The sequence below is a fragment of the Nicotiana tomentosiformis genome, chromosome 7 (genome assembly GCF_000390325.3).
Source record: "Nicotiana tomentosiformis chromosome 7, ASM39032v3, whole genome shotgun sequence".
NCBI lineage: Eukaryota > Viridiplantae > Streptophyta > Magnoliopsida > Solanales > Solanaceae > Nicotiana > Nicotiana tomentosiformis.
The window spans coordinates 105,770,031-105,830,978 of NC_090818.1; the positions used below are offsets into that span (position 1 = coordinate 105,770,031).

General features: G+C 39.3%; 2 protein-coding genes and 1 non-coding gene across 3 annotated transcripts; 2 read left to right on the forward strand and 1 right to left on the reverse strand.

Moving 5' to 3' along the window:
• Positions 1-35,474: 35,474 nt before the first annotated feature.
• Positions 35,475-36,746, forward strand: LOC138896145 (uncharacterized). The gene is made up of 2 exons (XM_070180928.1): positions 35,475-35,912; positions 36,099-36,746. Exons 1-2 carry the CDS (start codon positions 35,475-35,477, stop codon positions 36,744-36,746), a joined length of 1,086 nt encoding a protein of 361 aa, XP_070037029.1.
• Positions 36,747-40,387: 3,641 nt separating this feature from the next.
• LOC117280774 (protein MAIN-LIKE 1-like) lies at positions 40,388-40,855 on the reverse strand. Its single transcript, XM_033660524.2, has one exon. The coding sequence runs from the start codon at positions 40,853-40,855 to the stop codon at positions 40,388-40,390; it is 468 nt and encodes a 155-aa protein (XP_033516415.1).
• A 5,755-nt stretch (positions 40,856-46,610) lies between these two features.
• Positions 46,611-46,708, forward strand: LOC117280776 (small nucleolar RNA snoR27). Its single transcript, XR_004511352.1, has one exon. It is a non-coding gene; the product is annotated as a small nucleolar RNA snoR27 (small nucleolar RNA).
• Positions 46,709-60,948: the final 14,240 nt, after the last annotated feature.

A 60,948-nucleotide genomic window follows, 5' to 3' on the forward strand; every position in this document is an offset into this window, starting at 1 on the left:
GAAATTAGTAAGAGGAGTACAATTATTCTGCGGCTAATCATGAAGCCCGTAAAATCTCTACAATAGCAAGTCTATCACTCTACTCAAATCTAGTCTCAAGTCATAACGTAAAATAAAGAAATTTAATAGGCATGGGACAACTCAAATAGTACAGTTATAGCATGGTGGGAACCTAAGTCTACCCGGACATAACATGAATCTAGCTACGTATGGACTCTCATCACCTCGTGCGTACGTAGCCCCCCACAACAAGTAGAACATAACAAACACATAACCTAGGGGTAGTTTCCTCCTTACAAAGTTAGACAGGTGACTTATCTCACTCCGAAGTTCCATAACCGGCTCCAAAGCCTCTCTAGCACCTCAAACCGATGCCTGCCTCTCCAAAACTAGTCAAATAATGTGCAAACTAATAAAAATGTACTCTAATACTCATAATTAATCAATTCATAACAATTCCAAACTTTGCTCGAAAAGTAAATAAAATTAACCATCGGGCCCACGTGTCCGGATTCCGAAAGTTTTCAAAGATAAACTTTATGCATAACACTACGAACTCAAATATATGATTTATTCCCAATTCCATGTCTAATTTCGTGGTCAAAATCCAAAAATACCAAATTCTAGGTTTTCTACCAAAATCCCAAATTTCTACAAATCTCCATGTTTAAATCCATATATATACACCATGTATTTAACTTATAATAGGTGAGAAATCACTTACCCTGTGTTGCTTGATGAAAATCCCCTCAAAATGGCTCCCCAAATTCGGCCAACCCAAGTGAAAAATGAAAGAAGAAGAGCCAAAACTCATTCTTAAAACAACTCTACCCAGCGATGTTTTTGCATATGCGGTCCCCTGGTCGCTTCTACAACAGTCGCTTTTGCAGCTTCAATCTCACACCAGTGATAACCCAGGCTAGGTCGCCAGCCGCATCTGCGGTGCCTGTTGCGCACCTGCGCCCCCGCTTCTGCAATTTTCCCTCCGCAGGTGCGGTTCCTCTTCTGTGGAAAAACAACCGCATCTACGGTCCCAGCACTGCCTAACCAAAATCCGCTCTTGCGCTTGCTTGGCCGCTTCTGCGGCGTCGCATATGCGGCCCTTTTTCCGCAGGTGCGATTGCACCAGATACCAGCTGCCTCAGCACTTGTCCCAAGTCCAAACTCGATCCATTTCCAATACGATTCGCACCGGAGTCCCCCCGGGTCCCGTCCAAACACAACGACACATCCCAAAACACATTACGAACTTAATCGAGGCCTCAAATCACATCAAAGAACATCAAAACTACGAATCGACGATCGAAATCCTTCTTTAAACTTTCAAACTTTCAAACTTGGACGAACGCATTCAAACCATATAAAAATATTCTGGAATGATGTCAAACTTTGCGTGCAAGTCACAAATCACGATATGAACCTATTCAAAGGCTCGGAACCCCAAACGGACATCGATAATATCAAAATTCACTTCAAACCAACTTATAAAATTCTAAAACTTTCAAAAATACCAACTTTCTACAATAAACGTTGAAATACTCCCGGACCACCCGATACTCAACCCGAACATACGTTCAAGTCCAAAATCATCATACGAACCTATTGGAATCTTCAAATCCCGATTCTGAGGTCGTTTACTCAAAAGTCAAACCTTAGTTAATTTTTCCAATTCAAAGCTTCCGAAATTAGAATTTTCCATCTGAATTATCTCTGAACTTCCCAAAATTCAATTCCGACCACACGTACAAGTCATAATACCTGAAGTGAAATTACTCAAGGCCTCAAACTGCTGAACGACATTCTAGGGCGCAGAACGACCGGTTGGGTCGTTACATTCTCCCCCCACTTAAACATACGTTCATCCTCGAACGTGCCAAGAACTGCTTCGAAGTTGTCCAAAATCATTGTTTAACACCTTGTGCACCCACCCATGCCACTACAACTCATGTGAGTATATTATCTCGAGCCAAACTGAAGATTCTCCCTCTTTATTCAATCAATGAGCCTTATAACCAAATTCCAACCTCCGAATTCCTCTACAGGACCTGATTCTAACATACAAACACCAGATAAATCCTTACACACTGCACCCAACATGACCATGCTCCTCTGCTGAAATCACACCATGCACCACATAGGTCACTTGACCATAACAACATTTTTTGACAACAATAGCTTCAATTCCACGAATCTGATGCCCACAACACACCTCATGACGCATATAAGTCATGTTCTAACTCTCGCAATACTGCCACGATGGAAGAGATGCATAGAAACTAATAACCACTGCCAAATCAATAAATCATGGAGTTTTTCCTCCTGACAAGTACCATTACCTCATTCTGAACTGAATAACGATATTTGCTCTTTAATATACCCTACATAACTCTGATAGCACTTATCCCCTGTCCAATAAACTTGTCTCACTCAGTACAAGTTGTTTAGGCTATAAGCCACCTAAAATACTACCAAAAATCTTCTATGACGCCAACAATGCGCCAACAGCTACAAACTCGAATGTGATACATAAGAAAAAACGAACTCTGAAAAGGACCTACCCAGCCCGCATGACGAATAAGATGGTCGAACACACGCTATGAACCCTTCTTAGAGAATGAGAAACAAAATACACAAGAATAGATATAGGGAACCGTACTCAACATCTCACTGTTGCGGCGTGCAATCCAATCCAAACAACACACCCATGGCGGCATGCCACCCGATCCACACATAGCCATAAATAAGGAAATACTCATCAAGCCATAATGCTTATACCTACAAAGTACTGAATATCGACCACAAGCACGCCAAGTGCAAAAATACAGCCCTGGTGAGACGGACAGCGCCATACACTACGAAACCCAAGCACAACCAAGGTGTGATAAATGACCTGCATCTCGAGAGCCATTCTGCTCATATAATACCACAAACTACACGGGACCAAAACATATGTGCAGATAATCAAGCCGTCTCACAACCCATATGGCACAATAGAGTATTACATGGAATAACTGACGAAGGGAATAACATCCAGTGCCCGAAGATTCCTCCATAAGCAATCCTATGCTGAATGAACACATTCGGCCTGATGTAGAGCACACATTCACATTAGACCCATCAACAGACCTCAAGCCAATTCTGATCATATCATACCGGGATAATAACCTTTCAAGGATCCACAAATAACCTTTTCCATGACACATAAGAACAACCGTCAAATCAAGAACAAACTCACACAATCCACAGCCCAAGGAATAGAATGCCTCTCAGGCATAAACTCTAACATTTGCGATATTACTATAATCTTCATACTTGCTTTTAATCTTTCACAATCAAATGACTAACATGCCATACTTATACAATTTCCTCGCGAGGCACGCTCCCACGACCTTCCGCACTAGGTGGCATAATCTGCACCTCCATACCACCAACTATACTAATTCTGTAAGGAAAATTACAATCCGCAAATCAATACACAATGCCTCTTCCACAGAACACCATTCTCAGGAGACACTAAGATAACGCCAGCTTACTCTAAGCATTAGCATTATTCCCTGCTCATTGAAGCTCATGACATTCTTACCAACGCCGAACCACGATCATGATTCTCCACCTTCTATTCCTATACCGCTCTCTGCACCTATCATGCTTCTACACGAGAGTACTAGAATTTCATCATAACTCCTGAACCATCAATAGAATAAACACTTCCCCATCTAGAACCCCTTTCACTCAACACATTTCAAAGGAACGATGGCAACACGCAACCGAATTCCCATAACCGCGAGAAAAATACAAGCCTCAAGTTGTGGTCTAAACCGCCATAGCTCTTTCGAGATCCATTTACACATAACAAGTCCATTATAGTCAAATACCTCCAAATTGATAAATTTACGGTGGTTGTTAAGCCCGTACGTACAACCACGAATCACTTATAGCTTACATACCGAAGGAACTGATCATTGCCACAATCACGTCGATTCAAACCATTACTAACTGACCCAACTTCTTCCAATTCACTCTTGACTTGCCTTAGAAATAGTAATAGCTCCATTTAAAACATTGCGAACTCGACTAGAACTCATCCCGATTAACCCGAATCACGAGATCATATCGTCTCGATACTCGTGAACCATCTTATACTCTTCTTATGCGTACAATAGCATCTCAAACTAGTACACCCATTCTGAAAGACCTTTCACGAATTCGAAGCCATTTCCCCCATTACTACTCCGCAGACCCGATGATAACATAAAAGAATTTCTCAAGTATTCTTCATACTCTGCTGCAAAAATCCCGGTCCTCAGTCACACAACGAACCCGAAATTCTTAGACACCGCACTTTAATTCTTGAACCCACTAGGACCGTTGTTGAGAGTCACCCACTATGACCTAGTCCCGAATATGACCAAACTCCAACGCTCTACTTGAACATGAACACCCTATCAAAGAAGCAACCGGCTGAATTCTTTCCTTCTACATTACATCCGATCCACAAGAAGCATACACTCTGATTCTTCCCAGAACCTGTACCTCAATTGATAAGGCGAAGTATAGTATACTTTCATCAAGTTCCTTGATCGAATTATTCCTGATGGTTTCTTTTCTTAGTCATAAATAATCCACCAATACACTGATACACAGAAACCGCACAAGCAGACAACCACGCGATCCAATCGTAGACAATGGGCTCCCCTACTTAGCTTTAAGCTGCCATCACATAATGTAGAGTCCACAACGATTCCTCCTTCTCGATTACTATAATCTCACACCGTTAACCCGCCAAATTTCTCGAAATATTTTGTTAAGCCTTTTATGAAATATTCCAAATTATCGGACATAATCGTATACTCGACCTTCTGTTGGGTAGTAAGTAAAACTCTACATAGAAACCTCATAAAAATCACACAACCACTAACCTGTTCACAGGGGATAACCCACATGTGGAATTCCATGCCAACATCTTCCAACGACGCCGCACCGGTTACAACTACCACAAGTCCAATAAACACTCCTGAGCCCATGCTCGTCCACCAACGGTACAAGTTTTGTTCCTTCCCCATTGATATCACTGAAGGCCCGACAACACCTTCCAAACTCAAGTTATGTAGCATCTGACACGATAATCAAGTTTTCACAACCCTCTTCATTTTAAGCAGACTCCTTTCTACCATATTCAATCTTCCTCAGTACAATAGCCTCTATCTTAAATAAAAATTTGTGGACCTAGTCACTTCCCACCACGATTCCCCCAAATCTCTCTAAACTTTTCTCAAGGCTTGTGGATATCCTACCACAGAATCTATATGCTACTCTGCCACCCTCACTTCGGTTAAACCATATCCTTTAAGAAACTTCTCGACCTCTGCTTTTCATACTTGACCTGCTAGTAATTCAACCACCACGAGATACCTCCCGCCATGTCCTTCTTCATACTTCGTTGTCAAAATGTTGCCTCAAATCAAATCCATACCTTTAGCACCTGAACTAATGAATTTCTACCAACTCTAAACCTTCTAGAAGATCATCTTTCTCTAGCCACCAATATTAGAAATACCAATTTGATTTTGAAATCGCTACACTCCGCTATCTCTGACAACCCCTTCTCAGGCACCATTTCACAACACCCTGCCTCGAAGGAAAATTGAAGAAGACCATAACACCGGCGAACCTTAATGCGTTCAAACAAGGACGACGACACCACCTCACAAATGAGAATTCCACCTCGCTCGAAAATATCAAGTGTCATTACTCCATTACCTAAAGTCTGAACATCCATAGTCTGATTGCCTTTCCTCCGCCCGATTTAAATGTCGAACCTCTAAATCATGCACCGACAAATCCTCCTTTCGAGTCCTTCACTGCCTCGACACATAAATGAGCACCCCACCATTATACCAACGCTGTGTGATAACAACGCATGGACATCATAACAATATGTACGTAGCCTCAAAACCATAGGAAATACAAATACTGAGCAGGAATGATAGAACATCCTTCTACAAGACGACAATAATAGCTTGCCCAAATACGCCGAGAAAAGCATCTTGTACCAGGTCTGTAGTACCACTACAACTCATCAATGCCCTGCTGATAACAAGCGCTTCACGTCGCATAAGATTAAGTATGAAGTAAATAAAAGCATGAGCCTCAAAGGAATCGAACACGATAGGGAATAAAGAAGGGAAGTGCTCCTAACAGCCATGTAGCCTTTTGAAGATAAGTACATACGTCTCTATACCGACCCGCAAGACTCTACTAGACTTGCTCATGACTCGTGAGACCCAAGTGAACCTAACGCTCTGATACAAAGCTGTCACGATCCAAAATCCACTATAGGTCGTGATGGCACCTAGCGTCGCCGTTAGGAAAGCCAACGGTGATCGGTCAACTTAATTATTCATTTTGATTACTTTAAAATCATATTACCCATTAATTAAATAGTATAGAAGATGGTACTCGTAGAAAACTCGTGATTTGTTTTTCAATTCCTGTATATAAATATAAATTTCAAAGTGAAATGATAATAATTGCATGAACTACAATAAGGAACAATTAGTAGGATCCCCCAAAATCCGGTGTCACAAGTACATGAGCATCTACTAAGGAGTAAAATAATAATATAACAACCATCTAGAATACACATTAAACGGGAAAAATAAATAACTCTGATGGAGACTTTGTATGCTTCGGATCGTAACAAGGAAATGCAGCTCACCGAAAAGCCCCCGCAAAAGCCACGCCTCTGCACCCAGAGGACCATTGGAAACATAAATATACCTGCACAATAAGTGCAGCAAGTGTAGCATGAGTACGTAAATCAACATGTACCCAGTAAGTATCTAGCCTAACCCTAGAGAAGTAGTAACGAAGGGTCGATATCAACACTTACTAGTGGTCCAATAAGACAGATACAGTAAAAGTAAACAAATGTGATGCAAAGTAAAATAAACGAAATAAACAAGTATAAATAAGTTGTACAATCATTCTCTCAACAATAAACTCAAGCCCTCACCAAATAGTTACCTCCTGAGCCGGAGTATATATATATAATGGACCTCACCAAATGATCATCACAATTCAAATCAGGAAAACCTCACAAATACACTGGCTTCTTGTCAAATATTACGCATGGTTCCATAAGAGTATTTTAAAGAAACGTCGAGGCGTACGACCCGATCCCATCATATTGTGTGCACTGCTGAGGGTCGAACGACACGAACCATAGATGCATCAATTTTACTGTCAAGGAGAATGGACCGCTCTCATGAGAGTGTGGTACATAATCCTGCAGAGGAAAATGGCCCGATCCCATTAGGATAAGAAACTTTAACGGGTCCTTGGCCCCACTCACGAATAAACGTGTGAGTTATAAATTTTTAAGAAAACCCTTTCGATGAAAACGCATAGTGGGAGAGAAATTTGTAAGAGGAGTACAATTATTTCGCGGCTAATCATGAAGCCCGTCAAATCTCTACAATAGCAAGTCTATCACGCTACGCAAATCTAGTCTCAAGTCATAACGTAAAATAAAGAAATTTAATAGGCATGGGATAACTCAAATAGTACAGTTATAGCATGGCGGGAACCTAAGTCTACCCGTACATAACATTAATCTAGCTACATATGGACTCTCGTCACCTCGTGCGTACGTATCCCCCGCAATAAGTAGCACATAACAAATACATAACCTAGAAGTGGTTTCCCCTCACAGAGTTAGACAGGAGACTTACCTCACTCCGAAGTTCCATAACCGGCTCCAAAGCCTCTCTAGCACCTCAAACCGATGCTCGCCACTCCAAAACTAGTCAAACAATGTGCAAACCAATAAAAACGTACTCTAATACTCATAATTAATCAATTCATAACAATTCCAAACTTCGCTCGAAAAGTCAATAAAATCAACCCGGCCCACGTGCCCGGATTTTGAAAGTTTTCGAAGATAAACTTTGTCCATAACACTACAAACTCAAATATATGATTCATTCTCAATTCCATATCTAATTTCGTGGTCAAAATTCAAAAATACCAAATTTTAGGTTTTCTACCAAAATCCCAAATTTCTACAAATTTTCATGTTTAAATCCATATATAAACCATATTTTTAACTTGTAATAGGTGGAAAATCATTTATGTTGTGTTGCTTGATGAAAATCCCCTCAATTTCCCTCTCCAAATTCGGCCAACCCATTATCGAGCTTCCTCATTATCGAGCTTTGCATAACCTCTGTGTACGATTTTTCACACATCCTGAGAATCAAGAATGACTTTCAAACGTAGACATCATTTACCATAATTTTCTTTTATGAGACGGGGGTACTGAAAAGACAGCAGGCCATTATTCGTCATGGCTCTGATACCACGTTGTTGGAAAACATAATATCTCGCTCAGAAATAATATCCATGGTAAATAACAATAACACAAGAGAGTAACAACGACACTAAATATTTTTGCGGGGTAAAATACAATACCCGAACGAAATAATATAAAATTACAACTTGGTAGTATCAAGAGACTACTACAATTTTAAAAGAAATAACACTCTTTATTTTAAACACCACACTACGATATTACTCTCACTCTTTATATATCTCACAGACTACAATATGTGAATTACTCTCTCCACTCTCTATTGTGCTCTCTTTGATTTTTGGTGTACTTGAAACTGAACGAAACATAGGAAAAGTTACCGCACTCTCCAACCAATCAGAAAATTGGTTTCTTGTACTTGCAAATCTGCAATTTGCATATAGTGGTCACAACTAGAAAACCAACTAGCAAATTAATTTTATAATTTATTGTTAGCCGCCTACAATTGCCTCTTATTTCCTCCCATCATAGTTTTTTTTATTTCTTTTATTTAGTGACCCCGCAGTACCTACGGTAGTATTTTCCTTTTGTGATACAAGAAATATACTATCGAATGTTAGCAAAAAATACTAATGTTATTATTATAATTATTAATTTTTCAGCACGTGTATTCTACTGGTATATCGCGTCTTGTAGTAAATGATGCTGTAAAATAATTTATTAAATAAAAGTCTTAAGAAAATAAATATACATAAAAGAATAAATTATAAGTTTTTATAAATTATCAATATGGATAGTCGTATATGATTACTTGTTTGTTGAGGTCAAATAGTTAAAAGAAAGTTTTATATAGTATACCTAAAATATAATACTTAATGTAGAAATCAAAGTCGCACTACTTAAATTTCATCGACCATAAAAACTCAAAAGGTAAATTTTATAAATGGTCATATAACTATGACTTTTTTTTTTTTATCAAAATTATATAACTTTGTTTTCTCACACAAAACTCATGAAACTTCACTAACTCACATAAAAATCACAGTGACCGAAAAATATAACTTTTCGGTAGTGTTTTCTTATTTCATATTTTTCGTTTTCTATTTTCAGTCTAATAAATTATAATCCAATTAAAATAAGAGAAATATATATTTTTAGCCGCTCCAAAAAATAATAGCCAATAAAATATATATTATTATATATATTTATATATATGCATATAATATACATATTCTATATATTTATTATTTAGCGAATGGAATTACTTTCAGCTGTCCGGTCATTTTTGTATTTTTTTCCTTAAAATATGAATGACCCAACCCGACTCTCTCTCTCTCTCTCTCTCTCTCTCTCTCTCTCTCTCTCTCTCTCTCTCTCTCTCTCTCTTTGTGTGTGTGTGTATATATGAAAGAAAAATGCATAAGTATCCCCCGACCTATATCCGGATTTTCAAACTATACATCTTATTTTTGTGGAGGTCCTATTACCCCCTGAACTTTTTTAATACGAAATAAATATCACCATAAAGCCTAGACAACCAAACTCTTGACAAGTTGTGAACTACACGTACTCCCACATGTATATTTAGTACTTTTTATTCTTTCTTATTTTTCGTTTCCATTTTTCTTATTTCTTATCATTCTATTACTGTTTTCATTTTTTTTTTGTTTTTTCCATTCTCTTTCTTTTTATTTTGATCACCGGCGACATACAATGTGGTCGTCAAAATTTTAAGGACTCTATTTTTTCGGCGCGAACAAAAATTTTTGTGATAGATTTTTGTCCAGTGTGTGTTTTGCTTTATATATATATATATATATATATATATATATATATATATATATATATATATATATATATATATATATATAAATATTTTTTGAAAGTAAGATTTATGTGTGGGAGGAAGAGAAAATAAAGAAAGAAAGAATATAAGCTGAAAAATGGCGGCCGGAACTTGAAACTCTATTTTTTCGGTGCGAAAAATTCTTTCGGTGATAGATCAAAAAATAGTAAGCTCCTAGAAAACTTTCTAGCAATTAACAATCAACAACGAAATTCTTGTTCCTCGTTCTCTTTTTTATGTAAATTTGATTAATTAAAAAAATAGGACTCCCTCCCCCACCTCACTACCTGAAGCAGTGAAAGGCCAAAGACCCCAATAAAAAATGGGGGGGCACAACGATAATATTTTTTGTAACCAACAATCAAAATCCTTCTTCTTTTTCAGTCTTTTCTTGTACACTTGATTAAATAAACCCCTAATTTAAAATTCCCGCTTCAACAAATAAAACTTAAAGAATAGAATCTAAACTCGTTCTCGCCGGAGAATATTGAGGATGCCGGATCTAATTTCCGACCAACTCTATAAGTAACGAAACTGAAGGAAAGAAAAGGGAAAAAAAAAAAAGAAAACAAGAGAAAAGATAAAATAGGAAATAGTATTTTATAAAAATATTATAAAAAAATAATTTCAACAATTCTCTTTCTTTCTTACTCTCCTAATGAGCGTGACATACACTCTCTTCTGCCACATCAGCACTAAGGGTGTACTAATTTCATTTAAAAAATTTCAGGAGGGTAATAGGACCCGCAAAGATAAAGTGTGTAATTGAAAATCCGGCTATAGGTTGGGGGTACTTATACATTTTTTCAAAAATGAATCCTTCCCTCACAAAATACTTGGTTTGAAATGCGTGAGATTTTGATCAAGAAAATAAAATGTATAATTAGAGAGCACTTGAAAGAAAAATGCTATAAATTTGAATGAAAATCTTTAAAATAAAAATAAAAGATAGAAGCATCGTGTTTTGAAGGATTCACTTTTAATATTATTTTAATTTATATATATGGGTATTAGGTAGAGTGGGTCGGGTCGGGTTGGATCATTTCTATTTTAATTGGTTTATTATTTATTATACAGAAAATAAAAAAAAACAAAAAACGGTAGAATAAGTAAATATTGAAAAGTTATCTTTTTCGGTCATTATGATTTTTATGTGAGTTAGTAAAAGTTTTATAATTTTTATATGATAAAATAAATTTATATGACTTTGACGAAAAAAATTATAATTATATGATTATTTATGAAATTTACCAAAAACTCAACCCAATAAGATGAAAGAGAGAACGGAAGAATTGGCAAAGTAATTAAGAAAAACGGAAAAGGGCCACATATGCCCCTTTACTATCTAAAATTAATTATTAGTAGCCTTCGTTATACTTTTCTTCACTATTCACCCTTACTATTATCCATTTTAATATTTTTGCCCCAAAAATTAATGGAGCCTTTTAACAAGACAGGCGGCATGATTTTAAACAGCCTAACCATCTACCCATTTACTCCGCCCGTTCAACCCGACCCGATAGCCCTCATTCATACCTAAACCCATATAAAACCCGTTTGCAATTGCAGGAGGTCTAAGTAATCTGATGTTCCACATTCTCCTTCTAATCTAAGATCCTTTACCTACTTCAACCATCTTCCCACGAACCCGGCTTTCATTAGCTTAATCCCCGTCAAATCTATTAATGCTTTTCCTCGATTGGCTATTACAAGTGGTCTATACTCTGTAGGGGTCGTTTGGTACGGGTATAAGAATGTATAGTATTGATATAAAAATTTAATACAACTTTAATACTTTATTTGGTTAGCAAATTTAGTATAAGTTATCCCGGAATTAAAATTAGTACTGGAATAACTTATACCTTATAGAGGGTGGGGTAATTAGTATCGGGATAACTTATACCTTCTTCTTAAAAATTATGTAATTGTCATTTTTAATACAACATACCAAACAATGATAAAAAACAATATCAAAATAACTAATCTAGTCATAATTAATCCCATCATAACTTATCCCAACATAATTGTATTCAAACCAAACGACCCTATAGTGGTCTATTAATGTTTTTCCTCATTTTGGCGGCGGGGTCGTCCGGCCATTCATCACAGTGTTCTTCTTCTCCGGTTGAGTGGTTTAAAGAGTAAAATATCCAATAAACCAGATTATAGCTTTTGAATTCGAAATATTTGTTTCTATTTGTAAAAGTGATTATTAATTAGTACACAAACAAGTAACATTATGTAATGATTATATTTTAATGTGTTCCTAAAAAATATGCAGGTTCTTCTTCTTGTTCTTATGATTTGTAACATATGCATCAGCACTCTCTTATGTAATCGTAACAGATGGAGCAAAACAAGTACAAAACAATCACAAATTTGATTTTATATCATGGTAATAGCACTCTTTGGGCAAATTCAGAGTAGGATAAAAAATTTAAAATTAACAAGAACCCTAATTTTTGGGTATAAACAAGATGAAACTCTTATAGGGTTGGAAAAGGAAAAAGACTGGAGATTTAAAAAGACTGCCACGTGTACGTTTGCCTGGATCCGTTAGATGGAGGGGTAAAAATGCTAAAAAAAATAACGGCAGGGTAAAAAACGTCAAATAGTATAAGAAAGATACATATAATTAATATTTGATAGTAAAGGAGTATATAGCACTTTTCCGTAAGAAAAATGGCTTGGAGATAGGTTCAAAGAATAGCCAATTTTGTATATGGAAAGTGTCTGACAGAATCTTTAAAGGTATGACTATAGAAAAAGAATGGACCGCTGAATCCCTGTTGATTTAGTGGGCGCTAGGACATAAGAATGGTAAATTTCAAAAAAATGGTGAAAATTAAAAATGATATTTGAAATTTAGAGTTGTATTTGGACATAAATTTCAGTTTAGGTTGTTTTTAAAGTTTTGTAACTGATTTGAGTGAAAATTTTGAAAAACAGCATTTTACAGTTTTTCAAATTTTCGAAAATTTTCAAAATGTATTTTCAAGTAAAAATTGAAAATTTTATGAAGAAACACTGATTTCGAAAAAAAGTAATTTTTTTTTAAAAAAATCTTCCACCAAATTTTATGTCAAAACGGGCTCTTAGTTAGTGGATACAACCTTTAAGGAAAAGGCACTTTCCCTTAAATTTCTTTCCTACTTTTTTATTACTCTCTCCGTTTCAAATTAGATGAGAAACTTTCATTTTTAGTCTGTTCTAAAATAAATGATACATTTCTAAATTTGGAAATAATTCAATTTTAAACTCTTCATTTTACCCATTTTACCCTTAATTAGAACATTTTATAACTACACAAATGTCATGGCCCCACAAAGCTTTTACCCCATAAGCTTTTAAGACCACAAGTTTCAAAAGTCATTTTTTTTCTTAAACTCCATGTCGAGTCAAACTACCCCGTCTAAATTGAAACGGAGAGAGTAATAGTTATACATGATATATATATTATTTAAATTTTAATAATAATATATGTGTATTGGGTAAAATATATTATGGCGCGTGGCCACCAAAGAAGGGGACACGTGGAACCCAAGACGACGAAGGCAGAAGACCGGACGCAGCTATTCCGTTTGTCACCGGAAGGGATAACGTTCATAAAGGCATTAAACTTTAAGTTTAAGACAATCTTATTTTCTTGCTTTTTGATTTCATCATTGCTGTGACCGGAAACTCTGTTCCCGAAAATATCATATCTGTTGTTTCATCTACATTTCAAGGCTAAGTATTATACATTTCTTTAATTATTATATTATTTCACAATCAAATTAGTTCACTTGTCTAGAAACCACGTATAAATTTAACTATACTGTTTTACAGGTAAATAGTTTGTCGCCCACCGTGGGGCCTAGACAATCGTGTAATTAAATTGATCCTTGCCTTTTTTACCAACTTATTTTGAACGGCCATGGGGATAGAACCGAATGTAAGGGTTCTTCTGGTTGGTGTACTAGCGGTGCGTAGCGTTGGCGTTTATCGCATTTTTGTACGAAGTCGTTGGCATCTTGTTCCATGCGAGGCCAGTAATATCCTGTCCGTACCAATTTCAGCACCAAGGAGTCTGAGCCCGAGTGATTGCCGCATATCCCTTCGTGGCTCTCTCTCATGACATAGTTAGCTTCTGATACTCCTAAGCACCGAGCCAGCGGGCCTTGGAAGGATTTTCTATACAATTGGCCTCTTTTAAAGCTATAGCGCCACTTTGGTGCGTAACGCTTGTGATACTTTCGGGTCTTCGGGCAACTTTCCGTGTTCGAGATAGTTGATTATTTCATTTCTCTAGTCCCAGACCAGACTAGTTGAATTTACCTCATAGTAACCATCTGTGTCCAGGGCCGAGTTCATCAATTGCACTACCGTCCCGGATTCCGATCCCTTCAATTCCATTTACGATCCCAAGTTTTGTTACACCCTATATTTTTGTACGTAAAAGTGTGTCGTGAGCAAACTAATGTAGGACAAAAAATGAGATCATCTTTGAAAATATATAAGTAAGTTAACCATATTACCTCGTAGGTTACAAATATTGAAGATCGTGAACAACAAGTACAAAGAGGGTTGGAAGGTTCAGAAGCTAAAGGAATTGAAGAAAATAATATTTCGTCAAAAGTCGACAAGTTGGGAATGTTATAACATGTACTTGTGGGGTTAGGCCAGGGTATTTAACATGATAAGGAGGTTATGTTATGAGTTATGTTAGTCGTATGATAGTCGTGTGTTATGTTTTGAAGTCAAGAGAGTGGTGGAATAAAAGTCGATATAAGTCATCACAAGTTACGTTCATAAGTTTTACTGAAACTTTGGCTCAAATGTAACTACTATTTTATCCTAGTATACTTAGAGTTATGGGGCGTTCCACCCATCAAATTAAAGATCTATGAGGCTATTTTCTAACGCATTAAACCGTTTGTCAATACGATATCAGAGTAGAGAGATATGGATATTTTTGCGAGACTGCGCAGACTGTCACCTACTTGCTTAAACAAGAATCCAATAATGGGCCAGTTCGAGTTGTCCAAAAATGGGCCGGTTCGGGTCGTCCAAAGAGGCCTTTTTAAAGGCCTATCTCCTTCATATATTAGACTGATAATAGGGCATAACAATCAGACATAATCTCTGCAAAAATCCTCCCAAAATATTTCCCACAAACCCCAATTGATTTTCACTCCCTTTCAAGTTCTAATTGGAGGTAAAAACTTAGAGTTTGAAGAACCAAGATAGGAGCTGAGTTATCCAACAAATAAGGTAAGTTTACTGCTCTCTTTCATCCATTTTTTTCTGCTTTAAATGCATAGTAAGTCGTTCTATATTTGTAAGAACTCACGGGACGGTGATCGGAAGCCGTGAGTTCGAGTTATTCACTTGTAGCGGACTGTTTTGTGGACTGTTTTATGTTACTGTTGGACTGCATGTTTTACTACTATTTTGTGAAGTTTTGGAGGATGAAGGGTGTGTAGAAACACCACATAAATGCAGGGTGTTGGGCTAGTCGTTCGTCATAATATTTTCGGGTTGTTTGACACTACTACAGTGGTCGTTTTGGTGTATGAAGAGATTGGTGTGTGTTGGGTTGTTTTATAGTATTTTGTGGTGTACATAAGGTTGGAAAATAATATATATATATATATATATGTTGTTATTGTTGTTTTTGGTTTTGTTGGTGTTATCTTGAATTTGGAAGAAGTAATGAATATAGGGGAGATGTTGTACGTTTTAATACAAAATAAGCTTGTCGTTCGTTGTGCGATAGTTTTACCTTTCGTAACTTAATGATAGTATTATTATCACTGTTGTAGATTAAGGTGAGAAGAGGCGAGTTCAGCTTGGTAATTGGAAATATTGTGATAAGGTATGTTAAGGCTAAGCCCTTCCTTCATTTTGACATGATCCCGTAGCTATATGTGTTTGATAACGAAGCATAAAGAGAAGTTCATACTCCCGAATTTATATTCATTATCCTCGTCTCATAAGTTATAGTATTCTCCCTTATCGGGACTTTATATTCAATTGAGTATTGTCTTCTTCCAGTCATGAGAGTAGAGGGTATATATATATATATATATATATATATATATATATATATATATATATATATATATATATATATATACAGTATTATAGTATTTTCACCACCATCGAGCTATAATCGGTGGGCAGGACCCTATTGGGCAACCTCTGATCAGATGGGAAGTTATATACCGAGCCTACTGTGGCCGAGCGCCTATGAGCGAGCCCAGGATGGTCGAGATACAGAGCCTAGTATGGCCTAGCGTCTATGAGCGAACCTACTACGGCCGAGCAGTTACACGTACCGAGCCTTATAGGGCCAGACATTTATTGTACTTACTATATTGAAGGAGTTGAGTCAGTATCAACAAGTAAGTGGATCTCCAGATCATCTTTGACTCCCAGTTACTTTCAGTTATTATATTATCAGTTCAGTTTCAGCTTTCAGTTATATTATTGCCTTATATACTCGGTACATTATTTTGTACTGACATCCCTTTTCTGGGGACGCTGCATTTCATGCGTGCAGGTTCATATAGACAGACGGGTAGAAATCCTCAATAGGTGTTTCCAGAGTTCAGCCTGATCGGTAAGCTCCACGTTCTTCAGAGTTATCGGGTCTAGGTTTTCGTGTACATCTTGTGTATGTATGTATATATGTTATGGGTAGGTCAGGGCCCTATTCTGATCACAAAACATCTATTAGTAGAGGCTTGTAGACATATCCTGTCAGTTAGTATGGTATGTTGGGCTTGTAGGCCTAGTATGTATATTTTTGTGGTTTGTCAGTTGTAGTAGTTATGATGGCCTTGTCGGCCCAACTTTATATTGATGTTTAGTTAGCGCTAGTTTCCGTTTAGTTTTATATTTTGCTTTGCAAATTGGCTTGCAATGTGGCCCCATGGCCAAATTATGACATTATATGTTCAGAGTCCCTTAGTCGTAATTTGGTATGCTAGGTTAGGTGAGGCACTGGGTACCGGTCTCGCCTCCAGGTTTGGGGCGTGACAAACTTCGTATCAGAGCAGTTCTATCCTAGGGAGTCTATAAGCCGTGTCTAGCAGGGTATTGTTTATAGATGTGTTGTGCACCACATTATATAAGCAGGGAACTACGGGGCATTTAGGAGTTGGTTACCCTTCTTTCAAATCTAAATCGTGCTATAAAACTGAGTTATAGGAAATTTTAGTTAAACTTACATGTTGGTGTTTGAATACACAGATGATGGTGACTAGGAAGACTATGGCTGGCCAGAGGGTAGATACAGCAACAGGTGAGGGTACCGGCAGGGTACCCCCAGTAAATGGGTCCCAGTCTGAGGCCTAGGAAGAGAACCCTTCTCAACCATTACCGGCTCCTCCACCACCTGAGGAGATTCCTAGGGATACCGCACACCCAGTTCCCCCTCCACTTCCATCAGATCAGGACTTGAGGAGTGCGGTGCATTTGTTGACACAGTTGGTAGCGACCCAAAAACAAGCTAGGGCATCAGCTAGTGCAGGATCTTCTAAGGGGTCTAGGAGTTCAAGGGTCCGAGAATTTATTGTTTTGAGTCCCCCAGAGTTCACGAGGACAGATCAAAGGGAGGTCCCGCAGAACTTCATAGATCAGCTTCACAGGATCTTTCGAGTTATGCATGCCACAGAGAAAGAGGCAGTTGATCTAGAAGCTTTTCGACTCTAAGATATAGCCATCCTTTGGTACTAGGGATGGGAGAGGTCCAGGGTACGTGATGCACCTCCAGCTAGTTGGGAGAATTTTCCATATGCCTTCCTTGACTAGTACTTATCGCGGGAGATCCGACAGGCTGGGGTCGATCAGTTTCTAGCCCTCAAGCAGGGCAATATGAGTGTTCGAGAGTATAGTTTCCGTTTTGACTCATTGGCTAGATATGCACCATCCATAGTTGCCACTATGCGGGGCAGGATCTATAAGCTTATAGCAGGGTTAGCCCCAGAGTTGACTGAGGCATGTGCCACCACTGCATTGCAGGATAGTATGGATATCTCCCGGATTCAAGCATTCACTCAGAATATAGAAAAGGGTAGGCGTCGGCAGCAAGGTACAGAGAGGACTGAGCAAGGTCAGCGTAAGAAGATGAGATTTCCCAGGTCTCAGGAGCAGTCTCAGGGTAATTATAGGCCCCAGTACTTCGGACGGCCACCTAGGCCTCCGCTACCTCAGTTACAGGGTTACATGTATGACCGCTATACTCAGTCAGGACAGGTGAGAGCTCACATGCGTCGGGTTTGCAGCGACAGCGAGGTTCAAGGCAGACATGGTCATTTCCTCCGCGGTGTGACATCTATGGTAGAGGACACTTGGGCCAATGCCGAGCAGGTTCTGATGCTTGTTATACATGTGGGCGTCCAAGGCATATGATGCGAGATTGCCCAAATAGAGATTCTGGGGGTATGGCACAACCAACAAGTTCAGCAACAGGATCATCTATGTCCGTGCATCCTTCAGGGCACGAGTCCTAGTCTTCGGTTGGTAGAGGTCGAGGCAGAGGTCGAGGTAGAGGTAGAGGTTCCAGTTCAGGTGTTAATCAGAACCGTATCTATGCTTTAGCTGGTCGGCAGGACCAGGAGTCTTCACCAGACGTTGTGACAGGTATATTGACCATTTGCTGTCACGATGCGTATGCCTTGATAGACCTAGGATCTACTTTATCATATATTACCCCATTTGTCACGGGGAAGTTTGGTATAGTGCCTGAAACACTAAGTGATCCTTTTGCGGTATCTACACCGGCCGGAGAACCGATTATTGCTAGACGGGTTTACCGAGGTTGTACGGTGACAGTTTGTAGTGGTGAAACCTCATCCGACCTAGTTGAGCTAGAGATGATGGATTTTGATGCTATCATGGGCATGGACTGGTTGGCAGCTTGCTATGCCACAGTTGATTGCCGAGCAAAGGCAATAATATTTCATTTTCTGGGTGAGCCAGTCCTTGAATGGGTAGGTAATACAGTGACACCTAGAGGTAGGTTTATTTCTTATCTGAATGCGAGGAAAATGATCACAAAATGGTGCATTTATCATATTGTGCGAGTTAGAGATGCAGATGTTGAGATACCTACACTTCAATCTATTCCCTTAGTCAAAGAGTATGCAGATGTGTTTCCAGATGAGCTTCCAAGTATTCCTCCAGAGAGAGAGATTGATTTTAGCATCGATTTGCTTCTAGGAACGGTTCGCTGAGGATGTGTATTGATTATAGGCAGCTGAACAAGGTAACTATTAAGAATAAGTATCCACTTCCAAGGATCGATGACTTGTTTGATCAATTACAGGGGGTTAGATTCTTTTCAAAGATAGATTTGAGGTCGGGATACCACCAGGTCAAAGTTCGGGAGAATGATATTCCGAAGCCAGCCTTCAGGATCCGATATGGCCAATTCGAGTTCCTTGTTATGGCTTTTGGGTTGACGAATGCACCCACCGAATTTATTGACTTGATGAATAGCCTATCTGACCATTTTTAGATCTGTTCGTGATAGTATTTATTGATGATATTCTAGTTTATTCAAGTTCAGAGGAGGAGCATGTGGACCACCTGCGAGCGGTACCCCAAACCCTCCGTGATCGTAAGTTGTATGCTAAGTTTTCTAAATGTGAGTTCTGGTTGAAGTCTGTAGTATTCTTGGGGCATATTGTGTCCGATGAAGGTATAAAGGTAGACACTCAGAAGATTGAGGCCGTGAAATCTTGGCCTAGACCTACCACTCCAACAGAGGTTCGTAGCTTTCTAGGCTTAGCAGGATACTACCGGAGGTTCGTAGAGGGTTTTTCTTCCCTTTCGGCACCATTGATGAAGTTGACGCAGAAAGCAACTAAGTTTCAGTGGACGGAGGCTTTTGGGTGGAGTTTCCAAGAGCTTAAGAATAGGTTGACCTCAGCGCCAGTTCTAACACTTCCAGAGGGTCTAGAGGGTTATGCCGTGTATTGTGATGCCTCAGGTATCAGGTTAGGATATGTACTGATGTAACATGGGAAGGTAATTGCGTATGCTTCAAGGCAGTTAAGGAAGCATGAGAAGAATTATCCAACCCACGACCTCGAGTTAGCTGCGGTTGTCCTTGCACTTAAGATATGGCTACATTATTTATATGGTGTTCATGTTGATGTATTTACATATCATAAAAGCCTGCAATATATATTCAAGCAAAAAGAGTTGAATTTGCAACAGAGGTGATGGCTTGAGTTATTGAAAGATTACGATGTTAACATTCTCTACCATCCAGGGAAAGCTAATGTTGTAGCATACGCCTTAAGTCGCTGATCTATGGGTAGCTTAGCACATGTAAAGGCCGAGAAAAGACAATTAACTAGAGAGAATCATCAATTGGCTTGTTTGGGGTTCGGTTAGTAGATCCCGACGATGGTGGAGTTGTACTCCAAAACGCTGCAAAATCATCTCTCATAGCTGAAGTCAAGGAAAGGCAGTACGAGGACCCAGAGTTTGTCGAGTTGAGAGAGCGAGTTCCGCAGCAGAAGAAGCCATTGTTAGAGCTCAAGGGAGATGGGGTTCTCAGATACAGGGGTCATCTGTGTGTTCCAGATGTAGCAGGGCTACGAGACAGGATTATGTCAGAGGCACATTATTCGTGGTACTCCATTCATCCTGGGTCGACGAAGATGTATCATGACATTAAGGATGTGTACTGGTGGAACGATATGAAGAAGAACATTGCTGAGTTTGTCGCTCGGTGTCCTAGTTGCCAGCAGGTGAAGGTAGAGCATCAGAAGCCCGGAGGGCTAATGCAGACTATAGAGATCCCGACGTGTAAATGGGAGGCGATAAACATGGACTTTGTCATGGGTTTACCTCGTTCTCATCGTAAGTTCGATTCTATATGGGTGATAGTCGATAGGCTCACGAAATCAGCTCATTTCCTACCTGTCAGATATACATATACATCAGAAGATTATGCAAAGTTATATATTAAGGAGATAGTGCGGCTACACGGAGTACCAGTATCTATTATATTTGACTGTGGGTCCCAGTTTACAGCATATTTTTGGAGGTCATTTTAGAGAGGTTTAGGGACTCAGGTGAATCTCAGCATAACTTTTCACCCACAGACTGATGGACAAGCCGAGCGCATAATTCAGATGCTTGAGGATATGCTACGAGCATGTGTGTTGGATTTTAAAAGAAGTTGGGATGAATATCTACCTCTTGTCGAGTTTGCATATAATAACAGTTACCACTCCAGTATCCAGATGGCTCCGTACGAGGCTTTGCATAGGCGTAAGTGCAGATCTCCTATAGGGTGGTTTGATGTTAGAGAATCTAGGTTACATAGGCCAGACCTAGTTCAGCGGTCTGTAGATAAAGTAAAGCTTATCCGGGAGCGACTGTTGACAGCTCAGAGTCATCAGAAGTCATATTCTGACGTGTGGCGACGAGACTTAGAGTTCGGGGTTAATGACTGGGTATTCTTAAAGGTATCGCCTATGAAGGGCGTGATGAGGTTTTGCAAGAAAGGCAAGCTTAGCCCATGGTATATTGGGCCGTATAGGATCATTCAGAGAGTGGGCCAAGTAGCTTATGAGTTAGAATTGTCCTCAGAATTGGAGTCAGTCCATCTGGTTTTTCACGTATCTATGCTATGGAAGTGCATTGACAATCCTACCAGAGTGGTGCCCACAGATGATGTACAGATTACGGAAGACTTTTCATATGAGGAAATTCCAGTTGCCATCCTAGACTGACAAATCCGCAAGCTACGAAATAAGGAGGTAGCCTCCGTGAAGGTTTTATGGAGAAGCAAGAATGTGGAAGAGATGACGTGGGAAGCGGAGGAAGAAATGAAGTCTAAATACCCCCACCTAATTCAAACTGAAGATATGGCTTGAGATGGGATGCTACAGCACAACTCTATTCAGGCTAGTAGGTCATCAGGTAAGCTCTTATTTCTTGACTTTCAGTATTTATAATTTACGGCTGTGTGAGGCAAAGTGCTGCTATTTATAGACATTGGCCAGGTGTGGCATACATAGTATGTTTTCTGGCTGCATGCATGTTGGTTTTAGTCTAGTGTATAGAGGAGACTCTGGCAAAAAAATTTCCAAAGTCTCTAAGAGTAAACATTCTAGGACGAATGTTCCCAAGGGGGGAATGATGTTATACCCTATATTTTCGTATGTAAAAGTGCGTCGTGAGAAAACTAATATAGGACCAAAAATGAGATCATTTTTGAAAATATATAAAGTAAGTTAACCATGTTACCTCGTAGGTTACACATATTGAAGATCATGAACAACAAGTACAAAGAGGGTTAGAAGGTTCAGAAGCTAAAGGAATTGAAGAAAATAATGTTTCGTCGAAAGTCGACAAGTTGGAAATGTTATAACATGTACTTGTAGGGTGAGTAAATGGTATTTCACCACCATCGAGCTATAATCAGTGGGCAGGCCTCTATTGGGAAATCTCTTATCTGATGGTAAGTTATATACCGAGCCTACTGTGGCCGAGCGCTTATGAGCGAGCCCAGGATGGATGAGATACAGAGCCTAGTATGGCCGAGCACCTATGAGCGAGCCTACTACAGCCGAGCAGTTACACATACCGAGCCTTATAGGGCCAGACATTTATTTTACTTACTATATTGAAGGAGTTGAGTCAGTATCAGCAGGTAAGTATATCTCCAGATCATCTTTGACTCCCAGTTACTTTCAGTTATTATATTATCAATTCAGTTTCAGCTTTCAGTTATGTTATTGCCGTATATACTCGGTACATTATTTTGTACTGATGTCCCTTTTCTGGGGACGCTGCATTTCATGCATGCAGGTTCAAATAGATAGACGGGTAGACATCCTTAGTAGGTTTTTTCAGAGTTCAGCCTGATCGGTAAGATCCACGTCCTTCGGAGTTATAGTGTCTAAGTTTTCGTGTACATCTTCTTTATGTATGTATATATGTTATGGGTAGGTCGGGGTTGTGTTCCAATCACAATACATCCATTAATAGAGGCTTGTAGACATATCCTGTCAGTTAGTGTAGTATGTTGGGCTTGTAGGCCTAGTATGTATATTTTGGTGGTTTGTCAGTTGTAGTAGTTATGATGGCCTTGTTGGCCCAACTTTATATTGATGTTTAGTTAGCACTAGTTTTCGTTCAGTTTAATATTTTGCTTCACAAATTGGCTTGCAATGTGGCCCCATGGCCAAATTATGACATTATATGTTCAGAGTCTCTTAGTCGCAATTTGGTACACCAGGTTAGATGAGGCGCCGGGTGCCGGTCTCGCCCCCAGGTTCCGGGCATGACAAGTTTGCTAGTGCATCCATTTCTGCGTTGTCCTCTCTTGGGATATGAGCAATTGACCACTCCCGAAATCGTGCCAAAAGAGTCTGGACCTTTACCACGTATTGTTGCATACGTTCTTCTTTGGTATCAAAGATCCTGTAGACCTGATTTACCACCAGCTGTGAATCACATTGGATTTCGATGAGATTGGAATCAAGTCCATGAGCCAATTCGAGCCCGACAATCAAAGTTTCATACTCTGCTTCATTGTTAGTTAAGGGGATCGGTCCATGCCTTGCCTTAAGGTCTCCCCGGAAGGCGTGATTAAGTCAGCCAAGACTTGTGACTTAATTGCAGTCCTCGGTTTATATTCTATGTCGAATTCACTAATTTCGACGGCCCATTTGGCCAATCTACCTGAGAGCTTGGGTTTATGGAGGATGTTCCGCAAAGGAAAAGTAGCCACCACAGCTATCGGGTGGCATTGGAAGTAGGGCCTTAGCTTCCGAGCGTTGACTATGAGAGCTAAGGCTAGTTTTTCCAAATGTGGGTAGCGAGTTTCTGCTCCCATTAAAATTTTGCTAACGTAATAAATGGGAAATTGTGTACCTTCGTCCTCCCGGACTAAAACAACACTTACCGTAACCTCTGAAATCGCGAGGTAGACTAGTAATGTTTCGCCTTCTTTTGGTTTTGAAAGAAATGGAGGGCTTAATAGGTACCTCTTAATATCCCTCGGGCTTGATGGCACTCAGGTGTCCATTCAAAATCAATTTTCTTTTTGAGCAGTGTGAAGAAGTGATGACATGTTTTCGACGATCGAGAAATGAACCTGCTCAAAGCTGCTACTTTTCCTGTGAGTCTTTGGACTTCTTTTATATTTGACAACTGATCCAGGATATCCTCAATGTGCTTGATTTTGTCGGGGTTCATCTCAATTCCCCTTTGTGAGACCAGAAATCCTAGAAACTTACCAGAACTGACCCCGAACGCACACTTCTCAAGGTTACGTTTTGTGTTATACTTCCTCAAGATGTCGAATGTTTTTTGAAGATGCTTAAGTTGGTCACCAGCATTCAAAGACTTAATGAGCATATCGTCTATATAAACTTCCATAGTATTTCGTACTTATTTTTCAAACATCTTATTTACGAGCCGTTGATAAGTGGGCATTTTTCAACTCGAAGGGCATTACATTGTAGCAATATGTACCAAAATTTGTTATGAACTAAGTTTTTTCCTGATCTTCCGGGTTCATCTTGATTTGGTTGTACCTGAAATAAGTATCGAGGAAATTCATCAACTCGTGCCCGACCGTGGCATCAATCATTTGATCGATATTTGGCAGTGGGAACGAGTCCTTGGGGCACGGCTTATTTAGGTCCTTATAGTCTACACACATGCGAAATTTATTGTTCTTCTTAGGAACTACTACTATATTGGCTAGGTAGTCCGGATATCTCACCTCTTGGACCGAACCGATTTTAAGCAAGCGGGTTACCACTTCTTTGACGAATTTGTTCCTGGCCTCAGTAATAGGGCATTTCTTCTCCCTTACCGGAGTTATGCTGGGATCCAAACTCAGCTTGTGCACGACTATTTCCATCAGGATACCTATCATATCCTCGTGCGACCACGCAAAACAATCAGCATTAATTTTAAGGAATTCAATAAAACCAGACCTGAGCTCTTGGTGCAGTCCTGTCCCCAAATAGAATTTTCTTTCTAGGAATTCCTCGAACAAAGCAACCTGCTCCAGTTCTTCCGCCGTGGACTTCGTTGCATCCGTCTCTTCTAGAACTTGGAAATATCTCGGCACCTCATATTGTTCTGATGACTCTTCTCCTGGGCTAATTCCTTTAGATCGAGAGTAGGTGTCGGTTCCTGTAATTTCTATGCCGCGCATTCCTTTCCTTTGCTACTGGAAACTGAGATTGCATTCATCTTTCTTGCTACCGGTTGATCGCCTCTTATTTGCTTGATTCCCTCGGGCGCTGGAAACTTCAACAATTGATGATATGTTGAAGGTACAACCTTCATCTTGTGTAACCACGCCCTTCCCAGGATGATGTTATATCCCATTTCACCATCTACTACTTTGAAGAGAGTTGTTTTCATTACTCCTTCAGCATTCGTGAGTAGTAAAATCTCTCATCGGGTCGTCATGCTCGCAAGGTTGAATCTAGCGAGAAGCTTTGTTACTGGAATAATGCTTCCGGTGAGTTTAGCTCGCTCTTATACTCTCCGTTGTATGATATTAGCCGAACTTCCTGCATCCAGTAGAACACATTTAATCTTAAAATCTAACACATTTAAAGAAATTACCAAAGCGTCATTGCGTGGTAACAACAATCCATCTGTGTCCTCTTCCATGAAAGTGACATCATCTTCCCGGAGTCTTTTACTATAAGTTATTGATACTTTCGTCTTTTTTGCTGCAAAAAAGGTGACTCCGTTAATCTCATTCCCTCCAAAGATCATATTGATCGTTTGACGTGGGGGTTCGTCTCCCGCTTTCGAGGGTTTCGAGTTGTCTCTGTTACAATCATAATTGTTCTTAGCTCGGTCACTCAAGAATTCTCCGAGGTGACCATTCTTCAATAGTATTGCCACTTCTTCCCGAAGATGCCGGTAGTCCCCTGTTCGATGGCCGTTCGTCCTATGGTACTCATACCATAAGTTGAGATCCCTCTAGCTGGGACCAGATCTCATAGGTTTTGGGAATCGCACCACTTTAATGTTTCTCATGGCTGTTACCAATTCCACCGTACTAACGTTGAAGTTATATTCCGACAATTTGGGTAAGAAAGATCCCGAAACCCCGACGTCTCTTTATCCTAGAGTGATCTATTATTTCGACCATGATCCATCCCCCTGTCAACGAAGAACTTGTTTGCTGTCCGAAAGTTTCTGGCACGGCCTTCAGTCCGCTCGTAGGGCAAAAAACGGCCCTCGAAGTTCGTCTGTCTGTGTCATAGTCATCTTTTGATTTATCTCTGATCTTCTTTCGTGCTTTGGCCGACGGTGTGGAACCGACCTGGTCATCTTCAATCCTTATCTTTGACTCGTACCAGTTGTGAACATCTGCCCAAGTTGTTACTTGAAACTCAAGAAGGCTCTCCTTCAGCTTCCGGGAAGCGTCTAAACTTATTGGATTCAATCCTTTGGTGAATGTTTCAGCTGTCCATTCATCCGGGACGGCCGTGAGAAACATTCTTTCTTTCTGGAAATAAGTAACAAACTCTCATAATAATTCAGACTCTCCCTGTGTGATCCTGAATATGTCAGCCTTCCGGGCTTGCACTTTTTTGGCCCTGACATTAGTCTTAATGAAGGAATCCGCGAGCATCATAAAGGAATCTATGAAATGCTCGGGTAATAATGAATACCACATTAGAGCTCCCCTCGTGAGAGTTTCACCAAATTTCTTTAGCAATACAGATTCAATTTTGTGTGGAGCTAAATGATTTAGTGGTATACACAGATTCAACACAGAGAGTTTCGTCGTTGTATACTTAGTAATATACTCGTGTGGGTCTGAAGTTCCATCATACTTTGGAATTTCATGCATTTTGAATCTCTTCGGGATTAGTTCTGGTGCCGCACTCAGCTTGTACGGTAATTGAATACATTTCTTCGAGTTTGAGCTTTTCAATACTGGTGGCACGCCCGGGATTTGATCCATGTGTGCATTTACTTCCCTCATGAACCGCAAAAATTATCATTCTCGTTGTTGAGACCGGATCTGCTCCCCCCACCCCCGTCAGAGCCAACTTCACCCCTAGGGGTGTTGTTGATGACTATCTGTGTTGTTTGGTCTGCGGGAACAATGGGAGGAATTGAATCTCGTCTATTTGCATTATCCGAAGCACCTGATAGAGCCTACTTCAGTTCCTTCATAAGATGATCCTGTCACGTGAGATGGCCTAGAATGATTGCATGTTACTCTTGCAGGACCCTCACCGCATCTTCTACATGCTCCTCAGCAGCATCATCGAAAGTTGTCTCCCATTTCATGAACGACCATGGGGATAGAACCGAATGTAAGGGTTCTTCTATTTGGTGTACTAGCGGTGCGTAGCATTGGCATTTATCACATTTTTGTACGAAGTCGTTGGCGTCTTGTTCCATGCGAGGCCAGTAATATCCTGTTCGTACCAAATTCAGCACCAAGAAGTCTGAGCCCGAGTGATTTCCGCATATCCCATCGTGGTTCTCTCTCATGATATAGTTAGATTCTGATGCTCCTAAGCACCGAGCCAGCGGGCCTTGGAAGGATTTTCTATATAATTGGCCTCTTTTAAAGCTATAGCATGCAACTTTGGTGCGTAACACTTGTGATGATTTCGGGTCTTCGAGCAACTTCCCGTGTTCGAGATAGTTTCTTATTTCATTTCTCTAGTCCCAGACCAGACTAGTTGAATTTACCTCATAGTAACCATCTGTGTCCAGGGCCAAGTTCCTCAATTGCATTACCGCCCCGGATTCCGATCCCTTCATTTCCATTTATGATCCTAAGTTTGCTAGTGCATCCGTTTCTGTGTTGTCCTCCCTTGGGATATGAGCAATTGACCACTCCCGGAATCGTGCCAAAAGAGTCTGGACCTTTACCACGTATTGTTGCATACGTTCTTCTTTTGGTATTAAAGATCTCGTAGACCTGATTTACCACCAGCTGTGAATCACATTTGATTTCGATGACCTTGGAATCAAGTCCCCGAGCCAATTCGAGCCCCAACCTTGGACCTTATTTACCGACGAAGCTTCCAACGTAAAAGGGTCCGGACTCAGAATAGTCATAATCAGGCCTTCCAGGGAGACCTTAAGGCAAGCCATCAGAATGATCCCCTTAACTAACAATGAAACAGAGTATAAAGATTTGATTGCAGGGCTCGAATTGGCTCGGGGACTTGATTCCAAGGTCATCGAAATCAAATATGATTCATAGCTGGTGGTAAATCAGGTCTACGGGATCTTTGATACCAAAGAAGAACGTATGCAACAATACGTGGTAAAGATCCAAACTCTTTTGGCACGATTCCGAGAGTGGTTAATTGCTCATATCCCAAGGGAGGATAACGCAGAAATGGATGCACTAGCAAACTTAGGATCATAAATGGAAATGAAGGGATCAGAATCCGGGACGTTAATTCAATTGATGAACTCGGCCCTGGACACATATGGTTACTATGAGATAAATTCAATTTGTCTGGTCTGGGACTAGAGAAATAAAATAATCAACTATCTCGAACACCGGAAGTTGCCCGAAGACCCGAAAGCATCACAAGCGTTACGCACCAAAGTTGCACGCTATAGCTTTAAAAGAGGCCAATTGTATAGAAAATCCTTCCAAGGCCCGCTGGCACGGTGCTTAGGAGCATCAGAAGCTAACTATGTCATGAGAGAGAACCACGAAGGGATATGCGGCAATCACTCGGGCTCAGACTCCTTGGTGCTGAAATTGGTATGGACAGGATATTACTGGCCTTGTATAGAACAAGACGCCAATGACTTTGTAAAAAAATGTGATAAACTCCAACGCTACGCACCGCTAGTACACTAACCAGAAGAACCCTTATATTCAGTTATATCCCCATGGTCGTTCATTAAATGGGGGGTCGTTCATTGATTGACTATCTTTCTAAATGGGTGGAAGCAGGTCTTTACCAGAATGTTGGAGAACGCAAAGTGGTCGATTTCCTGTGGAAAAATATAATCTGCAGGTTTGGAATACCAAAAGATATAGCGTGCGACAATGTGCCGCAATTTATCGATACAAAAGTTATAAATTTCCTCGAAGACTTGAAAATAAATAGGATCACCTCTTCACCTTATCATCCAAGCAGAAATTGTCAAGAGGAGTCAACAAAAAAGTGATTATTCAAAACCTCAAGAAAAGGTTGGAAGTAGAAAAAAGGAAAATGGCCCGAAGAATTGTTCGGAGTTCTATGGGCCTACTGAACAATAGCCAAATCGAGCACCTAAGAAACTCCTTTTTCGCTAGTTTACAATGCTGAAGCCCTAATCCCGGTAGAAGTGGGTGAACCCACTTTGAGATATTTTCAAGCATATGAAGAATCGAACAACGAAGCGATGTTAATCAACTTGGAATTGCTCGAGGAACCCAGGGACTTGGTGCATGTAAGAATGACAGCTCAAAAGTAGAGGCTAGAGCGATATTATAATCAAAGAGCCAACCTACATTATTTTAAAGTAGGAGACTTGGTCCTGAGTAAAGTAACTAAAAATACCCGGGAGCTCAACGCGGGCAAGTTAGGTCTAACATGGGAAGGCCCCTACCGAATTTCATCCATCACCGATAAAGGTTCATATGAGTTGGAGAACTAGAATAGAGACAAGTTGCATAGCAACTGAAATGTGGCTCACCTTAAAAGTTATTACTGCTGATGAACAACACTCAAATGGAAAATGTGTTGCACTCTTTTTCCCTTCGTTCAGTTTTTGTCCCATTTGGGTTTTCTGGCAAAGTTTTTAATGAGGAAGCGACAGAAAATATACTATGAAGACAACAACAATAAGATCTTTGACAGCAAGGTAAACAAACAAGCTTTCACTCGGAAATGATTAGATAATCTTTGCTTCGATAGCAAATTCCCACCGAGAAGTTAAGTTTGCTGCCGAATAGAGGTTACCCAACCATTCGCGAGCATAAACCACCAAGGGACAATTAGGTATTCTTTCGCTCGAGAACATGGATTCCTAAGGGGAAGCAAGGTATGTTGCCGAGTGAAGGATTACCTAGCAATTCATTGGTGGAATCTTCAAATATACAAGACTTCTAGTGTTCCAATTCGCACTCTCCGCATTCGAACACTAGGGGAAATGATATGAGGATACGACAATAATGACTGCCACATCAACTGGGAACGAAAATTCGGAAATAAAATGCTTCATTAGACCGGGGACTGCGCAGCCAGCCCCGCGAAAACAATTTGTAACAGAATAGCCACAAGTAATGGCAATTTCTTTTCAGCATACCAAATGCTTATGATGTATTTTTTTTTAAAATAGAAGGAATAAAATAAAATCTTTTTGTTTTTATCTTGTTTCTTGTCTGAATGATGAATTGACTTTGTCATTTGAAAGTTAAACAAGTACTTCAAATGCTAGTTCCGTAATGAATAGGAGACATCCTCTTCAAGGGCACTGTAAGCATAAGAGGGCCCTCTCTTATTTAAACCCTCATGTTAAAGGGTTGGTTCCGGAAGAATTTATGCCCGGAATCAAAAATGCCATCGGGGAAAAATACACTCGAAGCCGTATATGAAAAGGACGCAAAAAGCAAACTTGCACAAATACTTACAGAAACCCTCATGTAAAAGGGATAATGCTCGAAACCAAAGTGCATCAAAGAAAATGCATCCGAGATCACATACAGAAAAATGTGAATAGAAAAACGTGCACAGAAACCTTAAGAGAATACAAGGGTTAAAGACTTGCACGGATATTCAAGAGAAAGTAAGACTCAAACAATATTTGAGCAAAAATATGTCTTTATTTACAAGAACATGCCAAAAATACAAAACAAGAAAAGAAAGAAAAAGCTAAACTGCAGTGCATCCGGGACCAGGAGGAAGAGAAGTGTCTGCGCACACGGGAGAGATAGATGGTTCTGCCAATGGCTCGAGATTTTCCCCAGTCTGATCTTCAACATCTTTGCCATTCGATTATTCTTAAGTTCCCAAAAACTCAGAACCAGAACTAGAGGGGCCAGATACATCAGACCTCGATGGGAGTCTAGTCTTAGCAGCTAACTCAAGCTCGCGTGCCTTAGCAATTTTGGCATCAATATCAATGACACCAGCTTTGGCTTCTTACAAGATTTTTCTCCTTATGTTGTACATGGAGTAAGTTGTTTCAACAACGAGGGAAGCCTGTTGGCGCTTGAGTTATTCTTTGAGTTGGGTTATCTCGGCAGAAAGATTTTCCCGGGCGGACCTAGCAAATTTGAGGCTGACATCAAGTTCACGGATAGTTGAACTAAAGAGCCTATTATGCTTCATAGTTTTCATGTACTTATCTTCTAGCTGGGCATCTTTCGCCCCCACAATAGCAAGCTCTTCGCCTTTGGAGTTCAAGGCTGCTTCCAATTAGTTACCTTTTCAGGAGTATCAGCCTCATGCTCGGTTGCAGCAAGAATGGCGTCCTGGACTTCAGCCCATCTAGCCTTGGCTTCATCAAATCTAACCCTCAGCGGGCCAATTTCTTGGTTGAGGGTTACCACTTCTTGCTCGCTTTACTGCAAACGAACTTCCAAAATGACGGCCTCAGTGGCTTTGGTTTCCAGTTCCGAGAGACGGAGAATGGTTTGGTCCCGTTCCACCCAAAGCTAATTTCGTTCCGAAGTAAGTTCCTCCTTCTCAAGTATCAACCTCTCGAAGCCCTCAGAAGCAAGAAAGTTGGCCTACAAAATAAGAAGAAGTAAAGTTTAGAATACATTCATACCAAAGTAGAAGAAATAACAAAGGAAGGAAAGGACGCACCACCGCAGCATTGTGCATGGCATTGTTCAACAAATACTCCCCCGAGAGTGCTTGAATCTTTTCCCAATCTTTCTTTAAAGCCAAAAGCTTCATATAGTTAGCAAGCTCCACCGGTCAGGAAAGTATATTGCACCTGGTAGAGACCGAAAGAGTAACATTCCTCCTTCTTTGTGGATCTACAGAAGGGGTAGCATAATTTTACCCCAAATTCCCATGAAGTGGGGACTGTGGAAGAGGAACACCTTCTTCACGGTCAGATATGGCCGATGGAGGTGATATAGCAGCTATTGGTGGTGGAATAGATGAAAATGAAAGTGATGTAGCAGTTGTTGGTGATGGTGAAGGTTCAAATTAAAATCTCCCCAAAGTGTCGAGAAATCATCCTCGGTTGGTGTAACTATCTCAACAGGTTGAGCATCCTATTGAGATGATGAGGATCGTCGCCTTCTATGAAGAGAAGATCCCTCATCACTAGCTTCTTCATCATCATCAATTATCACGGTGTCTATGACCGACCCGGAAGGAGGACCAATCATCATCGCCACCGGAGATAGCTTGGGGACAGAAGTCTTTGCCCTCTTGTTCTTCTCCCCGACCGCAGAGGAACGTCTTCTCTTCGGTTGCTTATCTTTTGGCCGGGGACTCCGTGGAGAAGTGTTTGCACCCGAAGCAGACCCGGAGATACCCGCTCGAGTAAGTACTTCCTGAAGCAGCCGCACTGCATCAGCAGGAACAGCCAGAACGTCCTCCTCGAGGACAACAACTGAACCCGTGGGGAGACCTAATTTTGAAAAAAAATCATAAGGGTTCAATCAAGAAAATGGAAGCAAGGTAAGTTCAAATTACCATGATTTTTATTTCGGGGCCTGTTCTTTCCACAAATGAGTTTCGGGCGTCGTGACGTCTAAAATCTTCTAAACCCACCAATCTAAGCCTTCCACCACCGGTGGGACCCATCGAGTTGTTGAAACATATGAAGAATGAAGATAAAACCATAGAATAATATTTAATGAAAAAAGATATATTAAACATCTTACGAGTGCCGTTCCAAGCGACCGAAAAGGATGAAGCCGTTGTTGGAATGATATTATTAGTGGCAACCACAGTGAACTGTTCCGTCCACCCGGGGTTGCTATCATCATCCATGCTAGTCAACAAATCATGGTGACCTCGTTTGCAGAGATTTATCATAACCCCCCCCCCCCCAAAACAAACAAATCTTGTTAGAGTAGAGATTCATCATGTGAGCTAATGTTAGCTCTTCTCCAGTCTCCTGGCACAAGCGTCAGGCAACCGTCCTCCACACAGAAGGACTTACCTGTGCCAAACACACCTGGTAGCGAAGACAAAATTTCGCAATCACAATATGGACTCAAAACACGTATAAATTCAACTGTACTGTTTTACGGTAAACAATATGGACTCTAAACAAAAGAAGGTGGATATTGCATATTCGTATAGCACATAATTAAAGGTTGCTAAACAGCCGTTGATGAACAACAAAATTCATATTCATATTATACATGAGTTCTTGTTCTACATTAGCGATGCTGATTAATGTGGGTCTTACGCTCAATCATATATTTTGGGCAAGTACTGTAGGATTTGCCATTAAATGTATAGAATTATTTTTTTTTAAAGTTATTTCTTTTCTTTTCAAAAGGCTAGGACTAGGAGGTACTAATTCCCGAGCCCGAAACCAAAATAATATATTTTTGGACTCAAAGAATAAAAATATGTAAAAATAATACATAGTGACAAAAATATATATAGCGTCGTTTTAAAAGACGCTATACCTTAACGGTCGTTTGGCCAGTTAAGTATAGCGTCTTTTAGAAAGACGCTATATATATAGCATTTTTTAAAAAGACACTATATGTATTATTGTGGGCCCATAAATAATTCTTCTGGGCTTAACTAACATAATAATAATTCAACCGGGTATAGCGTCTTAAGCTAAGATGCTATACCTCAAATAATTCACCCCCGGAATGGTTTTTGCCTTATATAAGGACGTTAATGATTTTGTAAAAATCCATTCAGAATTACTCTAAGTGTTGTGAAATTTTTGTTTGTTTAGTTGTTTTGCATTTTGTCATAATGTCTGAAGAGCGAAGAATTAGAGTTTCATTATATTGGGGGGTGAGGTTGTGGTGGTGAATAACTCAGTAAGCTATAGTTTATTTCCACAGTCTTATGTTAAGTTTCCACTTATAATGGAGTACGATACATTGGTATCGTTGTTATGTAAAACAATGAGTGTGAGCAAATGTTTGGTGAATCTTAAAATAACCGGAAAATATCCGTATTTTGTGACTCCGTAAGGGTTTTCTTGTTATACTGAGTTTAACATCGAAGCCGATGAAACTCTGAGAGATATTTTGAGAACTCCGGATGAATACCGGAAATTTATTGTGATAAAAATATTAGAAATGTACATCAAGGCTGAAGACATTCGCAATAATATGGTTGCATAAAGTAGGGAAATCCCTCAATCATCGGGTGGTTATTTTGGAGCAGTTTTAGCCGAACAGGTTCCGGCTAAAAGAGTTTGGCCGGATCTAAACTTATCTCCATAGGCGAATGAGGAGCAAGAAAATAATTTCTCCCCTAGTATACATAATCCACAAGCAGAGTGGTAAACTTCAATTTTCCTACTGTGTTACGATGTATATTTTTGTGTATTGTATTTGTATTAACACTCATATATTCCACAGGGGGTACCGACCAGATATGAATTTTACAATTTATGAACCAACGGTCAGTTGGAATATGCCGGGTTTCGGTGTGTTGGATCATGGTGGTCAATCCGGGAGTCAGCATCAATAAGATAATGTGCATAATGGGATATCAACACATTATGATTTGTAAGTGAATATATAAAGTTATATGTATTGTTTGGATCAATTTGAGTAACTAATTATTTCTTTGGTTGTGCAGTGAAAACGAGCAACTTGATGGTCTTTTCCTTACTCAATTGCCCGAAGACGACGTATTTAATCGGGATCTGGTAGATGCGCAGAGTCAGAAAGAGAATATTGATTATGACAACAATGTCGATGAGTCTGGAGATGACACACCCTTCCCTGACGAGGGTGATGTTGAGGAGGAAGAGAATGTCGAACCTGATTTGACGAGGGAGCATGCTCCACCTCCCGTTAGACCAAAAGTATACGAGTCCCACATGCCGTTTCATTCGAGGCATATTCCCTACCTTGATCATTTGCCAAGTATGCTAGATGTGGATGCCCTCACAAGGGATATTAACGAAATTCGGTCAGCAATGTGGGATGAATCTAGACCAACAGTGCTGTCAAAGGGCATGCTTTTTTCTGATAAGGCGCACCTAATCAGGGCAGTGAAAATGTACAGCATAAAAGAGTGCCGTGAGATGATGGTATGGGAGTCATCTCCGGATGTATACAAGGTTGTTTGTCATAGATAGTTTACGGGTTGTAATTGGATGCTGCGTGCGAGGAAGAAGAAAAACCATATTTGGGTTGTGGGTAAATACATTGGCACCCACAATTGTTAAATGGACACATTCAGCAGAAATCACTTTAACTTGGATATTGACTTGATTTCTCTTGTCTTGATTCCACACATTGAAGCCTCCATAAGGTATAAGATCAAAGAGTGTATTACATCTGTCCGCCAGGAATATGGGTATACCATTACGAAAAGAAAGGCATTTCTCGGGCGCAAACGTGCGCTTAAAATTGTTTACGGTGACTGGGATAAGTCATTTGCATCTCTACCTAGGTACATGGCCGCATTGCAACACTTTAACCCCGGGACTGTTGTTGAATGGAAGCTTGAGCAGAGTCCGGGAATACCAGAATATATATTCAGATGTGTGTTCTGGGCCTTCAAACTAGCAATTGATAGTTTTGTGCATTGCCGGCCGGTAATATCCATAGACGAAACTCATGTCTATGGAAAGTATAATATTAAGCTGTTGATCGATGTTGCAGTATATGCTAATGGATAAATATTTCCCCTAGCTTTTGCTATTTGTGCCAATGAAAGCCGAGAGACGTGGACGCTATTTTTGAACCACTTGAAGGAGCACGTTGTCAAACAACGTTTAGGTATCTGTCTAATATCTGATCAGCATGGAGGTATTTTAAGTTATGTACAGCATTTGCTTGAATGGCAGGAACCATATGCATACCACCGTTACTGTGTAAGGCACCTGAAGGCCAATTTCCAGAAGGCACATCCCAACAAGGACTTGCATAATTTAATGTGGATGGCTGCAACTGATAACCGGGAGTGCAAATTTAGGAGGCGCATGGAATCTATCAGGCAGGAAGACGAAATAGCTTATCATTGGTTGATGCGACATGAGCTTGACAAGGGGACATTGCATGCGGATGGTGGCAGACGATGGGGAACCCTGACTACAAATGTGTTAGAGTCTTTCAACGGGTTATTGAAGTCTGCATGTGGATTGCCTGTCACTGCCATGGTGTGGATGTCATTCAAACAGATAGCGGAGAGGTTTGTTGAAAGGCATAGAGGTACATCAGAATTGATGGAGAGGGGTGTTGAATTTATGCCAATACCAATGAAAAAATTTGAGAAATATAGGAGGCAAGCACATTGGCATTCATTTTTACAATATTCCAACGAGCGAAATATTTTTGAAGTTTGCACCGCTATCCATCAAAACCGCAGGAATAATACACACACCATAAATGAAGCTAGCAGGTTGTGTTCTTGGGGTAAATGGTCCATCTACCATATGCCGTGCTCACATGTCATGAAGTACTTTCAACATACAGGTTTCGCGGCAACCCGGTAGGTTGATAAGCAATATAGTATTGCTGCATACTTAAACACCTATAGTGGGCAGTTGCAGCCATCGGGTGCTGAGCATTATTGGCCACCGGAACCATTTAAAATGGTGTGTAACAAGGAGTATTTGCGTAAGCTACAAGTGCAAAAATGAACGCGTATACGGAACCAAATAGATGTTGGTGATACCGTTTATGCGCGTAAATGTGGCATATGCTCGCAAACAAGACACGACCGTCGTAAATGTCCTTCAGCTGGTTTGGGTGTCGGTGGTAATCCTGCTCCTGGTGGAAGTTTATCTAATGTGCCCAACAATCAAGGATACACATAGTGTTTTTATTCTGTTATGTGGTTGTAATAAGTGTATGTACTTGTATATCTTGCAGAATGTATGAAATAAAATTATGTTTCCATTGTTGTTAATTTTTTTTGATATTTAACATTAATACTTCAATACAACAATCTAACATAAACCCATTTAAAAAAAAACCTTCAAAACAATCTTTTTGATATTTAACATTAATACACGTAGTGGCATTTTTTTAATGGATGTTTTAATGTTCATTCAAAAGGTCTTTCAAATACATATGACTTGGTTCAGTTTAAGAAGCTTTCTTATTGTACCGTAAAGAATCATTAGCACGCGAAGCATAGCGCGGTTATATACCATATTATATATATTGTCTTGTCAACCTGATAAAGCTGCCATTCTGGAAAACCTGTCTTCTGTAAAAGCATTATTGTACAGTAAAGAATCATTAGCACACGAAGCATAGCGCGATTACATACCACGTTATGTGTATTGTTTTGTCAACCTGATAAAGCTGCCATTCTGGAAAAGCTATCTTCTGGAAAAGCATTATTGTACCGTAAAGAATCATTAGCACGCCAAGCATAGCGCGGTTACATACCACGTTATGTGTTGTTTCTTGCCTATAAATGACTAGCACATTTTAGTTATTATCTGCGCTTAACCAAAACAAATAGCAAAATTTTCCATAAATTTTTCATTTTTCTTGCATTAACAAATGTCTGGACGCAATGACCAAACAAAGTGCTATTGTGGCAAACGTGCGATTATGAAGGCATGTTGGTACGATGGTAATGTTGGGCGCATATACTGGATGTGTCTATACAGGTTTGGAGGCAATGACGGAAATTATTTTATGTTTTAGAATGGTATGATGAACCCATTAACCAGGAATACTACAAATTAATTTTGTAGTATGTTTGGAATATGAACGCTGATTACCAACGCCAGATCTCTGAAATGCAACAAAAAATTGCGGCACTGCAGGAGAAACTAAAAGAGGCGGAAGAAGAAAAAAATAAAATGGAAGAGAAATTTAAGTGGTTGGAGTAGAGGGTAATGTGCGGTAGTGACTAAACAAACACATGTATGTGTTGAGTGTGGTATTTTATCTTTATGTTCTCCATGTCATGGTTGGAGCAGAGGGTAATGGGCAGTAGTGACTAAACAAACACATGTATGTGTTGAGTGTGGTATTTTATCTTTATGTTCTCCATTTCATGAATTTTTATTAGTTGTGTCAAATTTAAATTATATTAAGTTGCTATGTTTGTTTTGCCCAGTTTTAGTATTAAAATAACAAAGAAACCGAGAAATAATAACATAAGGCGCATATAATGCTAAACCATAGATAAAGTTGCTATTATTTACTGATTGTCATATGTACATAAAATCAAAAATAATTAATGTGTCCCACAACCTTTATGCTTTAAAGCAGCCGCTGGCCTGAGGCGCATCCCATCCCTCCCGGCTACACTATCAGGATCATCCTCATCACGTCGCCTCTTTATCAGAGGATGCGCTGCATCATGATCGTCAGTAAGGCTGGCTGGCTCGGTAGAAGGGAACGTCGATCCAGCAGTAACCTACAAAATAATGAGATATTTTAGTATATGAAATATATATTAGTAATGTACGTGTTAGCTAAAAAAATTAAAATGTCTTACCATGGTCTCAGCGGCCTCCTCAATATAATCATCCGTCTCAGGTCTGTCTGTGACGTGAGGAAGATGGCTTCAAAATAATTTAGTCTTTAGATATTTATAACTAATCAATGATATAAACACAAATAATAATAATAATAATAATAATAATAATAATAATAATAATAATAATAATAATAATAATAATAATAATAATAAAAACTAACCAAATCATGTGAAAGATCCTCAGCATCCTTCGATGATGAGCCATAACTTAGTCGACGCCCACTATCCATATCTCGTAGCGGACGAAAAACAGAAGCAGACAATGCCTCTGGAGGGTCAGGAAAATACGTATCCCAGTCATGTGAGGTAAAGGCCGTGCCCACGATCAACAATGGAGCTGACGGGGTCATCTGCGAAGTCCCTGGAGTAACCCCCTGGCTAAATGACGGAATATCAGTAGGAGCTGACTGTGGCTCAGGGTGGTCGCCTGACTGATCAACTCCAACATCCTCAACAGGTGCCTCAACGCCCCCTTGCTAGAGACCACCTCCTCGCCAACCCCCACGACCTCGTGGGACACCTCTACCTCGTGGGACACCCTTGCCTCGTGGGACACCCCTGCCACGTCGACCACGTGCAGGCTGGACTGCTGGCCCACGATGGTAATGCTCTGGCCCCATATAATCAGCCTCGTGTCCTAAGCGCTCATCATCCCGGGCACGCTGCAATGTCCGGACAGCCAAATCTGTAACCCGCCGGCCATAGTCGTGCAAAGCGGCCGCTCCCTCGCCGGTATGTTGCTGCATCTGCAGTCCTAACTGGTGGAAAAGATGTAGGCCAGTAACCTACACAACATGTAAAATATTAATTGTGAAATGGTAATGTTAACATTATAACTAAGTATACTAAATAACATACCAGCGCCTCATGCCTCCCGGCGTATGGAACGAACCGACCGCCAACTCGATGAACGGGATTCTCGACGAAAAGTCAGGTAATGCTACAGTACCAACCCATATATGCATGCTCAGCATCCATAAGATCGGGTGGAGGGGGTGGCGGAATCAAGTCACGCCGCTGGTCCCAAGTCTTTATCTGCAACTCTAGCCATGCCTCATATGCCTGGTCAACCCTCGAACGATCATCCCACTGGTAATGTGTCATAAGCCAAGTGGACGGTGGAGGTACAAGGTGCGGTTGACCAAACTAGCGAAGGCCTCGCTTGGTGGCATGATACTCGACAATATCGAGATACATCAACGGGACGGAAGAGCTCCAGATAAGTCACCCGGTCGAGCAATAATCGGGCAAACTAGCTATTAGCTCGTCACTGTATGGCCTCCAAATGAACTATTACTTAAAAACAGGAACTGTGAGTATACGCAACACATATAAATCCATGCCAAGTAAACTTAAGTATAGAATTACCTGCGCGTCCTCTAGCAAATCCAACAAATCTCTACAATAGGGGAGATTATGTCGAGCCTCGTACTCGTGTTCGTATCCCCGCCTATCAACCCACCTCCTAGCCAAAGGGAGAAATGGTGAAAGTGGTGCACCCTGAGCTATGGGTGGTAGAGGTGGCTGAAACTGCAGGAACCGCTCCCAAGCTCAAACCTAATATATAATTTGGACGTAAAATTTAAGGTATATTTTTATGATGTATGTTACAATGAAGAGAGTAATTTACTATGTTTTCACTTGTAGCAGCGGCATAAATCCTGCGACGTCTCGCTGGGTGCCCATGCATGCCCAGCACATCTGCATGTACAAGTAACCAAGAACAGCAGCACCCCAGTTGTACTGATGTAAATCATCTAGCCGCTCAAGATGATGAAGAAATCTCAAGCTGACTAGGTTTCCTGAAGTATTCGGGAACAATACGCCTCCAAACATAAGCAGCAACAGTAACCTCGTGTACCGATTAATATGAAGATCTGGTGTATCATGAGTAATGTCATCATGCATGGCCTCCAAATGCAGTCGGACGGGCGTCAACGCAAGACGACTAGCCCCAACTAATACACCCTCATCCTCTGGCCGGAAACCGGTGAGTCGTTGCAACGTCTCTAGGTAGTGATCTCCCGTATAATCTCTCATGGCATGTGGCAAAGCAACAAGAAGTCCATCAACCGACAGCCCATATAGAACCTCCATGTCCTGCAGCGTGATAGTGGCCTCGCCAATGGGCAAATAGAATGTGTGCGTCTCTGGTCGCGACGACTCTATCAAAGCCGTGATCAACAACCAATCCAGCTGCAGCCAGCCGATCTCAATGATCCTATAGAAACCCGTATCCTGCAGGCGTCTGACTATATGGGGATGGAGCTGGCGGGTCTTAAGAAAGTCCTACATATCGTCTACTCTCCTAGAACGTAAAGTCTGGGCCAATAACTGCCCCTCCCATATGTAGCCATATGTCGGAAGACCTATGCTCGGTCTGTAGCAATAGTAGCTCTAGAGAGACAGGTCCGGGATGCAAAGGCGGAACCGCCATGACGACTACTGTAAATTGAACAAAATTAATTACATTATTTTTCTTTTCCATTGCTTAAATATATTACAATACCTTGAAAATTAAATTTTATTCGATATTTTTACTATATTGTTAATTAGGTTGATGCATTTTTAATATTATAATTTTATATTTTATATGTTACTTTAATATGGTAGTTTTATTATTTTATATGTTACTTTTATTATTTTATATTTTGTTATTTATTCACCTATTTTTTACTATACATGATTTAATTATTAAATATTTCCATTTTGGTTCCAGACACAATATTTGAGGCCCAGTAGCACCAATGTATCCTGAATTCTTATGTTCATGATAAGAAATATTTTTCAATTTTTTACTCAATAAGTATGTTATTTTATAAGTTAGTTTATTATTGTATATGTTAGTTTTATTATTTAATATGTTAGTTTTTTATTTAATATGTTGATTTTATTATTTTATATGTTTGTTTGTTTGTTACTGACTTATGTTTTACTATACTAAAATTAATTAATTAATTTTCATAACTATACAAGATTTAATTATTAAATATTCACATTTTGATTCCGGACACAATATTTGAGGCCCAGAAGCACCAATGTATCCTGAATTCTTATGTTCTTACGTTTGTTGACTATAATTGGAGATAGTTTGTATTTGAACTGTCAGCTTTTTGACGTATTTTTTGGGAATAAGAGATACTTAAATGATTAATTTCTATAACTACAAGGATACTACGCTAAAGGGCACTACGTTTTACTACGCTAAAAGGTCACTACATTACAAATACGAGCACTACATTAGGCCACAAGATACCACTACAGGGAATTAAAGTAACAATTTATCTAGTTTACTAGTCTTTTAATAAATAATTAATCTAAACCGGATAAAAACAACAAATCAATTTAAACATAAAACAATCACGAAAATACATATACCACAGTAAAAAGTAACTAATTAATATTTTTTTAACAACTAATAATAATTTTTCTATTTTACGAATTTTTTTAGCACACTAAAACTATAGTCCGGATAAAAAATAACAAATTAGTTAAATCGTAAAATAATCACAAAATAACATAGAGCACATAAAAAATAACTAATATGCATTTTTTTATACAAGTTTTAACCAAAACTAAGTCGGAATACCTCGATTTAAGGTTTTTAGAAAGTCGAAGATTTTGTGATTTGGAGCCGAAACAAGCAACAATGTCCGAGATAACGCCTTAGCTAGCACGTGGGACCGAGAGTCTTTACTTTTTGTGGGACGGGTGGGCTCCACACAAGTTTTTTTGGATTAAAAATAGAGGATGTTTAGATTTTTTAATTTTGTGGGGGGGGGGGGGGAGGCTCGACGATTCTGTTTTGGGGAAGGGAAGAAGACGATGTATATTTATATGTATAGCGTCTAGCGTCTTTTGTTAAGACGCTATATGTATAGCGTTTTAACAAAAGACGCTATAGTTCCCGCTTAAACCAAAATATATAGCGTCTTTTTAAAAGACGTTATATTAAACCAAAATATATATATAGCGTCTTTTTAAAAGACGCTATACTTAACTGGCCAAACGGCCGTTAAGGTATAGCGTCTTTTAAAATGACACTATATATATTTTGGTTACTATGTATTTTTTTCACATATTTTTATTCTTTAAGTCCAAAAATACATTATTTTGGTTCCGGACTCACTAATTCCCTATCCTAAAAAGTTATTAAAGGGGGTAAAATGCTATTCGCCCTCTTCCTCAAAAAGGAAATAACCCCACTAATCCACGATCATATTCCCATTTTCTTGTTCTTTCTTCTTCTTCCTCAAAAAGCAAAAGCTCTCATCAGCATATGCTAATGGGACATTTTCTGAACAAGAAAAATGAACAATCTTTCTTCAACAATCTCACAGATGAACTGCTGATTGAAATCCTCAGTAGACTACCAACCAGCAAAACAATCCGATGCAAATTGGTTTGCAAACGCTGGTTTTCCCTAATCTCCTCTGATTACTTCGTAACTCACCATCTTAAGAACGACAAAACACTCCTCCCTTTTACTTTCGTTTTAAATGCAAAAGATAATAATCGATATGGGTTAAATTTTCTCTCTGAAAATGGTTTATCAAATCGTGTGGATTTAGGGTTTCTCTATACAGGTCGGCCTCTTGATTATCGAATTAGTTTGAAAGAATCCTACGGTGACTTAATTTTATGCTCCGGAAAGCCATCATCTGGTATTGATTATTTTATATGTAATATTTTTACTAAGCAATGGATTATGCTTCCTCCTGCTCCTTCAGAAACGTCACATTTTAAAGAAAATGAAGGTGTTGGTTTCTTGATTGAGCCTAATTATTTCGAGTATCTTGTGTTGCGATTTATTCCTTTGGGTGATTTCAAGTTTAATATCCAGATGTTTTCGTCTGAGCAAGGAAAGTGGAACAAATTGATTGTTACATCTCCGCGGAATTTGAATATTTTAACTCGTAAGACTTCGATTGTTGCCTGTGGGAGGATGTTATATACATTCACTATGTGGTTGATTGTGTTCTCACGTTTGATCCATTCACTAATGATCCTACTAAATTTCTACGCGTTATTGATTTCCCACTTGAGGCTCGGGAAATTCGTTGTCTGACTGGTAAATTGGGGGTGTGTCAAGGTCGCCTACGGTTTGCTCAACTAATTCTGCAACCAAGTGGATACCCTTGTATAAGTATATGGGAACTTGAGGATGATTACAGAATGGGGAATTGGACATTGGTGCACAAGAGAATCCCTACGCACAAAGTGTTAAGAGTTCCCATACTTAATCGCCATACCAAAAACTCAGTTTCTGTACTAGCTTTTCACCCATATAATAGGGATCTTATATGTTTTCTTGTAGGTAAGGATTGTGTTGTCGTGTACAATATACGAACGGATGAAGTGGAAAGCTCTACCCACCCTTCTCTATTCAAGCATAAGAAATGTCCAAGATCACAAGCAGCAGATGTTGGGTCACATTTGTTACCAATTACCCAAAATTGGTGGCCAACACCTGTAAGACAAACCCTTTGAACTCAGAGCTTGGATTAGAGTTGTTGAACATTCTTGTCTTCTTCTTATGGCTGTCCATAATTAGTTCATTCAGTGTGTTGTAGGCCTATGATATGGTGTTGAAGTACTACTAGCATGCTGACATAGAATTGTTATTTTCCTTGTTTCGCTTGTTTCGCTTGGTAGTTAGCAAAGATCTTTCTTTCAGGGTATGTTTTTATAATTTTAATGAAAACTAATCGGTTACCTCCATTGTTCAACTTTTTTAATTCTGATAATTTTTATACTTCCAATATATATTATCACCTTGATCTTGAACCAAACACTGCTCTCACCTTATAATTTGTTTCAGCTTTGGTAAAAGCTGATTACTCCACACTTTATTAAATTTTACGTTTCCAAGTCGTTTCGTCAACCCCATAATCTCTTACCCCCATCTTTCACAGTCCCATCGCATGCGGTACAGTTTCTCCAGTATCTACTTTTGTTGTCTTTCATTTATTTATTTGCTTGAAAAGATATATGGTATATTTTATATATGTTTCATGTTACACGAAGGAACTTTTCTAGTATGTTTAGTTCCTTTTAAGTCTTTTACAAAGGTTTCCTAAGCAAAACTAGGGGAAGAATCATGATACAATATTTTCCCTTAAAAGGCTACTATATGCACTAAGCAGTTTGCGATGATTCCCTTCCCCGAAGATGTGTGACAAGTAGTCTGGCTTATCCAAGTGGTCAAGCAGCAACCTGCAATCTATTATCATCTGTGAGAAATTTGTGAATATTAGTTAGTGCAAGTATAGATAATGTTTTTGTGAGTCGCTGTTAATTTCAAGCGGAGTTAGATTAAGTTCTCCTGCAATCTCCAGTCCTCCATTTTAGTCCTTGAATTTCAGCTCCTAGCCATTAAATATCATTGTTTGTAGTTTCAAGAACCTTTAATCCTTATAGTTTCTTATGACAATGACACCTTCTATGCCACTTTGTCTAGTTTTTGCATTAAAGGCACCATCTGTTTTGAGCTTTTAAGATCTTTCTTGTGTTGGATTGTTGCAGATGAAATCTATTATCATCTGTGAGAAATTTGTGAATATTAGTTAGTGCAAGTATAGATAATGTTTTTGTGAGTCGCTGTTAATTTCAAGCGGAGTTAGATTAAGTTCTCCTGCAATCTCCAGTCCTCTATTTTAGTCCTTGAATTTCAGCTCCTAGCCATTAAATATCATTGTTTGTAGTTTCAGGAACCTTTAATCCTTATAGTTTCTTATGACAATGACACCTTCTATGCCACTTTGTCTAGTTTTTGCATTAAAGGCACCATCTGTTTTGAGCTTTTAAGATCTTTCTTTTGTTGGATTGTCAAGATGAAGAACTTAGTGGCTTTAGTTACAGGGTGGTTTATCTCGATATAGTCCTTTTTATTGTTAGAGGTGTTAATTCTTTATATATGCCCTATAAGGTAAGACAAAGAACCACGACAGGCATTGGTTGAGCCATTTGCTCGCGCTCATCCAGGTACCCTTGATCCAACATGCCTCCAGTGCTCTAGTCTAACAGTAACATCCACCATGGGATGTGTGGGTTAGACTCACATCACGGGTTCGAATCTGATGAAAACAAGAGCCTGGTATTCAAGTGGAGAAGAATAGAGGAGCAGGTTTATCCACCGAGTTTAAACCAAATGCCAGCCCTCAGGGATTTCGTGGTTATAAAGAAGGCATCCTTGATCCCACTTATGATCCTCAGTAGGTATATGCCTGGGTGTACTGGTAGCAATATTTTGTGTGAGCCATGCTGGCTTGACAATGTGATAGACTGACAGTGGTTATACAACAACAACCCAGTATAATCCCACTAGTGGGGTCTGGGGAGGGTAATGTGTACGCAGACCTTACCCCTACCCTAGGGTAGAGAGGCTGTTTCCGATAGACCCTCGGTTCCCTCCCTCCAAGAACTCCCCACCTTGCTCTTGGGGTGACTCGAACTCACAACCTCTTGGTTGGAAGTGGAGGGTGCTCACCACTAGAGCAACCCACTCGTCAATGGTTATAGATATGTTCAATATTTCCTTGGGTAATAATCGCAACGACTGCCAAGCAGAATTTTCCTATACTTTAAAGGGGCTCGTGTGGGGAGTCTGATACTTCAAATTATCAAATAAGCCATAAAATGGGCGATTTTTGTTCGTCTAGTAATATTCCTTATTCAGTTCAAGTTATGTTTTTTTCCATCTGTTTCCTTGGATTATTATATGCCGAGCTGACCTCAATACATGAAATGATTCGAGCTCAACACAGAATCCATAGATAAAAGACTCATGTCATAACTCTGTTCTATTGTCGATTAGGTAGTGTGTTATTATTATGGGAATTTTGAGTTATGTGATGGATCCATGTTGTGGTACAGAAATTTAAACTGCGTTATCTTGCTAAATTCCCAGTTTCTGGGATTGAAGAAACATTTTATTATCTGAGATCCAACCAGCTCTTTATCTGTTCCTCAGTTCCAGTTTCTGTTTTCTGCTTCTTTCTCAGTTTCTCTGCTCACAATCTATTGAAAAGTCCTCATTTTAACTGTAGCATTTTATATATTTGGTCTAATCTATACTCTGGTTTTAACTAAATCCATACTTTATAATCACATGGTTGTTTTTCTGGAATTTTTTGTCATGCAGCATTGCAAATGATATTGGTTTTGGATAGATTTCAGATTTCGTTCTCTACATGTGAATTTTATTGTTGCTCCAAAAAACGCACACACAAGTATACGTGGTTGACAATTAATATAGGATTGCAAGTAATATCGTACCCACAAGGACTTGTGATTAACTATTTACTAAATTAAACTAAGACTATTAATATATTCAAGCAATCTTCTAATGTATGAATATTTAACTAAAAATAACCTAGAGTAGCAAACTAAGCGATTGCAACAAACAAGTCGGCAAGCATAGAGACGAATTCAATGGGAGAAAATATTCCAGGGTTATGCTAACAATCCCGCTGAATCTTCCACTTAAATTGTCTAATTAATTTATCTGGTTTATTGATTGATAGGGTTAATATTATTCGTAGTATTCTCCCGAAGTACTACTCGTCTAGTCAAGATAACCTAATGCCTATATTCCTATGGAATTAGGATTAACAAGAACGCATTAATAATTCCTGTATAAAAACCAAGCAAGGCGATTAGGTATATTCCTATCCTTACCACAAATCCGTTCTCGATACTCAAGTTCAAGATCTCGCTCTGCTCAATCTTATATGCAATCTAGAATTCCCTATCCCAAGTTTAATCCTAGATTCGTAGATTGTATTCAATTGGTGATCAAGCAACCAAATAATTAAACGCAAGATTGAATAACTAAATCAATATGATAAAATAACAAGAACAATTCAAGTTTCAAACTACAACGTTCATGTAGCACCCACAACTCTAGAACTAATAAACTATGAGATTAAAAGAAGAGAAGAGAGGAAAAACTTGAAAGCTTGCTCCAACATGTCCCCAATGTGAATTCTCCTTCAAAGTGGCGTGTCCCCCTCCAAAATAGATTTAAACTTGCTTTCATACGAGTTGGGAGCGTCTTGAGTCGAAATAACTTTGTCCCGGACGAAGTAAAAAAGTTTCACGTCACCTAGTGCCCAGGGTAGCGTGGGGGGCTAGCCCTGGCGCTGGAAATTTTTGTGCTTCCGGAAGTTGCGCCACAGGTAGCACCCACGCTAGCCTGGGCGCTACACTATCCCAATTTTTCATTTTGTTCTCTTTTTGCTTCAACTCGTGCACTTTCGTCCCACATTGCATTCGGATGACTCCTACACACAAAAATACCACGAATTAGCACAAATTATTACATTAAACATCCGAAATCTACGAAACATGAGTAAAATGCGAGGCAATATGCATATAAATATACACACTTTAAGTCGACTATCAACACCCCACACTTAGACTCTTGCTCGCTCTCGAGCAATGGAACTCTCAACTACACCCCAACACGTACACATCAACTATGGAGGAGCAATTCAATTTTTAATCATACACTCTACCCTTGACTATGATCGATACCGGCAATCAAGCATGAACATACAAAATTCACATTCTTCCCGTTTTAAACACGCCCAAGTATAAGCATTTTAGTTCAACTAATTCAAACAATCTATCCATAACCACCCTACCTCAAGAGCTGACTCGTTACCACTAAGCACCCTCAACTCGTGCACTCACCCAACAAGAAAAGTTCACAACATCACCCATCCGTCATAAGATCATGTGCCCTCACTAACAAACAAGGGGGTGAATATAGAAATAGTCCACACATTCAAATATAACCTTGGACATAATTTAAGGACATCACACAATTAAACAAAAGTCACTCACTCTCACAAAGAATTTCATATGCATCCCGTGGTCATACCATAAGCTTGCCCGTAGTGTACATCTCTATTAATCTACGCTAGCCAAGTCTAGGATCAATTAGGTCTTTCCGGGTTGTAATGTAGGCTAAGGGACGAGTAGGATACATTTAGGAATAGTGACTAACCCTCTTAAGTACTTTAATACATTATTGTCACGTCCTTAGTCTTTAACTAAGTACACATGTGATACTTGACAACTCGATCACGATCTTGCACAACTTGCTCACGTTCTTGCTATGCCAAGTCAGCCTTACTACACTGAGGATCGCTAAGGAAATGTTAGAAAGAACACAAGAGAATTGCTAAGGGAAGCTTTGTAGTAGAGAGAACTTGAATTGTTTTCTTGGTGAATTACAAATGAATGGCCCTCTTTATATACTAGTGTCCTAGGGGCAAGTGTGTAAATATTAATTGTTACACAAGTCCCTAATATTTATAAGATAAGGGCTTTTCTAGAATTCTCTACACGCCTAATAGATTCCATAACCTTACTACACTGAGGATCGCTAAGGAAATGTTAGAAAGAACACAAGAGAATTGCTAATGGAAGCTTTGTAGTAGAGAGAACTTGAATTTTTTTCTTAGTGAATTACAAATGAATGGCCCTCTTTATATACTAGTATCCTAGGGGCAAGTGTGTAAATATTAATTGTTACACAAGTCCCTAATATTTATAAGATAAGGGCTTTCTAGAATTCTCTACAGGCCTAATAGATTCCAAGGACTTTTCTAGCAAATCTATAGGGATCTAGGGTCTTCCAAAGGAAATGTCCATACTTCTCTAGAATCTTCTCATAAATTCTAGCCTTCCACTTATGTAAGCTTCCACATGGCATTAATACATGCTAAATGGTGCCTGTGTGGCATGATGATATGGCGGGTCATCATACTACACTCAAAAATCAAGCACTTCTAGGAACCGGTGCCCAAAGAAAAACCAATGGAATTACTACCTAACTAATCAGAAAAAGTCCGAACTTTTCCTGATTTGTTTTTAATATTTTTATTTTTTAAAATAATTGTCTACTACTCTAAACTAGACTACTTCTAGCTATGGGTAAAAAAAAATAATGAGAATTATTTTTATACAATTATACTCAGAAAGTAATTTTTTTACCCCACACTTATGACATGTATAGTCCTTGATGCAGGGATCACAAAGAAAAATATTAAAACAAGGATGAGAAATACTCTCCGAGATCCTTTAGCGCCTAGCTAGCAACATGATCCTCAATATTAAGGGTCGGGACGACCCCACACTTAAGCTCAAACATGCTCCTCAACTTCAACTTCATGTACTCAGACATCCCCTAATCTGCAAAATAAAAACAAACAAAACGTAACACAAGGAAATAAAATAGAAAAACAAAATATCGAATGGGTTGCCTCCCAACAAGCGCCCTATTTATAGTCATGGCACAACTTACACCAACTTTACTACTTTTTCCTCCACCTTGAAGATATAAATTGTACCCCCAACATTGATCCAAGCTTGCGATTATGATTTTGGGGTGGTGCTACGAATACAAAAGAACCAAGCAAATAATAATGCACTTCTTGGCTTTTAAGTGAGGGATGTCGTTTTGTCTCATTGGCATCACAAATTTCAGAATGTATGCACTTTGTTCCCCATCCATTGACTCCTCCATAGGCTCGAATGGACCAATCCTCATGTCAATATCCAAACACATTGTTGAAAAATGGTTAGAATGAAGTCCAATGCACTTCACTTTTGACATCCTCACTTTTGCACACTTCGCCAACCTTGGCATCATTAATAATATTTTGGTCGAATAGTTGGAATTCCTCTTTTCACTCCACAAGATGGCCAGTATCCATAATAATTAGTTGTAGGGTATCGGACGCCTCAATATTTTTATTCAATTGAGCCTGCAGGTCATAGATATCTGAGGCAAATTGGTCTATCTCTTGCATGAGCTCAGTTTTTTCTTCTATCAGCTGTTTTGCCATATGTGAGAGACCATTACGGAAAAACTCATAAAACTTTATTAGTTGAGCTTGCTCCTCTCGCCAAGATTGTCCTACTATATCTGCTTCTTCTAAATTATCTTCTTGTGGGAACTTGCTCTCTTTTGCCAATTCTTCTGCTTCGGCCTTCATTCTCGTGATTGATGCACTAATTCTTTATATAGCCTTTTGATTATCATCTTGTTGCTCGACTACTTGCCTTACCATATCCATAATACGGGCAGTACGTTGCATATCCTCCACTTCAAAGTTTCTGTCAAACTCACAAACATTATTAGAATCATCATAATAAGGGCACAAAGAAGGATAAAAAGAATTAGAACAACCATCCCAATGGCCACCTAGGCAACCACACACATTATGAATATTCCACTCATAAAATTGAGATTCACAATTTTGCCACAAGTGCGGTCCTCCACAATATGGACAAGGATCACAAAAGTAAGAATAACCAATATTCAACCAATTCTCATTCCAAAATGCCATGTCTACAAAGATAATGAAATATTAAACTAAACTAAAACTTAAAAACATGAATAGACAAAAAGTAAAAGTCTAATCTAGAAAAATAGCTAATTTCTAAGTCCCCGGCAACGACGCCAAAAACGTGTTGCTCCAAAACGCACATGCAAGTATACGTGGTCGACAAGTAATATAGGATTGTAAGTCCAGATATCATACCTACAGAGACTTGTGATTAACTATTTACTAAATTAAATTAAGACAATTAATATATTCAAGCGATCTTCTAATGTATGAATATTTAACTAAAACTAACCTAGAGTAGCAAACTAAGCGATTACAGTAAACAAGTCGGCAAGCTTAGAGATGAATTCAATGGGAGAAAATATTCTAGAGATATGGGTTAGCTGGGATTGAGGCTTCCACTTAAATTTTCTAATTAATTTATCTGGTTTACTTATTGACAGTGTTAATTTTACTTGTAGTATTCTCCCGAAGTACTAATCTTTTATTGAAGCTAACCTAATGCCTATATTCCTATGGAATTAGGATTAACAAGAAAACATTAATAATTCATGTATAGAAACCAAGCAAGGCGGTTAGGTATATTCCTATCCTAACCGCAAATCCGTTCCCGATACTCAAGTTTAAGATCTCGTTCTACTCAATCTTATATGCAATTCAGAATTTTCTCTCTCGGGTTCAATCCTAAATTTGTATATATTATTCAATTGGTGATCAAACAATCAAATAATGAAACGCAAGATTGAATAAATAAACCAATATGATAAAATAACAAGAACAATTCAAGCTTCAAACTACACCGTTCATGTAGCACCCACAACTCTAGAACTAATAAATTATGAGACTAAAGTAAGAGAAGAGAAAAAAAAAAAGTTGAAAGCTTGCTCCAACATGTCCCCAATGTGAATTCTCCTTCAAAGTGGCGTGTCCCGCTCCAAAATAGGTTTAGACTTACTTTTATGCCAGTTAGGAGTGTCTTGGGTCGAAATAACCTTGTCCTAGGCGAAGTAGGACAGTTTCACGTCACCCAGCGCCTAGGGTAGCGTGAGGCGCTAGCCTTGGCGCTGGGAATTTTTGTGCTTTTGGAAGTTGCACCCCAGGTAGCGCCCTAGGCTAGCCTGGACACTACATTGTCCCAAATTTCATTTTGTTCCCTTTTTCCTTTAACTCGTGTACTTTCGTCCCACATTATCTCCGAATGACTCATGTACATAAAAATACCATAAATTAGCACAAATTATTACATTACACATCCGAAATCTATGAAATATGAGTAAAATGCAAGGCAATATGCATATAAATATATACACTTTAAGCCGAATATCATTTATTGATTTCCTTTTGGACTTTTTTTTAAAAAATTTTCTTTTGTTTTTTATGTTTGATTGTGAAATCAATAATGGAAAAGTTTTGATCTAATTACAAGAGATTTAGCAATTAATGCAATTAGAATAATATAATGATTTAACAAGTACAACAGAGCAAGAGCAACTCCAAACCAAACTGAAGGAACAAATCAACTCATTTAATTTATGGAGCGCTTATCATTAAGTAATGCTTGAAAAGTTTTTTTAAAAAAAAGTTTTTTTATTTATTTTCAAGACTTTCAAGTCCTATGAAAAAAATTAGTATGTAAAAGGTATGGCTACCTCTTCCGTTGAGTAAATAATCTTAGGTATTCTTTAGGTAATGTAGGAATTATAATGTAATAATACGGAGTTTGTTAACTTATAATGCAGTAATATAGATCTTTGTAATACTTAGAAAGTAGTATACAATATAAACTAAAAACTTATGTATACTTTTAAACCCAAAAAAAAAACCTTTATTATGAGAGTTAGTGTGATAACCCGATAGGTCATTTTCAGTTTTAGCCCTCATTTCTATATTTCGAAACCTTGATTAGCCCCGTTTAACTATTTTCGATTTACGTGCGTAATCCGTGTCTTTTTTCGAAAAGGTTTTATGAGGAAAATTGGTGAAAATGTGAAATCATACTTTAAAACTCATTTGAGTTGACTATGGTCAACGTTTTGTGTAGACGGACTCGGATAAGTATTTTGATGGTCCCGGTGAGTCCGGATCATGATTTGGGACTCGAGCGTATGCCCGGAATCGAATTCGGAAGTCCCTAACTTGATTTAACGTAATTTGTTGAAAACTAGAAATTTAAAGGTTTAAAGAATTTCTAAGTTTGACCGTAAGTTGACTTTGTTGCTACCGGGGTTCGAATTTTGGTTTCGGAACTTGGTATAAGTTTATTTCATTATTTATGACTTGTCTGCAAAATTTGGTATAAAACAGAGTTGATTTGACGAGATTCGGTCATCCGGTTGAAAAATTAAAAGTTCTTAAGTTTCTTTGAAAATTTCATTTGTTTTGGTGTCCGATTCATAGTTCTAGGTGTTATTTTGATATTTTGATCACACGAGCTAGTTCGTGTGATATTATTACCCTTGCGTGCATGTTTGGATTGGAGCCCGAAGGGCTCGGGTGAGTTTCGGATAGGCTACGGAGTGATTTTGGACTTAGAAGAATAACCGATGCCTTCCTGTTGCTGGTGCTCTACTGCAGATCTTGCATTTGCGAGCCTCACTTTTGTGAACAAGGCTTCGTATTTGCGAGCATGGTCTGGATTGGGGGAGTCTCACATTTGCGAGGTCAATGTTCGCATTTGCGAACTTGCAGCTGCCGCTTTTGCGAAGGCAGAGTCACATTTGCGATTCAACATGGTTCTGGGCTACCTTCACATATGCGAAGGAATGGTACGCATTTGCGAGTGGTATGGGTTCGCATTTACGACCAAAATATCGCATTTGCGATGACTGACCTTCTGAGAAGGGTTCGTATTTGCGACCTCTTTCTCGCATTTGCGAACAAGATATCATAATTGCGACATCCGCAGCTGGTAAAAGAGGGAAAAAACGGGATTTAGCTCATTTCTTTCAAACTCTCAACCATAAACATCCTAGAGGCGATTTTTCCAAGAGTTTTTTCCTTAAATTCATTGGTAAGCAACTTTAATCTACTTCTTTTCAATTACCCATTACTTTCCAAGTGTTTTCAATATTAAATCTAAGATTTTCATGGTAGAAATTAGGCATTTGGGTAATATTAGGGATTTTTGTAAATTTGAGATTTAGACCTCGAATTGAGGTCGAATTTTGAAATAAATTACATAACCGGGCTTGGAGGTGAATGGACAATTGGGTTTTGGTCCGAATCTTGGGTTTTGACCAAGCGGGCCCGAGGTTGACTTTTGTTGACTTTTTGGGAAAAGTATAAAGATCTTAACTTTATGTATTGTAATTGATTTCCCTAGCATTATTTAATGTTATTGAGTCAATTTTGGTTAGATTCGATTGGTTTGGAGGCGAATCCTAGAGGAAAAGTCCCGGTTGAGCTTTGATTTGATTGCAGAGGGAGGTAAGTGTCGTGGTTAACCTTGACTTAAGGGATTAGGACTTGTTTGTCTATTTGCTACGCGTTTAATGTATTGGTACAACGTATATGTGAGGTGACGAGAACTTATGCATTGTTGTTGGGTTAAAGCATGCGGGTGAAACTTGTTTCCTTATGATTTATTACCTATTTAAGTATGATATCTATGCTTAGGTTAGGTTATTACTTATTTGATCATTCTTTCCATATTTATTTCTTGTTTAGTAATTGTTGAGTATTTTGAAAGTTGAAGTTTGGTACCCTGGCATCATATTTGACATTAAATACAAATCTCCGCATTTTTCACTTCCTGAATTTATATTATCTTTGTTATATGGTAAGGAAGAGCGTTAAAGCATGAAGGGTAATGTCGTGCCATTGTATTTATCTCATTTATTGATTTATACATAGTAAGGAAGAGAGTTAAAGCACGAAGGATGATGTCGTATCATTTATATATCATTTATTCATTTACATTATGGAGAGGAAGAGAGTAAAAGCACGAAGGGTTATGCCGTGCCATTCATTTTATTTATTCATTGTTACATGGTGAGATCCAAGAGCATTTCGGTGCTTAGCGTTTCAGTTCTTTACATTTAGTTTGAAGTAAACTTTGGTATTATCGAGGCCCCTTGGGATTCCGAGCCTGGGAATAGGTCTGTGTGGTGATTTATGACTTGTACGCAAAATTTGGCATCATTCCAAGTTGTCTAAGTATGATTCGACGCGTTCAGAGCTAGTTGGAGAAGTTTGAAGTTCATAAGTTGACCAATCTGGTTTTAAGGTGCGATTATTAGATTTGATGTTATTTTATGTGTTTCGAGGGTTCGATCAGGTCCGTATTATATTTATGGACTTGGTTGTGCATTTGGATGGGGTCCCGGGTGGCTCGGGTGTGTTTCAAAACACCCGGAGCTAAGTCAAACACTACAGAATTATTGTTCTGATTCCTTCTTCGTGAACGTAAAGAAGGAGTCGTGTTCGCGATGAGGGAATAGGACTAGGTGGCATTTTCCCCTACGCGTTCGCGAGAGAGTGAACGCATTCGCGATGCTCTAGGCCAATGGCCTTCGCATTTGCGATCAGGCCTTCGCATTCGCGAAGTGTGAGGCCAGCTGGAGAGGGGGTGAGTCGATGGCCTTTGTGTTCGCGTTGAGTAGGTCAGCCACGCCTTCGTGTTCGCGAGTCTGGTCTCGCGTTCGCGAAGGGCATATTTTTCCTCGGCTTGGCATTTTGTGTTCGCGATCGCGAAGAAGGAATCACTGGGCAAAAAACATTTTAATGTGAGGACTTAGGCTTATTTTTTCCATTCTCATTGTGTTGGCCGAAGTTGGAGCTTCTTGGAGGGGGGTTTTCATTAAGCACTATAAGGTGAGTGATTCCTACTTAATGTAAGTTAAATACATAGATTATAGATAGATTCTAAAATGTAAAATGTAGAAATTTTAGGAGTTTGTTAAAAACTTAGGTTTTTATAAAAATGGGATTAGACGATGAAAATGATTATGGAATTTAGTAGAAATTATATATTTATTTTTGTGAGGTTATGAGTAACATTTAATTTTAACCAAATTTAAGGTTCGGGCACGTGGGCCCGGGTGAAGTTTAGGAACCTTTCAAATTGGGTTGGGTAATTACTCTAATAATCAAATTATGAACTTTTGGGCATATATTGATTAGTTTGTACCACCTTTGGCTAGTTTCGGATTCCTTGGCACCGTTATGAGACTTTTAGTGTGATTTGTGGACCGGAGAGTGGACTTGAAAATGAGGTAAGTCTCTTGCCTAACCTGGTAAGAGATAATTATCCCCGTAGGTATTCTACATGGTTATTTGCTAATAATGGTGGGTGCTACGTACGTATGATATGACGAGAGTCCGTACACAGCTAAAATCATGCTTATGTCTGGGTAGATTTAGGACTTTATCACGCATGACTGGTGTTATTTGCACCCAATTTGTTAGTTTAATTCCCTAAATTTATAATTAAAATTGGATAAATTATTGTAAAATACCGAGCTTCATTACTTTGAGTTTTCGCGGAATACTTGATTGTTAGCGGATCTTATGCCTTTTTTGAGTATTGTTCCTAGGTAGTAGTTATTGATCAGATTATGTAGAGTTTTCTCTATTCCTGTGGATCGGGCCGAACGCCTCGGCAGTATATTAGATGTATCTGTGGTTCAAGCCGGTCGACCCTCAGCAGTGTAAATATTATTGTGGATCGAGTCGTACGACCTCGTCATAAATCGTGCGTGATATTGCTCTAAGTCCGATTATACTTGATATTTCTTTCTTGATCTGAGACTTGAAAATTACTTGGTGGATCTTATGTGTTAAAGACTTGGCATGTGATAGTTGGAGACCTTAAATTGATATTATGTTTAAGAATTATTAATTAATATTTTTTATTTCACTGTTATTGTTGTATTTCATGCCTACTTATGAGTTCTACACTTTATTTACTGACCTCTAGTAAATGTCGATGTCGACCCCTCATCTCTACTTCTTCGAGGGTAGACTAGATACTTACTGGGTACATGTTGTTTTATTTACTCACGCTACACTTATGCACTAATCGTGCAAGATCTAAGGCAGGTGTATCTGGTGGCCAGTGCGCGTACCCCCGCTACCCGGAGACTTAGTGGTGAGCAGCTTCCTATATTCTGTTTTGCAGCACTCGGAGTTTCTTCCTTATTGTATTTATTTTTCTATCTATCTCTCTCCAGATAATAGTATAGGAGGTTTTGTAATTTCTACTAGTTTGTGTCACGATCCCAAATTCTCTCCGTAAGATATTGTGATGGCACCTAGTCTCTAAGACTAGGTAAGCCTAATCAAGTATGCAGAATAACTGAAATATTAAGCCAAATCTCAAAACATCAACATCTGTAATAAACATGAACTACAATTCAAGTATAACAACTCCCAAAACCCGGTAGATATAAGTCACAAGCTCTAAAGAGAAACACTAAGTATCCCTAAACATCATAGTCTAACGAGGATAAGGAAACAACATAATAAAGATAGAGGGGGACTCCGAGGTCTGCGGACGCTGGCAGATGTACCTTGAAGTCTCCACATACAGACTAGCTCACTGGTACCTGGTCTGGTAGGCAGTACCTGGATATGCATAAAACAATGTGCAGAAGCGTAGTATGAGTACACCATAACGGTACCTAGTAAGTGCCAAGCCTAACCTCGGTAGAGTAGTGACGAGGTCAAGTCAGGGCCCTACTGGAAATAATAGAAAACAAGGCAGAAGATATAATAATATAATGAAATGACTTAGAAGTGAACAATGAAAATTTACATAAAGTAATAACACGAAATCAAAGAAAGACAAATACAACATGAAAGGAAAGCATAAATCTTACAAGTTAAGGAACAACAACAATACAACAAATAGAGGAAATCAACAGAGGCACTCCCGAGGTACCGCCTCGTAGTCTTAAAAGTAAATATCTCACAATCTTTCTATATATCACCACGAGAGCCTTTATAGTTTGTTTTAAAAATTATTTTTCCGAAATAGCATCCCGCATTTTAGCCAACCTTATCACACCGCATGACTTCTAGTAGTTCCCTTACTAGCCACGTGTATCAAGCCCACCTTATCTCACCGCATGCGTTTCAACACCCAGACCTTATACCATCGCATGCATATCAATAACCACAACGGCACGGCAGAAACCTCGTGCAACAATAACAACCGCACAAACGAAACCTCGTACAACAACCAAACAGTCATCTCAACAAAAATCACGAAAACCAAAACATAACAATTGAAACAACGATATCTCAAGGATAGCAATTCAAGTAAAGAATCTCACAGTTAAATAAGGAATATGAAATCAAGAAAGCAGGTAATTCGACTTAGCATGTAGTACAAGTTACAAATAAGAGATAAGACAAGTAGACAGGTGAAATAGGCTAAACATGATAACTATACAAGCTAAAATAATCCAGTTAAAGCATAAAAAGGAAACTACTTAGATAAAATCGGAATTTCAATATTTAGCCTGTGTACGCACTTGTCACCTCGCGTACACGACCCTCACATATCACAAATTGTCACAACAATACTAAATCCTAAGGGGATTTTCCCCACACAAGGTTAGACAAGTCACTTACCTCAAACCTCGCTCAATCAATAATTAAGAAGGCCCTTCCCTCGAGATCGAATCTAGCCAAAATAATTTCATACTATAAATATAACTATAGAAAACTAATTTAAATAATGAAGTTATGACTTTAGCAAAGAATTAAAAATCGCTCCAAAAAGTCGACCCGGGCCTACGTCTCGGAACCTGACCAAAATTATAAAACCCGAACAATCATTCAATATCGAGTTCAATCATACAAGAATTACTCAAACCCGACCTCAAATCGCCTTTAAAATCTCCAAATTTTAGCTTAAGAAGTTTTTCCCAATTTTTCTCCACATTTCCAACTAAAACACTAATTAAATGATGAAAACAACAATAGATTCTTGTGAATTATTCAAAAATGAGTCAAGAATCCTTACCCAAATGAATCCTCTGAAAATCCCTCAAAATTTCTCCTCAATCCGAGCTATCTAGGTCCCAAAATGAATTAAGAAATCAAACCCTCAAAAATCCCCTTTTCTGCCCAGTGAATCCGCATCTGTGGACCTTACTGCCGCACCTGCGGAAATTCCATCGCAGGTGAGGTTCTCACTTAAGTCCCTCGGGTCCGCTTCTGCGAGCATAGGGTCGCACCTGCGCGTGCGAGCCTGTGGCAAACCATGTTGCATCTACGACCCAGATGCTCCTGCGCATCTCCCCACCGCAGAAGAGACGCTGCTTCTGTGGAAATTATTCCGCACCTGCAAGTCCTGCCTAGACTTCCCATTTCTGCCTCTGCGCTCCATTGCTCGCACATGTGAGTCTGCACCTGTGGCCAATCCCTCCGCAGGTGCGATAACACCAGAACTGGGAGCTTCATCATTTCACAAGTCCAATATTTATTCCGGATTCAATCCGAATCACACCCGGGCCCCCCGGGACCCCTTTCGAATATACTAACAAGTCCTAAAACATCATACGAACTTAGTTGAGATTTCATAATTATGCGCACAAGTCATAATTGACATTACGGACCTGATCCAACTTCCGAAATCGGAATCCGACCCCGATATCAAAAAGTTCACCCACACTCAAACTTTCCAAAAATCATCCAACTTTTGCCAATTGATGCCGAAATGACCTACGGACCTCCGAATCAACATACAGACACACTCCTAAGACCAAAATCACCCTATGGAGCTATTGGAACCAATGAAACTCCATTCAGGAGTCGTCTTCACACAAATCAAACTACGGTCAACTCCTACGATTTAAACTTCCAATTTAAGGACTATGTGTCCCATTTCCACTCCGAAACTCTCCCAAACCAGACACCAAGCACCCCGACAAGTCACGTAACTAGAGAATGAGATAGTGGGAGCAATAAATAAGGGATCGGGGCTAATACTCTCAAAACGACATGCCGGGTCATTACATCCACCCCCTCTTAAAACAAATGTTCGTCCTCGAACGAGTATAGAGACATACCTGAAGTGGTAAAAAGATGAGGATAACGGCTGCGCATATCATGCTCGGTCTCCCAAGTTGCCTCCTCGACCGGATGGCCCCTCCACTAAACCTTCACTAAAGTGATGTTCTTCGACCTCAACTTTCGAACCTGCATGTCCAAAATGGCCACAGGCTCCTCGACATAAGATAGATCCTTATACAACTAGATTGAGCTAAAGTCTAACACATGAGACAGATCGTCGTGATACTTCCGGAGCATGGAAACATAGAACACTGGGTGAACTGCAGAGAGACTAGATGGTAGTGCAAGTCTGTAAGCCACCTCTACAACCCTCTTAAGGATCTCAAAAGGCCCGATATACTTAAGGCTCAACTTGCCCTTCCTTCAGAACCTTATAATACCCTTCATGAGCAAAACCCGGAGCAAGACCCGCTCCCCAACTATGAATGCAATGTCGCGAACCTTCTGATCCGCATAACTCGTCTGCCTGAATTAGGCTGTATGAAGTTGATCTTGTATCAATTTAACCTTTTCCAAAGCATCCTGAACCAAGTCTGTAACTAATAGCCTAGCCTCACCTGGCTCGAACGAACACACTGGAGACCGGCACTGCCTACCATACAAAGCCTCATACGGGGCCATCTGAATGCTCGATTGATAACTGTTGTTGTAGGAAAACTCCGCAAGTGGAAAGAACTGATCCCAAGAATCCTCAAAATCCATCACATACGCACGAAGCATATCCTCCAATATTTGAATAGTGCGCTCGGACTGTCTGTCCGTATGAGGGTGATATGTTGTACTCAACTCCACCTAAGTACTCAACTC

Bases quoted from the DNA above. Each gene is read 5' to 3' on its own strand.
- LOC138896145 (XM_070180928.1), top strand. From the start codon at position 35,475: ATGGACACATTCAGCAGAAATCACTTTAACTTGGATATTGACTTGATT. The intron at 35,913-36,098 runs GTATATGCTAAT...CTTGAATGGCAG, and splicing joins AGCTGTTGATCGATGTTGCA to GAACCATATGCATACCACCG.
- LOC117280774 (XM_033660524.2), bottom strand. From the start codon at position 40,855: ATGGAGGTTCTATATGGGCTGTCGGTTGATGGACTTCTTGTTGCTTTG.